At 44.7% G+C, this 72,089-nt stretch overlaps 1 long non-coding RNA gene across 1 annotated transcript; it reads right to left on the reverse strand.

Moving 5' to 3' along the window:
• Nucleotides 1-14,850: 14,850 nt before the first annotated feature.
• LOC120986843 lies at nt 14,851-43,466 on the reverse strand. The gene is made up of 4 exons (XR_005775809.1): nt 43,452-43,466; nt 42,921-42,923; nt 23,909-23,918; nt 14,851-15,079 (listed from the first exon to the last, which is right to left on the reverse strand). It is a non-coding gene; the product is annotated as an uncharacterized LOC120986843 (long non-coding RNA).
• Nucleotides 43,467-72,089: the final 28,623 nt, after the last annotated feature.

The following is a 72,089-nucleotide window of genomic DNA, read 5'->3' on the forward strand; positions in this document are numbered from 1 at the left end:
TGAGCTGGACCGCAGAGTGAAGGCAAAAGGGCCAACAAGTGCTAAGCATCTCTGGGAACTCCTTCAAGACTGTTGGAAGACCATTTCAGGTGACTACCTCTTGAAGCTCATCAAGAGAATGCCAAGAGTGTGCAAAGCAGTAATCAAAGCAAAAGGTGGCTACTTTGAAGAACCTAGAATATGACATATTTTCAGTTGTTTCACACTTGTTTGTTATATATATAATTCCACATGTGTTAATTCATAGTTTTGATGCCTTCATAGTCATGAAAATAAAGAAAACTCTTTGAATGAGAAGGTGTGTCTAAACTTTTGGTCTGTACTGTATATATATATAAATATATATATACATATATATATAATTTTTTTTATTTTAGCCAGTTGGGGGCTTGACCAATATTTTTAACAATCTTGGACAACCCATTTTATACATTAAGTAAATGAGAAAAAGTGGAACGGCTCACTCTCTATATACACCGATTAAAGAGTTCCATTATCAAGACCCAAGGGGTTTGACATTTGTGGCACTGGAGAAGGTGGATCAACACTGGAGGGGAGGCAATTACATTTCAAAAATGTCACGGAGGGAGTCTAGACGAATATTTGAGTTTGGCAGTGTATCACCTGCAGGATTAAATGCCGAATTACAAATTTTTGGTTTTCTGTGAAAAATGGGTAACAAAATATTGTGTTGGTGCCCCTTTCTGAGGAGATATCCCATGTTTGGCTGTTTTTCAGCACTGGGGTGTCCCCTTGGTGATGGGCACCTCCACACATCACCATCGTAGAAGCTACTCTTTTTATAAATTTTACCATTTTATGTCAATTTTATTATGTTTCTGTACGTAGGAAGATCTGCAACCAGTATAGTGTAAGTGCTCATATAAATTTTATTGACATTAAGTGCAATATATTCATATTTAATTGTTTATCTTAAAAACTAAAAGTGGGAATATGTTTTTGATTCATTGGTTGATATTAATATGCTATTCTGCAATTATACCCGAAAAAACGCATGTATGCGAAAAAAACGCATCAAAAACGCACTATTACCGCAATGCGATTTTTTGACAGAAAAGAGGTGGTGAATTAGCGCTGACCCACCCATGTGCTGCACATTCTGTTTGATTTGCTGGGTTCCTTCCCAGCAACCAACAGACAGGTATATAAGGTCTTGGACTCTTGAATATGGAAATACCCACTGAGGAAGAAATAGGGATCTATTTCGAAACGCGTCTGGCATCGATGGGACATTCATAAAGAGTCCGAAATTTGAAGCATGGCCATGCAATATTGAAAGAGACCTTGGAAATTATCATCCGAAACGAATGCAAGCAAACTGTCTGGTGATCGATTTCACTAACGGCTGGCAACTGACACAAATTCATGATCAAAAAGATCGAAGCTTCATTACAACTTTAACCGAGATTGATAGAGTCTGTATTATCTGAAAACTAAAAGGAAAAGAAACAGCTCACCTCGCGAAAATCGAAGAGATCATATGGAGATCTGATTTTCGGATGTCAGTTAAGTAACTACACTTTGCCACCGGTATTTGATTAAAGCGACACCGACGTAAGCGCTCTTACATGTGGGACGCCACAGAACTGCGCAAAAAGTGAGTATCCTACTCAATATAGTCAAAGACTGCTTGCTATTGATTTTCTCCATTGGATTTTTTGTCTTTCGATTTTTTTCTCTCTATTTTTTTCTACTTATTTAATCGTAGAATCATGGGACATTAACTATTTACCAACTGCATTGTATGGACTTTATTACGAGTTAATTCAACCATTATCTCATACCCCACTAGTGTGTGTATTATATCTTTTTATATGTATTTTGTGTTTTATTAAATTGCACTATTTACAAAAATATGCTGCTCAGTGTGAACCCATATGTTTGAGTGCCGGTCCAATATTACTTAGATTGTTACCATTTTATACATCACTGTATAAAAAATGTACAGTAACATTTACAATACACAGATCATACACAGTATGGGCTTCATTCTTTGTATAATATACCGTATTTTTTGCTCCATAAGACACACTTTTTTCCCCCAAAGTGGGGGGGAAATGCCCCTGCGTCTTATGGGGTGAATACTAATAAAGTGCTTTCATTATGGAAGCGCTTCATAAGTACCGAAGGACCGGGAAGCCGTGAAGGCTCTGTACTCACTGCTTCTTGGTCATCGGCTTGGCTATCGGCTGTGCAGGGCTGCGCACAGCATGAGGGCGCTCTGTGACCTCACACTGTGCGCTGCTATGCACAACAAATGGCAGGATGAAGAAGATCGCGATGGTGAGGAGCGGTGGCGTCCAGGAGCAGGAGAGGTAAGTGAGTTTTTTCATTTTATTTGTGCTGGGGGCTGATGGCTGACATATGGGGGCTGATAGATGGCTGACATATGGGGGCTGATAAATGGCTGACATATGGGGGCTGATAGATTGCTGAAGGTTGGGGGATTGATCTGAGGCATTGGGGGTCTGATTGGAGCTATAAGCTGAGGTATGATTAACATTGGGGGTCTGATTGCTGGTCTGACCTAAGGTAATGTAAGTGTAATGGAAAATATTTTTTTCTTATTGTTCTCCTCTAAAACCTAGGTATGTCTTATGGGCCGGTGCGTCTTATAGGGCAAAAAATATGGTAGGCCCTAATTTTTTTCTATTTTTACACTACACAAACTTACACTACACAAGTTTTCCTGTACCTTATTTATTCCACCTCAAGGTGATGCATTCATCTAGCAATATAATATACCGTTAGCCACAGATGTATAGAGACTTTAATTATACATTGGTGCATTATATACAGAAAACGCATCGGAAACGCATATTGGGATTTTATCACTGCATCTAGTCCATGTTTAACCATGATCCAGACCATGATTTAGGATGGATAGGATGTTGAGTCTAACCCACCCCCAATTAAGCTATAATCTTTATAAGGTGGCAAACCAACCATCACTGCTCACCACTGATAAAGAAGTTTAAAACTTCGAAACGCATTTGGTGTATTATGAGAGCAGTGAGAGAAACAACATAATGTATTCATAAAGGTCTCCAGCAATATCTAAATCGGTTGGCCTCTAACATCACAAATCTATTGCAGTGGATTTTGGATAAACTGATGTACAAGCGTTAGGCCTCTTTCACACGGGCGTTGCGGAAAAATGTGCGGGTGCGTTGCGGGAACACCCGCGATTTTTCCGCGCGAGTGCAAAACATTGTAATGCGTTTTGCACTCGCGTGAGAAAAATCGTGCGTGTTTGGTACCCAAACCCGAACTTCTTCACAGAAGTTCGGGCTTGGCATCGGTGGTCTGTGGATTGTATTATTTTCTCTTATAACATGGTTATAATGGAAAATAATAGCATTCTGAATACAGAATGCATAGTAAAACAGCGCTGGAGGGGTTAAAAAAATAATAAAAAATTATTTAACTCACCTTAATCCACTTGATCGCGTAGCCCGGCATCTCCGTCTGTCTCTTTTACTGAATAGGACCTGTGGGGAGCATTAATTATAGTTCAAGGACCTGTGATGACGTCACTCCGGTCATCACATGGTACGTCACATGATCTTTTACCATGGTGAATCACCATGGTAAAAGATCATGTGACGTACCATGTGATGACCAGAGTGACGTCATCAAAGGTCCTGTAACTGTATTTAATGCTCACCATAGGTCCTTCAACAAAGGAGACACAAGGAGATGCCGGGCCGCGAACAAGTGGACTAAGGTGAGTTAAATAATTTTTTATTATTTTTTTAACCCCTCCAGCGCTGTTTTACTATGCATTCTTTATTCAGAATGCTATTATTTTCCCTTATAACCATGTTATAAGGGAAAATAATAATGATCGGGTCTCCATCCCGTTCGTCTCCTAGCAACCGTGCGTGAAAATCGCACCGCATCCGCACTTGCTTGCGGATGCTTGCGATTTTCACGCAACCCCATTCACTTCTATGGGGCCTGCGTTGCGTGAAAAACACACAAAGAGGAGCATGCTGCGATTTTCACGCAACGCACAAGTGATGCGTGAAAATCACCGCTCGTGTGCACAGCCCCATAGAAATGAATGGGTCAGGATTCAGTGCGGGTGCAATGCGTTCACCTCCCGCATCGCATCCACGCGGAATACTCGCTCGTGTGAAAGGGGCCTTAGGCTACTTTCACACTAGCGTTCAGAGCGGATCCGTCTGCTCTCTGCACAGACAGATCCGCTCCTATAATGCAGACGTTTGGATCCGTTCAGAACGGATCCGTCTGCATTATAGCTTAGAAAAAATTCTAAGTGTGAAGGTAGTTCAGACGGATCCGTCCAGACTTTACATTGAAAGTCAATGGGGGACGGATCCGTTTGAAGATTGAGCCATACTGTGTCATCTTCAAACGGATCTGTCCCTATTGACTTACATTGTACGTCTGAACGGATCCGTTTGCCTCCGCACGCTGCAAGCAGCGTTCGGGTGTCCGCTCGCTGAGCGGAGCGCAGGCTGAACGCTGCCAGACTGATGCATTCTGAGCGGATCCGCGTCCACTCAGAATGCATTAGGGCAGTACGGATGCGTTCGGGGCCGCTTGTGAGCTCCGTTTGAAGGGGCCCCGAACGCTAGTGTGAAAGTAGCCTTGAACCTTTATGGAGGACCTCAGCAAAACCTGCCCACAAACCTTGTGACGTCACAAAGCTGCAGCCTCCCAATCACATGGGACGCTCTTCACAGAAGCAGGCAATCTGTCTACACCACAGCACGGATCACCGGACTGGTAATGTAGCAAATGTGAACTTTACGAATAGTAAAGTAAACACTCAATGAAGTAATCCTTTGAGTCTACATTGGTCACTTTAAAAAAATATATAGTGACATCTCTCTAATATATATAGTTTATAAAAATAATAAGAGTGAAAAAGTTGCAGAGAAAATACTCTTATAATTAGGAGACCGACCAATTGACACCAAATTATAGGAATACTAGAATGAATTTGGACTTTGTGTTTGTATTGTCAAATATTAAGACTGCCTGCATCAAACATGTGATGGATTACAAACTCACCACACTTTGGATGGACTGATACCAACCGAATGGGAGTAAAGGACATTTGTAAGTTTTTAGGATTTTTATACTAGTTATTTATTTCCCTGTATATAATGAATGTTTATGATTTTATGTAATCGGGTCGTTCATGCAGCACTAGATATTGTATGCCCTCCAATATATCTCATTTTACATTTTACTTTTGGACCTTGGGTGTGTCTTTGGAGTGAGCACCAGTTCTATTGCTCAGGGTAAGTTGAGCCATTGTTCACACCTACTTTTTTCAATATCAGAGACAACACAGTAATAACTCTGAGTTCTTATAATGCAGTAGACGTTACCTGCAATCCTATCTAACACCAGTTACAGTTGAAGGGGTACTGCAGACATCCAGATGGGGCAACTGTCATGGAGGGATGGGGGAGGCAGCAGGTATGTGAGGGCAACACAACCTTCCTCTCCTTCCGTGCTGCCAACATCGCTGTGGTTTCTTTGCGTTCTGTGGAACAGAACAGATGGTGACATCATGTTGCTTGTGCCACCAAGAAAGGGCCCACTGGGTGGACAGGCTGCCTTGCACCACCACTAAAATGTTCAGTTGTATACGTGTCATTTAATTTTATTATTTGGATAAAATTGAATGCAGAGAAATCTAGGGGGCAACCCCCATCACCCCCTACACCTGCACTGTCCTGATGCCCCACACAGGCACAAAACCAGGAAGTAAAACTTTTCATCCTGCCCCACAAAACATCAAACAAAAGTGCCACCTCTCGAATGTTGTAACTAGTTTTTATGTACGAATTAAGGATATCCAGATGAAAGCATTGCCATAAACTATTGGTAAAGGCTTCAGTTGACTTTGACCTGGCTTTCAACCATAGCTGAGGGATTAGACTTTATGGATGTGCACAGGAAATGATGGACTTCACGGTTCATGAAGTGATGATTTGTCATTTAAATGTGAAGGGATTAGGGGTGAAAAGTAAATTCTAAGTCCAACAAGAATTATATTTATAGTTAATATATTTCCAAGATAAGACCCCCTTTCATCTGAAAGCTGTATAGAGCAGTGGAAATGTTTTTCAATGCTAGACTGGTTTTGACATATTTCAAAGTGTTCAACTGTGATAATTTTCCAAACCTTTAGCAAGATAATGAATGTCAAACAAAAACTTCATTCTCTCAAACTTCATTCTCTCAAACATGCAGTTAACAGTTGACTGCATTCAGAGTGCATATATGGATGAAGAACATGTAAATCCAGTTGACCTTTTAATTGCTGGGATCTTCAAGTGTGTACTAGTGAGATGTTATAGTAAATATTAATGGTGCCTTACTAGCTGCTCTGCTACCCCGACTGAGGGGCAAGAACCAACAAATATCTACGAGTTTTGTTTATATTTTTTCTAATATTCATTTTATCACTTTTTTTTACTGCTGGAGTGTTCAACTTGAGTTAAACATGGTCGGGGAGATTTATCATTAGAAGAATTTTTAAAAAATTTGGTGCATCTTTAAGCCTAATACTTCTGTCTTGAGATGTTACTTCACTTTCTATGCCACCCTTTACTGGAGTAAGATTCTACCAATTTTGCATCATTTTAAGTCAAATAAATAAGTCAGCTCACCAGGCTAACCATGCTCACCTTACCACCCATATTTCCAAAACTAGAGAGAATGTTTTACTTGCTGAAAACAAGTGATGCTGCATCAATTATTATTATTTTTTTTTTCTTAAGATTTTTTTTTAACATGGTTTTTGATGTGGTTTTGGAGTGGATTTCAATTCCTGGCCGTTTTCAATCATGATTAAGAATGGATAGGACAATTCTTGTTCCTGTGGTGTGGTTTAAAAAAAATGCAATCAGAAAGAAAGTGCAGTCAAAATTAAAATGGGTATCATAATGCTGTCAGTGTAATAGATTAGATTAGATTCCAGGATTCTCCAGGTTACACAGCATTATAAATCAGTATAACGCTTCATTAACACAAACGTGGTGTTTTGCGGATCCACAAATTGTGGATCCGAAAAACACGGACACCGTCCCATGTGCATTCCGCAATTTGCAGACAAGAATAGGACATGTTCTATTTTTTTTTGCAGGGCCGCAGCACTGAGCAACGGATGTGGAAAGCACACAGTGTGCAGTCCGCATCTTTTGCGGCCCCATAGAAATGAATGGGTCCCCACCCATTCTGCAAAATTGTGGAATGGATGAGGACTCATTCATATGGTCGTGTGAATGTAGCTTAATGCTGTGCAATCCTATCAGAAGGGCGGAGGTCATAATGCGACCTCACACTGACACATGATGCGAGTTTCCCGCATTGAACTCGCTTGTGTATGTCTGGCCTAAAGATAATTTGAAACAAAACTTTTTTAAAAAAGGTTTCTGCTGCAGAAGTATGTAATTCTAACTACCTAGTTCAAGTCCAAGGTACGGTATTTGGATGTTCAGAAGCAGACACATTTTAGCCATTTTTAGTATACATTAGTATCTCACCTTATCCACTTGAATCCGATCCAGTCCGCAAGTGAAAGAAGAAGAAAAAAGGGGTGAGAAGCAAATCAAACATTCTACCTTATGTTTCAGCATAGTCAGTATGTGATAACCATTTCTTTTTATAGTTCTCTAAGTTTATTGATCTTCTTCCTTTCCCTATTCAGTCGATATTCCAAAACCATCAACCTAGGGCATCCTTCTTCCATAAGTCAACTGTAGGTATGAAGTTGGATAATAGAGAATTTGGGAGAGCTTAAAATATAGCTTTTACTATTAGTTTATATAAAATATATAGCGCCACAAACAGATGATTGAAATATGGCTAAAAGTATGGAACAGTCTTACCATTCCGACGCCCCCTGATAGGGATCAGCCTAGCGTGGTGGAAATAATACCGCGTCTGGGCCGAGGGTTGGATGTGGTCGTAGGTAAATTCAGGTTGTAGACTGGTGCAGGGAACCGTTGTCCCTAATGCGCCCTGATGGGGGAAGGGGGCAAAGCTGCTGTTCACCTGCCTATCTACACACAGTTCCTACCCCGCAAGGGGTGGCCCTGTCCGGATACCTTACCCTAGATAAGGCGGGTATCGCTAATGTTGCCCTATAGGATGGTTCCCAACGTGTCACGTTTCAGGTGATAAATTATCAGGGGAAGAGATCCAAGAAATGTGCAAAAAATAATCCTACAAGGAAAAATATATTCAACATGAGGATCTGGAAAAAAGAAAGGGTTCACATATAATAGGGAAAGAAGAATGATACAGGGACATACCTTAGATCAGTGGATCAATAGGATTGAAAAAACAGGACATTGATGGTCCTAAGAAGAAGAGGACCCCGCAAATTCATCAAAGAGGGGCACCTCTGGGGCAGCTGATCTGATGTTGTCAGCTGCACACCGTTTGCCATGGGGACGCTGTATTTAAGGAGCAGAACGCGCGCCCTTTGTCTATCGACCGCCCCTAGGGGCGGAATGGTCCGGTCACATGATCGGAACGCCACACCCCTCATTTAATGGGCGGATCTACCACCAGCTCAGGGGCACTGCGATGGGTAGCCCCTGTGCCCCATCGTATGCAAATCTGTTCCTGGGCTGGTGGGAGGCAACGCTGGTCTTTACTGATGACAGCATCTTCCTCACCGAGCCCATAGGACTGTGGGCACGGTACATCGACGATATCTTTGTCATATGGCATGGCACCAAGCAATCTTTTGAGCTTTTTGTGTCGGAGCACAATAAAAATGAAATAGGGCTCCGTTTCACATATGAATCAGACATACAGGCTCTCCCCTTCTTGGATGTCCTAATTACCAAGGGCCAGATGGGTGAGTTGGACACTTCTATATTTAGAAAGCCCAGCTCAACCAACTCGCTCCTCCGCTGGGAAAGTGAACACCAGCCTGCTTTAAAACGCGGGATCCCTAAGGGACAATACTTGCGTCTACGCCGGAATTGTACAAATAAGAGGGACTTTCTGTACCAAGCGGCTGATCTTCGCCAGAGATTTCTGTCCAGAGGCTACCCCCATCGGGTACTCAAAGCAGCATTTAGATCAGCCCTGAGTGCAGACCGCTCTAGTCTACTCATTCCCAAACAGAAACCAGTACAATCCAATAAACTAACCCGCCTAATAACCTCATATGATGGCCAAGCCCAATCCATCAGGGAAATAATTAACCAACACTGGCACATCCTTTTGATGGACCCGGATCTGAGGGAGGTGCTCAGGGAAACTCCGAGCATATCCTATAGACGCGGAAGGAGCCTCAAGGATCGGCTGGTTAATAGCCAATACACCCCACAACCATCGTCGGGTTGTGCTTGGCTTAAGAACTCCATCCATGGCTGTTATCGATGCAGTGGTTGCATCGCCTGTCCGCACATCACAACTGGCAAATCTTTCAGGAGTAATGTTACGGGCAAGGAATTTACCATTCGCGACTTCATGAACTGCAAGACCCGGGGGGTTATTTACCGGATTGTCTGCCAGTGTGGGAAAGAATACATTGGCAAGACAATCCGTGAATTCCGTAGGCGAGTAGGGGAACACCTTAGTGATGTGGCCAAACTCAAAGATACCCCAGTGGCTAAACACGTCCAGAATGCCCACAACGGCCATGGCCGTCTTTCATTTATGGCCATTGATAAAGTGAATCCACCACCAAGAGGGGAGACTGGGACAGAATAATCTTACAGAGGGAAGCTAGATGGATATATGACCTTAAGACCATGGCTCCCTTAGGACTTAACGAGCAGCTAAACTTTGGTTGTTTTTTGTAATGGACTATCCTTCCACCGATAGTCCCAGCCGTCCCTGTACTTGCATACATCATGCACCCCGATCTATTAGGGGGCACAGTAAGGGATATCATCTCACCCCAAGTATATATTGAAAGCTACTGATAATCCTCCCCCACCCCCACCCCCCTCCCCTTACCCTGCCCGCCTCCCCTTCCCCTGACTAATGTCATTAAATGCTCATATTTACAAACTGTATGCCTTTATGGCTTGTAGTCATAGGAGCACTCATGCCTCTTTAACTTGTAAACTGCACGAAATGCTATATGTATATTTATAAGAGCGCAGGCTATTACGTTTGCTCTCCAGCAGCTGATTCGGACATCTGAGCACTCCTGGCGTCGGTCAGTTGCCTAGCAGCAGGCGCTGCATCCAGCCCTTCTCCCGGCCGCCCCACGTGACCGGACGTTGCGCTGCGCTCCTGCCGAGGGGTGTGGCGTTCCGATCATGTGAGCGGACCATTCCGCCCCTAGGGGCGGTCGATAGACAAAGGGCGCGTGTTCTGCTCCTTAAATACAGCGTCCTCATGGCAAACGGTGTGCAGCTGACAACATCAGATCAGCTGCCCCAGAGGTGCCCCTCTTTGATGAATTTGCGGGGTCCTCTTCTTCTTAGGACCATCAATGTCCTGTTTTTTCAATCCTATTGATCCACTGATCTAAGGTATGTCCCTGTATCATTCTTCTTTCCCCATTATATGTGAACCCTTTCTATTTTCCAGATCCTCATGTTGAATATATTTTTCCTTGTAGGATTATTTTTTGCACATTTCTTGGATCTCTTCCCCTGATGATTTATCACCTGAAACGTGACACGTTGGGAACCATCCTATAGGGCAACATTAGGGATACCCGCCTTATCTAGGGTAAGGTATCCGGACAGGGCCGCCCCTTGCGGGGTAGGAACTGTGTGTAGATAGGCAGGTGAACAGCAGCTTTGCCCCCTTCCCCCATCAGGGCGCATTAGGGACAACGGTTCCCTGCACCAGTCTACAACCTGAATTTACCTACGACCACATCCAACCTTCGGCCCAGACGTGGTATTATTTCCACCACGCTAGGCTGATCCCTATCAGGGGGCGTCGGAATGGTAAGACTGTTCCATACTTTTAGCCATATTTCAATCATCTGTTTGTGGCGCTATATATTTTATATAAACTAATAGTAAAAGCTATATTTTAAGCTCTCCCAAATTCTCTATTGTTCAAAAAATTGCTAGTGGGAGCGCCATTTTCTATAATTCCACAATACTCTTCACATTATTTTTTCATGAAGTTGGATAACCATAACCTGGCTAACAATTAATGCTCAATAAACAACATCCTTTCTCAGCATTTCCAAATTCACTGTAACATTGTAAAGTAATCAAAAATAAAAGCCAAATATCAAGATCTACTTTTAATTGTTAAATTGACTAATCCTAAAATCGGTTGGCTACTTTCTGGTTTATGTTGATCAATGTGTTTGTAATATGTCAATTACTAATATAGCTTTTGTTGGCATTATGTGCCATTTTCTAGAGATGGATATTCCCTCTTGTTGGTCAGGTATTTTGTTCTGTCTGCACAGAGGTCCTGTCCACGAAATTCCTGCTGATGTTAGGGTCATAAGGTCAGGCAAATCACTCAGCCTTCTCCACTTAACTACACTGCACCTGCCATCAGTAATGGAGGAGGCTGAGTGATGTGTCTGGTCACATGACCATCCATAAGCGGCCATCTTATGGACAGGACCTCTATATGGACAACACAGAAGTTTCGCCAAACAAGGGTTCATGGCTTATGAAATATTGCAAACGGCACAGAACGTTAACAAAGGCTCTATTAGTAAGTGAAATGTAGTTGTAACGGATCTCCTGACACCCCGACCGGGTACCTCCGTTGATAGATGCCCCCAGTGCCTCCCGAGGTCTCCAAGCACTCTGCTCGACACCGATACCACCACAGGAACGAGGAAAAGGAACAGCTCTTACAAGAGCTAGGAGTAATAGACAGGTGAGTATACACGTATAGCAATCCCCACACACATGAGACGAGGCTCTATGTTGAGTGTAAAACAGCAACTCTTTATTGAGGGCTACCCGCCCGTATTTATGCAGGTCCCCATCTGGTGGACACTCCCCTAGGGGACCAGATGGAAGACTGTGACACAGGACAGATATGCAGCAATTCAGGATACACAGACACAATACATCCCCACAATGCATCATGGTTTCCTCCTCTCTGCCCTGGAGACACCCGAGGAGTAATTCAATTATCTCTCAGGACAAAGGGAAATTGCCAATGCACATGTGGAGACAACAGGACAGAAATCACCATTTAAACATACAATGTCACAACCCTTACAGTAAACACAGACATTTAACATATCCCCAGATAGCTCAAGTCTGAGTGCATATTATTAGGTGAATGGTACTCAGACTACACGAATACTCTAAAATTAGCTATCTGGGTACCCTCACATAACATACAATACAATTCCAAAGACAGAAAAATACATGAACTTATATAACTATGCCGCTATTGCATAAAACCGGTGCATACAACATGGGGCCGTAATCACATGGTAAGAGGCTGGCAAGTAGTCCTCTCCAAGCACTCGTGGCAACCTCAAAAGAGGGGAGTTTGTCACATATCTTCCCTTTGGGGTTAAGACTAAACAGGTATCTGACCTCCTGTTGGTCAGTACCTAGATTAGTCGGGAAGCTCCCCCACAAGGAAACATTAGCAGCAGTGGCGAGGTTATTTTCGCCACACATCTCCCCCTCCCAGGGAAGACTAACCAGATACCTGACCTCACGCCGGTTGGTACCTGAGTTAGTCTGGCAGCCCACCCACAACCAAATACTGGACCTGTTGCATTTAGTAGCCTGTCTCTGTCCAGTGAATCCACCAAGGTTATATTCGTAGCTGGTACTCCCGGTCTCTGTGTTGCTCCCTGGCTTGGAGTGGAGGTTGCTTTGTGGGCAGGGATCAGCGGTACTCTGCCCAGGTGCCAGCGCTACCACGGAAGAAGCCTGGCTGGAGTCTGGTTGTTGGAGGGGGAGACCGACTGTCTCTACCCCCTGTGCTGTAAGTGCAGAGACCACGGTCCCATCTGCACTGTTGTAGGGATTACTGTCTCCCCCTGGTGCGTTAAGCTGCCACTGGGGAGAGGGGGTAACGAGCTCTTCTCCCATACATGCTTCCAGCCGCTGGGGAGGGCGACCAACCGTCTACGTTCCCAATACAGTGTCCTGATGCTGGGGAAAGGAGACTGGGCTCTCTATTCCCTGCTGGACACTCTGCCGCTGGGGGACAGGACCGACTGTCTCTTCCCCCTGTAACTCCGCCTGCCGCTGGGGAATGGAGACTGGGCTCCCAATTCCCAATAAATCACACAGCCGCTGGGGAATGGAGACTGGGCTCCCAATTCCCTGCAATTCACACTGCCAATAGGGAGAGGGGGTAACAAGTTCCTCTCCCATACATACTTCCAGCCTCTGGGGAGGGAGACCGACTGTTTCCACTCCCAATACAGTGTCCTGTTGCTGGGGAAAGGAAACTGGGCTCTTTGTTCCCTGTAGGAAACTCTGCTGCTGGGGGACAGGACTGACTGTCTCTGCCCCTGTAACTCAGCCTGCCGCTGGGGAATGGAGGCTGGGCTCCCAATTCCCTGCAGGAGCAGTGGAGAGACCTCGGTCCCATCTCCACCGGCCACCTGGGGTTCTTCCCAGTAAACATCCACAATATCCTCCCAGCTGAAGGGCTCTGGACCTGGGCCTGACACTCTGCTCTCCTGCTGAGCCTTCTCACTGGAGTGGAACAGATGCTGGTAGCCCTGTTCCAGCTCCATCTCCTGGGTCACCAGGTGGACCAGGTCCTGCTCAATCTCATGAGTGTCGTCCCAGTCATACCTGCTCTCCCTCCATTCCAAGAGATCACGGAACCGGGCTTGTTTAGGGCTCCCAAACTCCAGCTCTGAAAAAGTCTCCCATAACAAGCCAGGACCATCAAACTCCTCTCCCTCCGGCTTGTCATGCTCAGCTGTCCTGGGTAGGTACTGTGCCCCATACCACCATAGCGCCTAGTAGGCATCTTCCAGCCACAGCTCCTGCCTTGCTAGGAGTTCCAATTCCTTTACCCATTCCTCCCGGGGCTGCTCTCCCAGGAAGGGCATTCGCAGGGCTACTCGCTTCTGCAACCGATGGTCTTCCGTGGGGAGTCTCTCGTCCCGCATATACTCCACAATACCCAGTACCTGGTACCAGATGCCTTTGCGGACTGCACCTCGGTCATCCATGACACCCTCATTGTACTCCACTGCTGTTTCCATTCTGGTGCTGTCAGGGTCGCTGTACTAGGACATGCGTTGCCCTCAAATTGTAAAATCCATGAAATGGTGTCTCCTGTAGCTGTCCTTCTGGCTGTGGGAACGATCCCGCCGCTTGCCACCACTGTAACGGATCTCCTGACACCCCGACCGGGTACCTCCGTTGATAGATGCCCCCAGTGCCTCCCGAAGACTCCAAGCACTCTGCTCGACACCGATACCACCACAGGAACCAGGAAAAGGAACAGCTCTTACAAGAGCTAGGAGTAATATCCAGGAGAGTATACACGTATAGCAATCCCCACACACATGAGACGAGGCTCTATGTTGAGTGTAAAACAAAAACTCTTTATTGAGGGCTACCCACCCGTATTTATGCAGGTCCCCATCTGGTGGACACTCCCCTAGGGGACCAGATGGAAGACTGTGACACAGGACAGATATGCAGCAATTCAGGATACACAGACACAATACATCCCCACAATGCATCATGGTTTCCTCCTCTCTGCCCTGGAGACACCCGAGGAGTAATTCAATTATCTCTCAGGACAAAGGGAAATCGCCAATACGCATGTGGAGACAACAGGACAGAAATCACCATTAAAACATACAATGTCCCAACCCTTACAGTAAACACAGACATTTAACATTTCCCCAGATAGCTCAAGTCTGAGTGCATATTATTAGGTGAATGGCACTCAGACTACACAAATACACTAAAATTAGCTATCTGGGTACCCTCACATAACATACAATACAATTCCAAAGACAGAAAAATACATGAACTTATATAACTATGCCGCTATTGCATAAAACTGGTGCATACAACATGGGGCCGTAATCACATGGTAAGAGGCTGGCAAGTAGTCCTCTCCAAGCACTCGTGGCAACCTCAAAAGAGGGGAGTTTGTCACATATCTTCCCTTTGGGGTTAAGACTAAACAGGTATCTGACCTCCTGTCGGTCAGTACCTAGATTAGTCGGGAAGCTCCCTGTGACAGTATCATCCGTGTCACCGTCTAGTATTCCCTTTTTCCCTTGAAATAGCACAGTCAAGTAATCCACAGAGCAATAAATCGCTATTATCGCTAGTATCGCTGGTATCGCCGGTATCGACAAATAAGTCTATACATTAGCCCAAGCTGAATGCTAGAAATACTTTACTGGAAGGCTTCACATTGAAAAAATACAATTGCTTTTATCCCCTGCTCCCATGCAAGGGAGACACCAACAACAAACATACATTAATCAATAACACAAAGGTTACAACCCACATAGACACCATGGTTAACATAATCAACACAGGCAGGAGAATATACATTGCCCTCTGTCCTGAGAGACAATCGAATTACAACTCGGTTGTCTCCAGGACAGAGGACAATCGCCAATACACACAAAGAGACAAAAGAACAGACATCACTTACTCAAACATACAATGTCCCACCCTTTACAATACACATAGACATTTAACACATCCCAAAATGACACGAATTAGACCAGGAATTCAAAAGTTAGTGCAAGTCTCTTTGGCCTGGCTGTACTCATGGCTTTTCTGCACAAAACCGGTGCATACAATATGGGACCATAATCGCATGGTAAGAGGCTGGCAAGTAGTCCTCTCCAAGAACTCGTGGCAACCTCAAAAGAGGGGAGTTTGTCACACTCCCCCACAAGGAAACATTAGCAGCAGTGGCGAGGCTACTTTACGGCAGCCCCTTGGACCATAGACACAATGGTCAGGAGGGGACCTCATTGACTTCTATGGGAGTGTTTTCTAGGCATGCTCTGTGCTCTGTGCAGAGGTCATTGTACAAGGAAAGAACAGATAAGCTCTGAAAATCACCTATTGTGAATTGTGGATCCTGTCTTATCTATACACAGAGGTGATACCATTACAGGCAGGATTAGAATGGTTTAACTGCAGTAAAGTGATCTTCTGTACAAACCAAGAGGTGGTGCCAATTATTAATGGCTAGTGTGACATATATGATGATATATACCCTTTAATGAATCATTATGATTTATTTAATAATTTATTAATTCTATAGAGAAATGTTTTAGAATACTATAGCTTATGGAAAATATAAAATTTAATGATTTTAAGCACGTTATTCAGTAACATCTTCACGTAAGTTCTACACTCATTGACAAAAACAAAACAAAAAAAACACACACACACCAAGAAGGAGTTATTGGAATAGAATGAAACTTTATGTGTGAATGCAATGATGATATATGTAACAGTTTACAATACTAGAGCAAAATGATAAGTTTATTGGGGAAAACCAACTAAAAAGAGCTTCTAGTACTGTGTTAGGCCAGCTCTAGCCTGGCTACAAGATAAGATACTGTTGTGCATGGAGTCATGCAGGCTCCATGTGGTACCCTTTGACAGCTCCAGGTGGTATCCACAGATGTTGCAGCTAGACCTCTAGATCCTGTTCATTCATAGGTTGCCAAAGTTGGTGTCCCAGCTGGTTCCAAAAATTCTTGATTGACGATAAATCTGGCAACCAGGCAGGCTAAGGAAGTGTTGAATCTGGTGGAGACATTCCTGGGAAACGCTTGCTGTTTGTTGACAAGCATTATCCTGCTGAAAAAGGCAAGTTGAAAGCACTGCCATGAGATGCAACACATATGGCTACAGGATGTCCTGCACATATCGCTAAACTGTTAGTGTCCCCCATATCACTATTAGGGGGCTATTCATATGCAATGGCACCCATATCATCACACCAGAAGTTGGGGCAGTGTGTTGCTCCACAGCAGGATTGGAGCTCTCATGACGAGGCCTCTATACTCTAAGCTAAACATCGTCAGATCTCAAAAAGAACCTGGACTAGTTGCCAAAGACAATATTGTTCTAATTTGTAGCCGTCCAGGTTTCACAACAGTTTTGTTCACAACACCATTGCCAACGATGGTGGCTGATTGTCAATGGCATAACACATAATTGGCATTGTGACACTAAATTTCCTACTGCTAAGAGCCTGGAAATTGTCCAGGCAGAGACAGGGGTGTGTAATGAAGGTTCTACCTGTGACTGGATAGTGGACAAGAAAACCATGGGAGCTGCTTGTGCTTGTTGGTGGATCAAATGATCCTCTCCACTGATGGCCTTTCTGGGCTGTGCAGAGCCACATCACTCTGTGTACCTTCACTGAACTACTGCTCCTAACACCTCCAAACAGTTAGGTCACAATGGCAGACAATTCATCAAAACGACCATCCTCCCTCTCCCAGTCTAATGATACGCCTTCTCTCAAAGTCTGTCAACTGGTCAACATGTCTTCATGTGAATCATAGAGGCATGTCTAACAGTCACTCTACCCAAAAAGTTATTTCACTACCTGTTAAAGGGAATAGTAATTATTGATATTTTGGGTGCTCTCAATAATTAATATTCATAAATCGGCGTAAATCGTCTATTTATACCTTAAAAGAAACTACCTGTGTTGCCTTACCTAATTCCCTGAACTGCATGCGCTATATTACTACTATCGCGGCAACTACTACAATAAATGACTACACGCTGTACTTTGAATAATAAAAGGAATTTATTAAACCAATTACACGCCTACAGTCTAATTATTGCTATAAGTATACATATTTATATCAATGGACATATAAACATATATACTTATAGTCGCACACAGTAATATACAGTATATTACCAACACTGCAATATACCTAAACTACGCTACACACAGTACAATATCTTACACAATTCCACCCCAAATCTACCTGCATAGCACACTTACATACACACTTAAATAACAGCAGCTCCCACCCACATAGCTCTATACACTGTCCCTACATGGTATATGGAACTGCAAGGGTTAATATATGAAGGCCATTGTTTAATGCAGGGTGATGCAAGGCAGGGGTTAATGCAGGGCAATGCAAGGCAGACTGCAGGGGTTCATGCAGGGCAATGCAAGGCAGACTGAAGGGGTTCAGGGGTTAATTGATATATAGAAGTCCAGCAAGAAACAATATTGATGTAACATAGAATACGGGTAAAAGGTAGGAATTGAACACGTCCAGCAGCAATACCCTAGTACATGATGCAATGTCTACATTTAATGAGAAAACTATACCTAAATAGTCAAAATCGGGTGGGCCACATACGGGTCCAGCTTACTGGGTAAATGGTAGGGACGATGACCCTGCCACTAATGCCCTAAAATGGTCCTATGCCCAGGGACGTCCCCTAATGGTGGGGACTCCCTGTCCTCGTACCTAGCCTCAGACTCCTGTCTAGCCCTGTTAAAGGTGACAGGTAGAGTGACGCTGGCACCCAAAGTGGCCACCCGAAGAGTGACTAGCACAAAAACAAAAACAAAATAGGAGACAAAATGGTGTCCACTATATACATCCCTCGTGACCGAATGCCAGGAGGTATAGGGTCCACCTAGGAGTTAAAAATACGCAAACAGAACATACGCACAAACAACGAACCAATAGGATACTGTAATAATATGTTATAGATACAGAAACGACCCCGACGCGTTTCACCCACAAAGTGGGATCATCAGGGGGTAATACGAGGTGGATATATAGAGATAGCAAAATACATAGACGCAAATTAGATATGAGGAGCCCATCAATTAGATACGTGGGTCTCGTACTGCATATAGGAAGCCCACTGGATATAAAGTAGGCCCCGTGGAGAGGCGTAATTAATAAATACGTTAGGGAGATTCAATAAAATACACCAGACCCAAACGCAGTGTAAATGAAAATCAAATAAGGACTGAATACATACAGTCACTGAAGGTGAGGTAGGCAATCAGGTCAGTTCGATACATACAAGGTACTCGTCTCTAAAGGGAATGGAACAAAGATTCAACGATACATGCGTCAAAGAAGTAACTCATAAAAATACAGGTCTAATGCCGAGTGTGACTCATACATACGTAAATAGAGGGTCAAGTTACCTGGGGTCACAGGAGCGCAACCTCATGAATTATGCATAAGCACACGGGAGCAGCATCACAGATATAGACCACAGGCCACATTCGGTATAACTGCAAATAGATAAGATATTGACCATGGAGATGGTATTAGGTAGCCTCGCAGGGCTATGCTATATGAAAAGGGGACCGAATCCAGTACCTGATATGTATTTCTGGTATCAGATAAACATTCAGGGTGTGGCTCCTAAGGTACAGGACTGCCAACCCACCCGAAACCTGGGAATGGAAAAAGGGGCTATATTGAAAAGCCTGTGGACGGACCATCCAGGAAACATATAGACACAGAGGTAAGTACTCACATGATGCCGTCTCAGATAGAGAAAGAGGGTCTGGGGTGGCGATGGTGGGCACCTCCACCCTATAAATACCCACCCCTTTATGAGATATGGGGGGCGGGAAACCAGAAGGGAGGTGCCGCAGACCACCTACCTAACGCCAGGTGAAGTGAGCTCCATCATCAGCCGCTGCTGTGTGTTTGCCGTCAGGGGTGCGTTCCAATGTGGAACGCACGCCTGAGAATCACAGTCGGAGCGCCGCCGGCCGGATATCCGGTCTGTGGACCGCAAGCATCCTGTGATTAAACATGAACATGCGTTCCAGCGTGAAACGCAAACCGGAAGAAGCCAGGTCGGGTATACATCGCTGTCAAAGGTGAGGAACACAGCTGTGTAGAGATATAGCGACAAGCCACAAATGGATGATAGATGATGGGGCTGAGAAGTGGAGGACGAGGGAAACGAAAAAAAGGGGGAAAAGAAATGTGTGCAAGGAATTTATGGATAATAATAGAACAGGCAAATACATACTCAAAACACGATAATAAAAGACTGACAACCCTGATGATGACAGGTGCCAGATAGATGGTGTGCACTATTGGAGGGCCACACCATGATCGATATAACATTCAGGTACTTTGCGTACCCAGGCTAAGAGATGGGGGATACTTAATATCCTCACGGATGGCCACAATGGCGAACGGGACATAACAAGAAGAGTCCCCGTGCGAGGCCAGAGCTGAAGCAGAAACAGAGTTAGGACCCTAAGAAATGTATTATGAAAGTAAGCAAGCAAAATATAATATGGATGCTTATAAAATGAATGGAGATCAGCCTATTAATGATGGAATACTAGCAAGGAGGTTAAAGATATGACTCATAAAAAACATGAAAAGGTGAGGCGTTCGTTTAAACCACGAGGAGATTGTGAACGGAACCTGTGTATCCATTCACTCTCCTTTTGTAAAATGTGTCTGTCCCAGTCACCTCCACGTGGGGAGGGCGGTACCAATTCAAGAACGGAGAACCGGAGAACGGAGGGATCTCCCCCGTGACAATCATTGACGTGTAAAGCCAACGGGGTTGGCTCCTTCTTGTTTACATCGTTAATGTGTTCCAGGATTCTCCTCCTGAACTCGCGGATGGTCTTGCCCACGTAGTCCAGTGGGCAGGAACACTGGCAAAGATACACCAGACCCTTCGACACGCAGTTGGCAAAGTCGCGAACCTGATAAGGACGACCTGTGGCCGAGCAGGTGATGGTTTTTGCAGTCGAGATGAATTTGCAGGCCTTACATCTCCCACATTTGAAGATGCCAATCGGTTTGCGATCCAACCAGCAGCCGCCCTTAGTTGGTGGTGAGAAGTGGCTACGGACAAGGCGGTCCCTCAGGCTCCTCCCCCGTCTGTAGGAAACCGAGGGATATTTACTCACGATGTCGGATAGGTCGGAATCCATATGTAAAATGGGCCAATATTTGGTCAGGACTTCCCTAATAGCACCGTTGGCAGCGTCAAAATTAGCAATGATCCGTGCTGGTTGGGGATCATTGGTGGTTCTAGATCTCGGAACCAACAATTCGGTTCGAGGTTTTGCTGCTGCGTGTTGAAATGCCTCCCTAAGTACTCCTCTGGGATAGCCCCTTGCGAGGAGTCTCTGCTGCAGGCCCCCCGCCTCATTATAGAATGATGTGTTATTGGAGCAGTTCCTCCTGACCCTGAGGTATTGGCCTCTGGGTATGCCCCGTTTCAGAGCAGTGGGATGGTGGCTGCTCCAATGGAGCAGGGAGTTTGTAGCAGTGTTCTTACGAAAAATGTTGGTGGTTAGAGAGTCCCCTACCTTGGTTACCCTCACATCGAGGAAGGCAATGGACACAGGATCCATCTCGTATGTGAACCTGAGGCCCACCTGATTCTGATTAAGGTCCAGAACAAACTGTTTGAAGCTATGAGGATCACCCTTCCAGACGACGAACACGTCGTCTATGTAACGTGTCCAGAATTGGATCTTATCCGTCCACCAGACGGTATGGTCCGGAAACACAAAGTTGTCCTCCCACCAGCCCAGGAAGAGGTTGGCATAGGATGGGGCACATGGGCTACCCATAGCCGTCCCCCTGAGCTGGTGGTAGAACCGTGCATCGAATAGGAAAAAATTGTGGTTAAGGGTGAACCTCAATAGCTCCAACACGAACGCATTGTGTGGAAAACAATGGATATCCCTGGTTCTCAGGTAGTAATCAACAGCCTTGAGGCCCTGGTCATGTGTTATGGAGCTATACAACAACTTTGTGTTTCCGGACCATACCGTCTGGTGGACGGATAAGATCCAATTCTGGACACGTTACATAGACGACGTGTTCGTCGTCTGGAAGGGTGATTCTCATAGCTTCAAACAGTTTGTTCTGGACCTTAATCAGAATCAGGTGGGCCTCAGGTTCACATACGAGATGGATCCTGTGTCCATTGCCTTCCTCGATGTGAGGGTAACCAAGGTAGGGGACTCTCTAACCACCAACATTTTTCGTAAGAACACTGCTACAAACTCCCTGCTCCATTGGAGCAGCCACCATCCCACTGCTCTGAAACGGGGCATACCCAGAGGCCAATACCTCAGGGTCAGGAGGAACTGCTCCAATAACACATCATTCTATAATGAGGCGGGGGGCCTGCAGCAGAGACTCCTCGCAAGGGGCTATCCCAGAGGAGTACTTAGGGAGGCATTTCAACACGCAGCAGCAAAACCTCGAACCGAATTGTTGGTTCCGAGATCTAGAACCACCAATGATCCCCAACCAGCACGGATCATTGCTAATTTTGACGCTGCCAACGGTGCTATTAGGGAAGTCCTGACCAAATATTGGCCCATTTTACATATGGATTCCGACCTATCCGACATCGTGAGTAAATATCCCTCGGTTTCCTACAGACGGGGGAGGAGCCTGAGGGACCGCCTTGTCCGTAGCCACTTCTCACCACCAACTAAGGGCGGCTGCTGGTTGGATCGCAAACCGATTGGCATCTTCAAATGTGGGAGATGTAAGGCCTGCAAATTCATCTCGACTGCAAAAACCATCACCTGCTCGGCCACAGGTCGTCCTTATCAGGTTCGCGACTTTGCCAACTGCGTGTCGAAGGGTCTGGTGTATCTTTGCCAGTGTTCCTGCCCACTGGACTACGTGGGCAAGACCATCCGCGAGTTCAGGAGGAGAATCCTGGAACACATTAACGATGTAAACAAGAAGGAGCCAACCCCGTTGGCTTTACACGTCAATGATTGTCACGGGGGAGATCCCTCCGTTCTCCGGTTCTCCGTTCTTGAATTGGTACCGCCCTCCCCACGTGGAGGTGACTGGGACAGACGCATTTTACAAAAGGAGAGTGAATGGATACACAGGTTCCGTTCACAATCTCCTCGTGGTTTAAACGAACGCCTCACCTTTTCATGTTTTTTATGAGTCATATCTTTAACCTCCTTGCTAGTATTCCATCATTAATAGGCTGATCTCCATTCATTTTATAAGCATCCATATTATATTTTGCTTGCTTACTTTCATAATACATTTCTTAGGGTCCTAACTCTGTTTCTGCTTCAGCTCTGGCCTCGCACGGGGACTCTTCTTGTTATGTCCCGTTCGCCATTGTGGCCATCCGTGAGGATATTAAGTATCCCCCATCTCTTAGCCTGGGTACGCAAAGTACCTGAATGGTTTATCTGATACCAGAAATACATATCAGGTACTGGATTCGGTCCCCTTTTCATATAGCATAGCCCTGCGAGGCTACCTAATACCATCTCCATGGTCAATATCTTATCTATTTGCAGTTATACCGAATGTGGCCTGTGGTCTATATCTGTGATGCTACTCCCGTGTGCTTATGCATAATTCATGAGGTTGCGCTCCTGTGACCCCAGGTAACTTGACCCTCTATTTACGTATGTATGAGTCACACTCTGCATTAGACCTGTATTTTTATGAGTTACTTCTTTGACGCATGTATCGTTGAATCTTTGTTCCATTCCCTTTAGAGACGAGTACCTTGTATGTATCGAACTGACCTGATTGCCTACCTCACCTTCAGTGACTGTATGTATTCAGTCCTTATTTGATTTTCATTTACACTGCGTTTGGGTCTGGTGTATTTTATTGAATCTCCCTAACGTATTTATTAATTACGCCTCTCCACGGGGCCTACTTTATATCCAGTGGGCTTCCTATATGCAGTACGAGACCCACGTATCTAATTGATGGGCTCCTCATATCTAATTTGCGTCTATGTATTTTGCTATCTCTATATATCCACCTCGTATTAGCCCCTGATGATCCCACTTTGTGGGTGAAACGCGTCGGGGTCGTTTCTGTATCTATAACATATTATTACAGTATCCTATTGGTTCGTTGTTTGTGCGTATGTTCTGTTTGCGTATTTTTAACTCCTAGGTGGACCCTATACCTCCTGGCATTCGGTCACGAGGGATGTATATAGTGGACACCATTTTGTCTCCTATTTTGTTTTTGTGCTAGTCACTCTTCGGGTGGCCACTTTGGGTGCCAGCGTCACTCTACCTGTCACCTTTAACAGGGCTAGACAGGAGTCTGAGGCTAGGTACGAGGACAGGGAGTCCCCACCATTAGGGGACGTCCCTGGGCATAGGACCATTTTAGGGCATTAGTGGCAGGGTCATCGTCCCTACCATTTACCCAGTAAGCTGGACCCGTATGTGGCCCACCCGATTTTGACTATTTAGGTATAGTTTTCTCATTAAATGTAGACATTGCATCATGTACTAGGGTATTGTTAATTGATATATGAATGAATGCTGGGCAAGGGTTCAGGGGTTTATGGGTTATTGCTGGATCAGGGGTTACTGGGGGGTTAATGCTGGGAATGAATAATATTGATTGGTGGATCAGGGGTTACTGGGGGATTTATGGTTCAGGGGTTAATGCAGGGGAAGGGTACTTAGCCATTCCAGGGTTTCATGCTCGTCTCCAGGGGTTGCTCGTTGCCCTGCGGATGATTCTCCCTCCTTCCCCTTCTCCTTCCTTTCTCTGGGGCTGCTGGGGTTAACTGCTCTTGAGCGCAGTGCTGCGGGGTTATTTAAACCCGCCCGCACTCGCTCCAGACTTCCTGCGCTGCAGGTGTGCGCACGCACTCCTGCAGCCAAGTCCACGTGGGCTGGCGTGGCGATATGCCCGCGTGTCCTGGTGCACACTTCCAGGCAGGGGATGATTTGAATCTCCCGCCTGTGAAGCACCTGCATACTTCTGGCGCTGTAATTACAGCACCGGAGGTAAGCGACACACTCTTTCTTCCCCCTGTCCCTGTTATGTAAAGCATCTCCGCCCTTGCCGGAGATGCTATGAAAGGGCAGAGGATCTCTATTGATCCCCTGTCCTTTGAAGTGACCCGAAACTGGACATGATTGTCCAGTCACCTAGTTGTCACTTCGCTGTCAGATACACTGGAATGCGCCTGCAGGAGGATTAGGCTGTTGGAGGGGGGGCACCCATGATTGGGGGCATGATTTGGCCATATTTAGGTTTATATATATATACAGTCAGGTCCAAAAATATTGGGACATCAACACAATTCTAACATTTTTGGCTCTATACACCATCACAATGGATTTGAAATGAAACGAACAAGATGTGCTTTAACTGCAGACTGTCAGCTTTAATTTGAGGGTATTTACATCCAAACCAGGTGAACGGTGTAGGAATTACAACAGTTTGCATATGAGCCTCTTACTTGTTAAGGAACCAAAAGTAATGGGACAGAATAATAATCATAAATCTAACTTTCACTTTTTAATACTTAGTGGCAAATCCTTTGCAGTCAATTACAGCCTGAAGTCTGGAACGCATAGACATCACCAGACGCTGGGTTTCATCCCTGGTGATGCTCTGCCAGGCCTCTACTGCAACTGTCTTCAGTTCCTGCTTGTTCTTCGGGCATATTCCCTTTAGTTTTGTCTTCAGCAAGTGAAATGCATGCTCAATCGGATTCAGGTCAGGTGATTGACTTGGCAATTGCATAACATTCCACTCCTTTCACTAAAAAAACTCTTTGGTTGCTTTTTGCATTATGCTTTGGGTCATTGTCCATCTGCACTGTGAAGCGCCGTCCAATGAGTTCTGAAGCATTTGGCTGAATATGAGCAGATAATATTGCCCGAAACACTTCAGAATTCATCCTGCTGCTTTTGTCAGCAGTCACATCATCAATAAATACAAGAGAACCAGTTCCATTGGCAGCCATACATGCCCACGCCATGACACTACCACCACCATGCTTCACTGATGAGGTGGTATGCTTAGGATTATGAGCAGTTCCTTTCCTTCTCCATACTCTTCTCTTCCCATCACTCTGGTACAAGTTGATCTTGGTCTCATCTGTCCATAGGATGTTGTTCCAAAACTGTGAAGGCTTTTTTAGATGTCATTTGGCAAACTCGAATCTAGCCTTCCTGTTTTTGAGGCTCACTAATGGTTTATATCTTGTGATGAACACTCTGTATTTACTCTGGTGAAGTCTTCTCTTGATTGTTGACTTTGACACCTACCTCCTGAAGAGTGTTCTTGATCTGGCCAACTGTTGTGAAGGGTGTTTTCTTCACCAGGGAAATAATTCTTCGGTCATCCACCACAGTTGTTTTTCGTGGTCTTTTAGTGTTGCTGAGCTCACCAATGCGTTCCTTCTTTTTAAGAATGTTCCAAACAATTGTTTTTGCCACGCCTAATGTTTGTGCTATCTCTCTGATGGGTTTGTTGTGTTTTTTCAGCCTAATGATGGGGGAAAACACAATATACAGATGAGTGTAAAGAGTTCATCATTGACCTCCTTATTGTAGTCTTAAAATACAACTACTTTGCTTTAAAAAATGGCTACTACCTGCAATTGCGGGGAACCGCAATGGGTTCGAATATGGCACCGACTTATGCCAACATCTTTATGTCAGACCTTGAGGCAGGACATGTCTATGTCTCCCACCACTTCAGCCATGTGCTGGGGTGGTGGAGATATATAGATGATGTGTTTGTCATTTGGAATGGCACTGAGGATGAATTGGCAAAGTTTCAGTTTACCCTTACTCATTCCACTGAACAGGTTAAACTTTTGGACACTATGGTGAGGATTTAGGACAACATGCTAATGACCGATCTTTATACCAAACCAACTGATTGTAATAAACTGTTAAGGTTTGAGAGTTGTCACCTGCGCTCTATGATCAAATCACTACCACGTAGTCAATTTCTTCGGGTTCAGCGGATCGTAAGGGATCCGGAGGTACAGTAAGTGACCTTAGACTGTCAGAGATGTCGGATAAGTTTACCCGTAGAGGTTACCCTAAAAGGTTGGTCCAGAGACACCTAGACACAATGGGGTCTGGCTCCTCTGGGTCAACCAAGAAAGACACCAGTGACAGGGTCCCCTTCATTTCTACTTTCACAGAGGGTAGTTATCAGGTAGCAGGGGTAATTACAAAACACTGGCCTATTTTGAAAAGTAATTTTGGCCTAGTTAAGAAATTCGATGCCCCCCCCCCTTAATGTCTTATAGAAGGTCCCCCAACCTGCGTGACAAACTTGTCAGAGCAGATGTGGTTGGGGATAAAACATTAATCCAGACCTACATAGGTCCTAAAAGAAATGGATGCTTCCCATGTTTGAGTTGTGTCAATTGCAGCTATATGCTGAAATGTGACAAATTTGCACATCCCACCTTAAATACTCAGTTTCGGATCCACCATTACCTAACATGTGACAGTACATTTGTTATTTATCTGCTGCAATGTCCGTGTGGTCTCCTTTATGTTGGAGAGACCACTTTGGATCTAAAGACAAGGCTCAACCAACACAGATATACGATACGACAGAAAAAGAAAGATCTCCCTGTGTCCAAGCATTTTGCAGATGTTGGACACAGAGAAAAAGATCTTAAATTTAGAATTATAGATCACATTCCCCCTCTTAACAGAGGAGGCAATAGAGAGTTGACATTAAAACAGCATGAATTAGTATGGATACATTGGTTGCGCACACTTAAATCTGAGGGTCTGAATACAGAATTCAAATGGGATCTGTTTAATAAATAGGTGTAGTTTGTTCTGTGAGCATGGGGGATCTAATTTGTCCAGCCTGGTATTGGGAATATGCAACAGTGTTATTTTTCCTTTAAATTGATTAAATTTTTGTCTTTCCTTTTTTCTATAGATTTTTGGGATATGCTGTAGGTCCTTTGCCCTCTTTCAACTAGCGAAGTCAGAAGTGGTTCCTTGTCTCCACACAATATGGCCTTGTTACACTACATGAAGAAACTCTGGACATCAGTGGTTCCATCTAGGAGTGTTATTATTTCTTGCATGATGATGTTTCTGGGTGTTTTGATGACAGTTTTATTTCTACAGTGGTGGTGATCATTTGACTACCGTGGCTGACCACAGTGTACCTTTACGGTAGTCATAACTATAGCAATAGTGGATGGAACCGATTTTGGTCCCTCTCTTATGTTACACCATTTTACACTGTAGTTAAGAGGGAAGGGTTAATCCCACCTCTGTCATCTAAAAGTATGGATCTGAGTGTAGGGACTAAGGGGGGACACGATATTGAACTTCTGATTATTCATTAGTGGCCTGGTGGTTAGCAGTTGAGTTCACCAGTGGTGCTGAGGCACCATGACGGTTGCCTCCGCAACATAATACGTGCCACCCTAGTTCCCTGTAATTCACTAAGTCTGGTATGATTGATCTTTGTCCGCACCCATTGCGGGGTCTATCTAGATGTTCCCACTGATGTTTCTCCAGATTGTTTACCAACAATTCTTAGTCGCCAAGGTGACTGGACACACCCCCTGTGCAGATTGGCTGTTGCTGAGTCACATGGTCCGCTCCTTCTTCTCCCTCTGATGCGAGTGAAGCGTTCCCCGTCATCACGTCGCTGATCACGTGGACGGTAGTTCGGGGTTACGCCCGCTCGCGCTGGAGAGGATGGGACGGACTTTCTGTCTCCGCACATGCGCACTGTACAGACGGGGACCCCAGTAACTTGCGGTCAGACTGAACCACCAAGGGTAAGCAATGCTATTTTAAATAAACAATATTGTAACCCTTTTCTAACTGGTACGAGCACTTTTGCACTGATACACAAGCTTATTAATCCATTATTTAGATGTGATACGAGAATTGTATACTCACAGTATTTATGAATTTCTCACTGTATGCAACAATTGGTTTTTAATATATTTATGCACTTTTTGTAATGAGCGAATATATTTATTGACTTTGATGTCACGTGATCATGCGCCATTTTCATCATGTGTTTTATTATCACTTAATTTGTATCATGTGTCTTGATTGCACGTTTTGGTATTTGGGTATATATACCCAGTTTAAACACTGTTGTATTGCTTGACAAAGGCCTCATTGAGTAGTCCAAAACGTTGCCTGGGGAATAAAGTTTGGGGTCATCACCCTTTCACGCTACTTTGGAGTGCTGCCTCGTTCTTTGGAGGTGTCTATAGTGGATGAGAAGCCTGCCTTCCCTGAGGAATTGCACACTGTACACACCATCTGACTATTCTGCTTTTCTATCTGTATTTGTGTATATACACTCACCTAAAGAATTATTAGGAACACCTGTTCTATTTCTCATTAATGCAATTATCTAGTCAACCAATCACATGGCAGTTGCTTCAATGCATTTAGGGGTGTGGTCCTGGTCAAGACAATCTCCTGAACTCCAAACTGAATGTCAGAATGGGAAAGAAAGGTGATTTAAGCAATTGAGCGTGGCATGGTTGTTGGTGCCAGACGGGACGGTCTGAGTATTTCCTAATCTGCTCAGTTACTGGGATTTTCACGCACAACCATTTCTAGGGTTTACAAAGAATGGTGTGAAAAGGGAAAAACATCCAGTATGCGGCAGTCCTGTGGGCGAAAATGCCTTGTAGATGCTAGAGGTCAGAGGAGAATGGGCCGACTGATTCAAGTTGATAGAAGAGCAACGTTGACTGAAATAACCACTCGTTACAACCGAGGTATGCAGCAAAGCATTTGTGAAGCCACAACACGCACAACCTTGAGGCGGATGGGCTACAACAGCAGAAGACCCCACTGGGTACCACTCATCTCCACTACAAATAGGAAAAAGAGGCTACAATTTGCACGAGCTAACCAAAATTGGACTGTTGAAGACTGGAAAAATGTTGCCTGGTCTGATGAGTCTCGATTTCTGTTGAGACATTCAAATGGTAGAGTCCGAATTTGGCATAAACAGAATGAGAACATGTATCCATCATGCCTTGTTACCACTGTGCAGGCTGGTGGTGGTGGTGTAATGGTGTGGGGGATGTTTTCTGGGCACACTTTAGGCCCCTTAGTGCCAATTGGGCATCGTTTAAATGCCACAGGCTACCTGAGCATTGTTTCTGACCATGTCCATCCCTTCATGACCACCATGTACCCATCCTCTGATGGCTACTTCCAGCAGGATAATGCACCATGTCACAAAGCTCGAATCATTTCAAATTGGTTTCTTGAACATGACAATGAGTTCACTGTACTAAAATGGCCCCTACAGTCACCAGATCTCAACCCAATAGAGCATCTTTGGGATGTGGTGGAACGGGAGCTTCGTGCCCTGGATGTGCATCCCTCAAATCTCCATCAACTGCAAGATGCTATCCTATCAATATGGGCCAACATTTCTAAAGAATGCTATCAGCACCTTGTTGAATCAATGCCACGTAGAATTAAGGCAGTTCTGAAGGCAAAAGGGGGTCCAACACCGTATTAGTATGTGTTCCTAATAATTCTTTAGGTGAGTGTACATATATATATATATATATATATATTTTTATTTTTTTCAAATCTCACCCTTCCCTATACACTACCAAAAAATAGTCCCTGGAAGCATTTTAAATAAGGCAGTGGGGAAGCACTTTTACACCTTCATGTGGCAAGACCCAGTATCGAATCAGACCACACCTATGATCATTTACATATTTGCCTGAGACATAATTGCATGCAGAGTTTTGCAGCAATCCAACATTTCTATCTGAGTGCATTATTTTTGTAAATAAGTCAATATATCTGTGACCAAAGTCCCTCATAAAGAGAACCAGTATCAGCAACCAAATTCTTATGGGACTCAAATGGGACTCTCATTACTCTTATAAGAAAATATTAAAAAACTTGGAAATTACTGTAATCCCTTTTACCCATCTGTAGTAGTTAACATCTTATATATTACATTTTCCCCAAATATACATTAACTTTTTTTTTACTGTGCATCTAAAATGTATTCCCCAACCAGGATCTCTTACCCTAAAATTTGGTGTAAAGACCTCAACCTATCCCAATCAACCAATTGTCCTAGTTTAACAATTATTTTACTATCCAAAATTTGGAAACCTGTAGCCAATCAAAATGTTGGCAATATATATTACACCACAAACGAGTAAAAGCTAAACAATCCTTAATATCGCAACTATAACCTATGTATAGCTGTGAACAGATACAGGTTCTTATAGTGAGGGCGTGAAAACTGGCACAACTCCAGTCATTGATAAATGTCCCATAATGATGATTTATCGATTCATCTCCACTATTTATGTACCATACTATCTCAGTCTACAAGACTTTTAAGTTGAGATGCCAATATCATATCAGGTACGTTCAACAAAATACCTTTAACAAAATATTTCATATCAGGTACATTCAACAAAAGATTTCATTTCAGTTACACCTAACAAATGTACATTTAACAGCAACACAATAAGAATATTTTTAGGCTTATGTAATTTTTCAAACTAAGCTTCCAATGTACCTATGACAAGTGCACCATGCAGAATTATCCATTATATCTTGAGTAACTAGCAAAATATCTGAATACATGACATTTAATCATTTGTCAAACATAAATAGTAAATCTAAGTAAGAAAAATATAATTAAACTTTATGACTCATTTATCGTTCGTTATCTAGTAAATGGATTTATGCTACCTAAGCCCCAAGGCCTCTCTGTCTTGCCAAGATGACTTTGCTACCAATCTGCTATGTACAGTTAATCTAAGTGTCCATCTGTAAGATTTCTCTTCGAAGATTGCCCTTGGACTGCACATCATAATACCTCACGGCACATGCTAGGGGGGTTTTCTGGAAGCCCATTGGATCTGACCTCTTGGTTGACTGTCATAATAAATAGACTCGTCTTAGACACTCTGGGGGACTGAAAATACTGTGTTCTCAAACTTTGACCTCCACTTCAGGCTATTAATAAATAAGACTACAGTTATGAGTTATAAAGTACTCTACTCAGAGGGTTCAAGAGTTGGGTGTTCTTCAACCTTCTATTTTTTTCTCAATAAAATCCTCAAGATGCTAAAAGATTTACAGTAAGTGTGAGAACTTGAACAAGAACTCTGAATTCTGAACAGCAAAGCAATATTGTGAAAATCCTGTTGGGTAAATGGTATTTACGTATGTCTGAAATAAAATAAAAAAATTAGATTTATTACCAGAGACAGAGCTAATCTTGTCCAGGGGCAGTGTCTGGTATTTCAATACCAAAGGGCAACAACCACCCACTCCGCTTCCTACCACCTAATAATATAAAATATTCATCTTTTTTAATAATTCATTACAATGAAAGTTCTTCTAGAATAGTGCAGAGGAACATAAAAAATCTGAGCACCAGTACCCTCACATAAGTGTTTTGTACCAGTATTGGTACAGATCATATAAAAATAAATAAATGGGGGGCACCCGATTTATTTATTTTTATATAGTACTAATTTCTATTGACTGCGGGAGTGTCGTGAGGTGAGCACCATTTCACGGATCCACAAAACACGGAAAGCGGCAATGTGCGTTCCGCATTTTGCGGACCGCACATTGCCGACATAATAGAATATGCCTGTTCTTGTCCGCAATTGCGGACAAGAATAGGACATGTTCTATTTTTTTGCGAAAACGGAAGCACGGATGCGGAAGTGCGGATCCGCAAATGTGGATGCGGACAGCACATTCCGTCCCCATAGAGAATGAATGGGTCCGCACCCTTTCCGCAAAATTGCGTAAAGGATGCGGACACATTTTGCGGATGTGTGAATGGAGCCTTATTCATGAAGCAATGTTATTGAAATGACCAGCGGTAGACAAGCCAGTATGTACTGCTGACTGGTGATCCCAATATTAAAATACAATTTGTACACTCGGTCTCCCCAACATGGTTTGATGACTTGCAACATCTTAATATCCCCTGAAAATGCTCATAACAAGTTGGTGAGACATGTTGAGGAGACCGAGTGTACAAATTGTATTTAAAAGAGGTTGTTCTGGATTTTGATATTTATGCCCTTTCCTCAGGATAGGTCATCAATATCTTATCGTTGGGCATTCTACCCAAGAACCCCTGCTGATCAGCTGTTTGAGGAGGGTGGAGCACGGCTATGCTTATTATTGCAGATTAGCCCCATTCACATGAATTGGACTGAGCTGTGCCTAGGCCATGTGACCGAAAAGGACGTTACTGGCCTAGGAAGTGGCAGAGGAGCTCACTGGAGCACCATGGTCTTTTAGAACAGATGATGAGGAGTGCCGGAAGTCAGACCTTCACTGACGGTTCTTGAGGACAGCAATATCAAAATCCTTGACATTCCCTTTAATGTCAGGATCAAGAATCAGCAGTACATATGTATTAATGTTTTGAAGGGAGTCTATCATGTATATTTTACATATGTAACTAATGTCAATGTACTGTGGTGTACTTATACATTGGTAAAACCGAACCTTTCCTTCCCTTATTGCCGTTTCCACCACCTAGAAAAGCACTTCAATGCATATGCAAGTGAGACTTCAAGTAGCAAGTAGGGTGTTTTATTCCATTGAAATTTCCCAAGCCCGCTACTGTAATTGATCCTTATCTTTACACTGTCATGGCCATCCCCTCTCCTGGTGATGTCATTGATCCACTGCATCCAAATATCTTGCAAGCACAGGCTAACAATCAACCTGCACATTACACTGCATACTGTGGTCTAATCAATATGTACTGCACATGGAATAAACTGAACATGTGGTAGCGGGCATCCACCACACCCACCGCTACTGGTATAGCTACTGAAGAATCACTATAAGTACAGATCGCTATACTCAAAGGTTCTTTACCTCATTGCAGACTTCAGTTTCCACAGAGTTAGGCCTCTTTCACACGAGCGTGACGGATTGGCTCCGGATGCGTTCAGGGTGCGTTTAGTTTTGTCTGCGATTTTGTCTGCGATTGCATTCAGTTGTTCTGTTTTTTTTTGCGCGGGTCCAATGCGTTTTGATGCGTTTTTCATGTGCGTGATAAAAAAACTGAAGTTCTACAAAAAACATGTCTTAGCAACCATCAGTGAAAAATGCATTGCATCCGCACTTGCATCCGGATGCAATGCGTTTTTTACTGGAGCCCCATTCACTTCTATTGGGCCAGGGCTGCGTGACAAACGCAGAATATACTGTAGAACATGCTGCGTTTTTCACGCAACGCAGAACTGATGCTTGAAAAAAAACGTTCATGTACACAGACCCATTGAAATGAATGGGTCCGGATTCAGTGCGGGTGCTATGCGTTTACATCACGCATTGCACCCGTGCGGAAAACTTGCTCGTGTGAAAGGGGCCTTACACACGAGCGAGTCCATTGCGGGAATCACGCTCCGTGTGTGAGTGTGATCCTCCGCTCTGGACTTACAGGAGCGCACAGCATTATCATGATTTATGATGCTATGTATCTCTGCTTGACCTTATTTCTACAGAATCATACCGACAGCTTTATGTCACTATGATTCTGTGGAAAAAAGGCCATGCAGAGACACACAGCATTATAAATCATGATCATGCCGTGCGCTCCTGCAATCCAGAGCGGAGGATCCCACTCACACACGGAGCGTGATTCCCGCAATGGACTCGCTCGTGTGAAACAGCCCTTACTCTTACTTCATTTGCAGCTTGCAAGAGAATATCCAGCCACCTGTAGCTCATACAGTGATGTCACTAGGTGCTCCGGTGGAACGCGAGGTTTGGATAGGGAACGGAGTTGAGCCAACGACCGGGGCACACTCCTAAGCATAGATACCAATCCACTATATACTGGAATTGCAAGCTGCAAATGAGGTAAGAGTAATGCTGTGGAAACTGAAGTCTGCAATAAGGCACAGAACCTTTGTGTATAGTGATCTCTACCCATAGTGATTTTTCAGTAGCTATACCAGTAGCAGTGGGTGTGGTGGATGCGCGGTATCATATTTTCAGTTTATTCAGTGAGTTTATCGAGTGCAGCAAGTAGTGCGGTACTGCTGCGATACCGCAACAACATAGTATAGTGTGACGGAGGGAACGAGCGCCAGTGCTATTATTTATATTATGTACTGTGCATGGACTACTGATATGCATGCTACAAGTCAACCAGAAGTGGAGGATTGCTATTGAAAAGAATTGCACTGGAGCCCAGCAAACTAAATCTGGAGCCATCTCTTCATCCAAAGTAGAGAGACAATACACAGGTTCAAGCAGTATATGCTGTGAAGGCAATGCCCATAGTATGCATTGTAATGCACAGGTACAGACTAAGCGGTAGTCTTCGCCTACGCGAAAATGGGATGCAAAGGATCAGTGACATCACCAGGAGAGAGGAAGAATATGAGATTGCAAGGAGGAGGACCTGGGATTGTTTGCACGGTGCCAAGAAGAAAATACCCACTTAGGAACTTGGAACAATTTGCATATACATCAAATTACTTTTTATGGGTGACAAAAACATTGATAGGGGAAGGAAAGATATGGTTTTACCGATGTATAAGTGCACTACAGTACCTTGGCATTAGTTACATACAGTATGTAAAATCTAGGTGAGAAACTCTGTTTAAATTATTAGGTGGTAGGAAGTAAGAGCGGTTTTGTTGCCCTTGGGCTTTTTGTAAATATTCCTGACATGACCTTTTTCTACCAAGGGGGTATCTTTGTTAAGTGGTACTTCAATACCAGGCGGGGCCCATTGACAAGAATGGTCTTGTTTCCACAGAGCAATTTTCCAAATATCTGAAATTCATTCACTGACATTAGCCATGTATTTTAGGTGACAAAAATATACCAGAAACCAGACACAAAACTTATCAGAATTAATGTGCACACAATAGTAAATCTGCCCCTTTCTGCTTGATTGCATTGGATCTTTTTTTATTCCTCATTTGCTAATCTGCGTTGCACTTAGGTTCCTTGAACCTACATATCAGGCTAAATGATTCAGGATGTTGACCTCCATCTACACAGAACACGTGCACGCTCATGTATCTTATGAACATATTATGAGTAGGGTCTAATAATTTATGTGCAATGTAAATCAACCCATAAGAATGACTAGGGCAAGTGATTGGGTTCAAAGTCAGCTTCAACAGGCGTTCTCTTCTACTGGAAATTTGGGCCCATTATGGCATCACTGGTATTCCTGCCAGCCCTGATGATAATTTATTTTTATTGATTTTTCAAATGTATTTTTTTTTTAGCTATTTAGGACCAAAACTTATGATAGGTCATAAATATTGGATCAGAATGGGTGAGACATCCAGCTATTTTGGGCAGTCGTGGCATTGGAAACTATACAGCATATGGATGGAAGTATAAGGCTCAGCAAACTGTGTTGTTGTGTGTACTGTTTTTCATTTCTCTGGCATCTGCTGCCCAAAACAGCTGAATGGTGGAGCTGAGCGAATCCAAGTTTCCGAAGTTTAGATTTGATATGATTCCGAATTCCCTCATGCTTTGTAGTAACGAATCAGTTTTTCCTAAAATGGTGGCTGCACATATTGTCATGTATTTAACGAGGCATGGACTCGCGGGGCAGGGATGTAGTACAACCACTTTACAAAGCGTTGGTGCGGCCTCATCTGGAATATGCAGTTCAGTTCTGGGCACCAGTCCATAGAAAGGACGCACTGCAGCTGGAAAAAGTACAGAGAAGAGCGACTAAACTGATAAGGGGCATGGAGGGTCTTAGTTATGAAGAAAGATTAAAAGAATTGAATTTATTTAGTCTTGATAAGAGATGTCTAAGGGGGGACATGATTAACCTCTAAAATATATAGATGATCCATATAAAAAATACAGTGAAAAACTGTTCTATGCAAAATGCCCTCAAAAGACGAGGGGGCACTCTTTTCCAGAGGCATCAAAGCTTCTTTACTGTAAGAACTGTGAATCTGTGGAATAGGCTTCATCAGGACGTGGTTACAGCAGGAACAGTGGATAGTTGTAAAAAGAGTTTAGATGAATTCTTAAAAGTAAACAACATTAATGCTTATGAAAATGTGTAGAAATCTGAGTCTCACTTCCTTCTGGAATTCGCGTCCCCACCTATCCCTTGGTTAAACTTGATGGACTTCTGTCTTATTTCAACCGTATCAACTATGTAACTATGTAACATGTTACAAAGTGAACGTAAGAAGTCCGGGAACGCAAGATCACCTATAATGCCATGCAGCCAGCCATACCACAAGTAGCCATCCTACAGCCCTATAAAAGCCTTATCCAGCGTGGTTAGTTCTCCTTCTGCTGTTTGTTCACAAATACCAACAGTTATGAGCAGAGATGTGGTAGGTGATTGCTGCAGCCAATTACTGTCTATTATCGTCAAAGTGTACCTTTGTTTTTGTTTTTAAATGTTTGCTTAGTGGCTGTGATTCTTTGTATAATCATAATTTTTGTCTAATAGGGTAAAGTGACCTATACCCCACACTTGTGTACCCAGGGAGAATTTTAACTAAATGTTACAACGTTGGTTAATAAAATAAAACATAACTTTTAATTCAAGGTGCTACCAAGATAAAACAAAATGAAGGTGATATTAAGTGCATATAAAATGAGACTGAAGTCTAGGAATTAGATATGGTTATATGCGGCTGGGTTGCAGGTATTGGTCAAATAGCACGGACGGGTAGCTTTGAAACAAGGTAAGTGTACCCTGGTTTTAGTAGCCTCTAGCCTAAAGACACTTACCCTATCAGTTACTAGACTAAGGTAGGGAATAGCTGACTTGACTGTAGTTGGAGTACCCACCCTGAAAAGAGCGACCCCCAGCCTGCTGGAACCTCGGACCTAAACTTGCTGACCCTTCCTTATACTAATCCCTTCTTCTCCAAACCACTTTGCCATGCATTGTGGCTCATCAGGGAGCGGCGTAACGTGCAGTATAGAGATCAATGCCAGTGGCATTAAAAGTGTGCATTCACCTTTGTCTTTTCCAAGGGCTCGTCTATGCCTCCATCCAATCGGGAGCGGGAAGGGGGGAGTGTTAGAACTCGTCAGACCCGGTCCCCTCCTACACCACTTACCCAACGTTCATTGGGTGAGACATCACGAGAGACGGGAGGTTGCTATGGGGACAATACAACGCGTGCCCGGCATGTTTGCTTTCCAGAGCCAAGCTAGGAGCAGGGCTCATCTGTGATCAGTGATCGCAGTCCGCTCGGGCTGCAATCTAAACGGGGTGTCACTTGAGATATTAATGGTTGGTATCGTATTCCTTGCCAAAGACCCAAAGATAATGAAAGTAAGAACAAGATTAATGGGGGATGAAGTAAATATGGTGGTAAATATAGTGTGCCCTGATTAATAATCAGACAGGCTGCGATCAAATACTGTATGTACAGAGATACTGAATGTCCAAAAGACGTTGTTTCGGGTGACATATGTATTATTTGACCACTACGATGTACCCCGACGAAACAAGAAGCAGGAGCACAGGGATTAACCATAGGTTAGAAGATACCACCAATCTAGAAAATACCTCAACACAGTTAATAATCAAAATAAGCTTTATTAAATAGTAAAATCATACAGACATATAAAAGAATCAATATAGCAGCAATGAGCATATCAGAGAGGACATAGAGGGCGCTGCACCTTCAGTCTTATATAATCCGCATGTACGGACACCACAAATAAAACATACGCTGCTATATTGATATTTTTACATGTCTGTATGATTTTACAAATTCTTTAATAAAGCTTATTTTGTTTATTAACTGTGTTGAGGTATTCTCAAGATTAGTGGTATCTTGATGCTGGTGGTTGTACCTCTCTTGTGATGGTTTAGGCTGTGTTCCGGTTAATATTTAGGTGTGCATAAGTTAGAAGAGTATTGAGCACAGATTGTTGAGCCTAAAAATGACACTGTTAAAAGGTGGATATTGACTTTAGGCTTAAAAAATGTAATGGTCGATAAAAAATACGAGACCACTTGTTGCAATTCTGAGTTATTTGCTGCTATTCATGCCCTGTCTTTGCTGATTATTTTTGTGCAGATTGCATCATGCACACTTTGACCAGCTCTTCTCATAAGGTTTTTGTGAGAACAGCAGAAGAATATTCTCAATTACAGTTGATTCAGCAAACGTTGATAAAAGTATACAGCATATCTTTATAAATATTTCCGCTTACTCAGTATACAATGGGGCATATTTTCCAATCCTATAGAATAGATTGCATGAATTTAGATAGGATATCTAGACCTACACCAGATTTATCACAGGGGCTGGATCATAAAGTTGATGCATAGTTTAACAACTATTGGTTGGCTTGGTTTGAGACAAAATAGTACAACAGAATTGTGATACAATTTTGGAGCACAATGTTGCATATTAAGCCCTGTCTACTTCCATGTGAAGTCAAGTCCCCTAAACCTAGAGGTGCCAAATTGCACCACATTATAGAGTAATTTACAGGTTCACCCACAGTAAATGTGGTTCACTGCATTTCCATTGCCCATGAAGAACTGAGAATTTACTCTATATGATCCAACTATACGTAGACACTTCTAGACAGTGCATTCAGTGTATTAAATAGGAAAACACAATTTTCATACATTTTCAGTGTAGTTTCTCATTACAGAACAGCTGCCTTCCTCTATGATACATTCTGACTCATAGTTTACTGCAGATTGGCAAAAATAGCCAAAAGGTGTGAGCTGAACCTTAAAAAATAATGAGCAAGGGTCTGATGCAATTGAACATCTTCTCTTTGTCAAAAATATCAGCTTCAACTAACTTGTGAAACTGCAATCTGCTGTAAAATGGCTCAATCTTTAATGATCTGAACATTATTGTGTAATTAACCATAATGACTTGTGACCTCAATAATAATAGCAGTTCCAGGGTTCATTTATATGGAGATGTGCAGATCGAGGGCAGCAGAACATACAACTACAAGTTAATTTACTATAGAGATTCATATTAAATTTGCATTTTGCAAAGAATAATAGAGGCAACAGAAGAAACAATAATTCTGTTCTATGGGGCAATCCCTTGATCGCAATAAACAGGATGTTAATTTTTTTGTAACTTGACAGGAAAATAAGCTGCAATAAAACCTCACAATCCAGTATTTTTGGGACTAATAAAAGCTAAACATTTTCAAAATAATAAAAAAAAATCGGGGGTCTTTCACAAACTGTCTCACCCCATCCCGACCCCCTTATTCAGTTCCAAAAATCAATCAGTTTCTGTGTTCCCAACCTCAGAGCTTTGTCAAAGCATCTCTTCAGTATTTCTTGTGCAAGGCAAGTGCCATATTGGGCGAGGCTGATTCACTCGGGCCACAGAAGCCAAGTAACTATTTGTCAAGGCACATGATCGATTGTCTCTTTTAACTTTGATCCATCCTCTGAAGGCATTATGTTCAGGAGATACATAATGCCTTCAGAGGATGGATTAAAGTTAAAAGAACCAATTGATAGTTTGGTGATAGCCATACATATTTTTGTGGCAACAGCCATACTAGCTTCGTCTGAGGAAGGAATATCTGCTTAAACTATTTGTTAGAGTCAGGAAACTTATGAGGTAATCCAGGGTCAACACAGAGCTTAGAGGGAGATATCAACTTAAAAAGCTTTGGGCCCCTAGAGGTGGAGTCTGAGCCATCCATTAGGCAGTCTCCTGGTCCTTGGACTGCATTGCATGAACAACCTTAGGTAGCTTTTCAGTGTCTAGCATCTGAAGACTTTAGTACTAGTGGGGCCTCAGACAGGTCACTTCCAGGAATACAGCTGGCTTATTCCTGGAACTTCTCGCCTGGCTTAATAATGTGATTGCTTTATAAAGAATTATGGAACAATGGACAAAGTCTTTCACCAAAATGACCACATCTCTAGTGGAGAGCCTTCTTTTTCTCTAAGAAGAGGCAACAAAATCCAATGCATTATGGAAGATACCCAAGATAGTGTTCTTGTTGATGACTTGTGTGAGAACTGTCAACATTTACATTGCCATAAGGAGGAGGTCCAGGTGGAGGACCACACGTATAGCTGTACTGGTAGTGGTAGTAGTAGTTGTGGGACAATGGCACAGTGGTGAATGTAGGGGCAGTAGTTGCAACAGTGGCACTTGGGACAAATACGGGCCAGAAAATCGGGAGAGGTCCAAGGAGCCCACAATGACATACGTGTATCACAGTCTGATAAAAGTGTTAGGAAAAGTGAAGACTATGATAATTATTGTGTGTCGGACCTGGGAGAGGGAGCAGGGTGCTGTGGAGGAAGAGGAACAGACATTAGAGGAGAAGGGTGGTGGCTGTGTTGGCAATAAAGAATAGAGACAATATACTTCTTCTATTGTGGTCAGCTGAGGAACTGGTGATGAGTGGATACTGTGGCCACAGGATTAAAACATTCCAGACCCAGGCCAAGCTCTCGTATGAGGATTAAAATAAGCCATGGGCATTCAAACACAAATATAGGTACTGGGGCTCTATTGGAGCACATGAGGCGGCATCACCAAATCCTGTGGGAAAATCTAACTGGCCAGCATTCCGAATTGGAACAAGTCTGTCTTCTTCTCCTGGTCTTCTTTGGGGCAGCCAGACCACATCCCCAAGCAGTACAGTGTCACTGTCATGCTCATCAGCATTTCTTCTTCTCAGACTCCTCCTCCTTGTCCTCTGATCCATTATGAGACATCCATAATGGATTGTGCGGCTAAGAGAAAACTACTTGTGACCAGCAATTAGCCTGTGTGCAAGCTGTACACCCACGTGGCCAAGTTGCTGGTGGTGCAGTTGTTGCCGACCCATTTAATTATGGTAAATGTAGCAAAGTTCTACACCTTCTTTGAAATTGAATTGTGTTCTATAGTATTACTACTTCTAACCTGTCTCATTTTTAAAATGTTGTGCACACCTGAGAGGCCATCATCACATCCAATGTAAAAATAGAACTGTGCAGCTATTGGAACCAGTCTGTACTTCAATCAATCTTCTTTGTGACAGCCAGGTTGCATCCACAACCAGTACAGTGTTCATGTCATTGTCCTCATCAGTTACTTGTTCTCCCGCTCAAACTCCTCCCCCGCTGCTCTATTGTCAGTCATTGATAATGGAATGAGTGGCCAGAAAACAACTCTATGTACTCAGGAATCTGATTGGTGAGCAAGCTGAACTCTCACCTAGCCAAGTTGCTGGCAGTGCAATTGCTGCTGTACCATTAAGTTGTGGTAATTGTGGCGCAGTTCCATATCTTCACCAAACTGTAATTCTTCTCTATGCCATTCATCTGACTTTTGGCTAGGTGTCCATAGTGGCGCAGTTCCCCCCTTTGCCAAAATGTAGTTCTTCTCTATGCCTTTCATCTGACATTTGGCCAGGTGTCCATAGTAGCACAGTTCCACTCCTTCACCACTTTATTACATCCATCTGACTTTTGGGCAGGTGTCTGTAGTGGTTCAATTACGCATCTTCAAAAAAAAGGAATTCTTCTCAAAAATGTATTTTGCTATCAGATGGAATTTTTTACCAGGCAGGCGTCCATAAAAATTGCCTCTTTATCATGCAAATGTGTAGCAGCTTCTTAAGCAGAATTCAGCTGAATAATATTCGTACTTCTACCAGTTGTCTATTTAAAAAAATAAATACATATTTTTTATTTTTTTTAACCCCTTCAGGACCCTGCCATTTTAAATTTTAAGGAACAGGCCATTTTTGCATCTGACATGTGTCCCTTTATGTGGTGATAAAACGATTTTATTTATCAAAACCATTATGAGACTGTTTTCTCGTCACATATTTTACTTCATGACAGTAGTAAATTTGAGTAAAAATATTTCATATTTATTTATAAAAAAATACAAAATTTACCAAAAATTTGGAAAAATTCTCAATTTAAAAAAATTCTATTTCTCTGCTTTTAAAACAGATACTGATACCTCCTAAAATAGTTATTACTTTACATTTTCCATATGTCTACTTCATGTATGGATTATTTTGAACATTACATTTTCATTTTTTGGGACATTTGAAGGCTTAGAAGTTTAGCAGCAAATCTTAAAATTTTTAAGAAAATTTCCAAAACCCAATTTTTAAGGATCAGTTCAGATCTGAAGTCATTTTGTGGTGCTTACATAATAGAAACTACCCATAAATAGCCCCATTTTATAAACTACACCCCTCAAGGTTTACAAAACAGATTTTACAAACTTTGTTAACACTTTAGGTGTTCCACAAGAATACAAGGAAAATGCAGATGAAATTTCAGCATTTCACTTTTTTGGTAGATTTTCCATTAAAATGTAAATTTTTTTCAGTAACAAAGCAAGCAGGGTTGAGCGAATCCAAACTGTAAAGTTCGGGTTCGTACCGAACTTTAGGATTTTTGGAACCCGGACCCGAACCCAAACATTTCAGTAAAAGTTCAGTTTCGGTGTTTGGCAATTTATTGGCGCTTTTTGAAAGGCTGCAGAGCGGCCAATCAACAAGCGTTTAACTCTGTGCCCTTAGAAGCCATCACAGCCATGCCTACTAATGGCATGGCTGTGATTGGCCAGTGTAGCATGTGACCCAGCCTCTATATAAGCTGGAGTCACATAGCGCTGCACGTCACTCTGCTGTGCTAAGTGAAGGGAGAGGATTCTTCTGGTGATTTCAGGGAGAGAATAGGAGAGAATCTTTGCTCAAAACGTGAATCTACGCGATCTACAGTCGTGGCCAAAAGTTTTGAGAATGACAAAAATATTAGTTTTCACAAAGTTTGCTGCTAAACTGCTTATAGATCTTTGTTTCAGTTGTTTCTGTGATGTAGTGAAATATAATTACACGCACTTTATACGTTGCAAAGACTTTTATCGACAATTACATGACATTTATGCAAAGAGTCAGTATTTGCAGTGTTGGCCCTTCTTTTTCAGGACCTCTGCAATTCGACTGGGCATGCTCTCAATCAACTTCTGGGCCAATTCCTGACTGATAGCAACTAGGGATGAGCGAACCCGAACTGTATAGTTCGGGTTCGTACCGAATTTTGGGGTGTCCGTGACACGGACCCGAACCTGAACATTTTCGTAAAAGTCCGGGTTCGGTGTTCGGCGCTTTCTTGGCGCTTTTTGAAAGGCTGCAAAGCAGCCAATCAACAAGCGTCATACTACTTGCCCCAAGAGGCCATCACAGCCTTGCCTACTATTGGCATGGCTGTGATTGGCCAGTGCAGCATGTGACCCAGCCTCTATATAAGCTTGGGTCACGTTGCGCTGCACGTCACTCTGCTGATTCAAGCATAGGGAGAGGTTGCAGCTGCGAAGTTAGGGCGAGATTAGGCAGATTAACTCCTCCAAAAGACTTCATTCTGTGATCGATCTGCAGCTGTGGATCATTGAAGTGCTAATATTGACTTGCTCACTTTTTTGAGGCTGCCCAGAGCGTTTTTAGATCACTTTTTTTCTGGGGTGATCGGCGGCCATTTTGTGACTTGTGGTGCGCCAGCACAAGCTATCACCAAGTGTATTTAACCATCAATAGTGTGGTTATTTTGTGCTATATCCTACATCAGCTGCAGGCTGAGCCTGTGTCACCGAAGTGCATTTAACCATCAACAGTCTGGTTATTTTTTGGCCATATACTAAATCAGCAGCAGGCTGAGCCTGTGTCACCGAAGTGCATTTAACCATCAACAGTCTGGTTATTTTTTGGCCATATACTACATCTGGTGCAGGCTGAGCCTGTGTCACCCAAGTGCATTTAACCATCAACAGTGTGGTTATTTTTTGGCCATATACTACATCAGGGGCAAGTTGAGCCTGTCACCCAGCGCCTAAAAAATAGACCTGACATTTCTATTCAACCAAATCTGTACTGTTTTAGCTGGTCAAGTTATTTGTAGTTAACGTAAAAGCACACTTTTTGTTCTGGCTTGAAAAACTATTGCCAAATTTGCCATTCTCAAAATAACTAGTTTCTGGTATATGAGGCCTACTTGAAATCTATCCCAAAAAGGATATCTTACATTGAAGGTGCTGATAGTGTCATTCAGAAAAACCTAAGACACACGCTACCGTGCAGATAGAAGTCTAATTCTGTGATTAAACCTATACCTGTCACATAGCGCAAAAAAAAAAACAGGCCTGACATTTCTATTCAACCAAATCTGTAGTGTTTTAGCTGGTCAAGTTATTTGTAGTGACCGTAAAAGCAGACTTTTTGTTCTGGGTTGAAAAACTATTCCCAAATTTGCCATTCTCAAAATAACTAGTTTCTGGTATATGAGGCCTACTTGAAATCTATCCCAAAAAGGATATCTTACATTGAAGGTGCTGATAGTGTCATTCAAAAAAACCTAAGACACACGCTACCGTGCAGATAGAAGTCTAATTCTGTGATTAAACCTATACCTGTCACATAGCGCAAAAAAAAAACAGGCCTGAAATTTCTATTCAACCAAATCTGTAGTGTTTTAGCTGGTCAAGTTATTTGTAGTGACCGCAAAAGCAGACTTTTTGTTCTGGGTTGAAAAACTATTCCCAAATTTGCCATTCTCAAAATAACTAGTTTCTGGTATATGAGGCCTACTTGAAATCTATCCCAAAAAGGATATCTTACATTGAAGGTGCTGATAGTGTCATTCAGGAAAACCTAAGACACACGATACCGTGCAGATAGAAGTCTGATTCTGTGATTAAACCTATACCTGTCACATAGCGCAAAAAAAAAACAGGCCTGACATTTCTATTTAACCAAATCTGTACTGTTTTAGCTTTTCAAGTTATTTGTAGTGACCGTAAAAGCAGACTTTTTGTTCTGGGTTGAAAAACTATTCCCAAATTTGCCATTCTCAAAATAACTAGGTTCTGGTATTTGAGGCCTACTTGAAATCTATCCCTAAAAGGATATCTTACATTGAAGGTGCTGATAGTGTCATTCAGAAAAACCTAAGACACACGCTACAGTGCAGATAGAACTCTGATTCTGTGATTAAACCTATACCTGTCACACAGCGCAAAAAAAAAACAGGCCTCACATTTCTATTCAACCAAATCTGTACTGTTTTAGCTGGTCAAGTTATTTGTAGTGACCGTAAAAGCACACTTTTTGTTCTGGGTTGAAAAACTATTCCCAAATTTGCCATTCTCGAAATTGTAGTGAACGGGAACAATGAGGAAAACATCTAATAAGGGACGCGGACGCGGACGTGGACATGGTCGTGGTGGTGTTAGTGGACCCTCTGGTGCTGGGAGAGGACGTGGCCGTTCTGCCACAGCCACACGTCCTAGTGAACCAACTACCTAAGGTCCCAGTAGCCAGCAGAATTTACAGCGATATTTGGTGGGGCCCAATGCCGTTCTAAGGATGGTAAGGCCTGAGCAGGTACAGGCATTAGTCAATTGGCTGGCTGACAGTGGATCCAGCACGTTCACATTATCTCCCACCCAGTCTTCTGCAGAAAGCGCACAGATGGCGCATGAAAACCAAGCCCATCGGTCTGTCACATCACCCCCATGCATATCAGGGAAACTGTCTGAGCCTCAAGTTATGCAGCAGTCTCTTATGCTGTTTGAAGACTCTGCTGCCAGGGTTTCCCAAGGGCATCCACCTAGCCCTTCCCCAGGGGTGGAAGAGATAGAATGCACTAACGCACAACCACTTATTTTTCCTGATGATGAGGACATGGGAATACCACCTCAGCACGTCTCTGATGATGACGAAACACAGGTGCCAACTGCTGCGTCTTTCTGCAGTCTGCAGACTGAACAGGAGGTCAGGGATCAAGACTGGGTGGAAGACGATGCAGGGGACGATGAGGGCAGTGGTGAGACCGAGCCAACAGCGTAGCAAAAGAGGGAGCAGTGGGCAAAATCAGAACACCCGCCGCCAAGAAACTCCGCCTGCTACTGACCGCCGCCATCTGGGACCGAGCACCCCAAAGGCAGCTTCAAGGAGTTCCCTGGCATGACACTTCTTCAAACAATGTGCTGACGACAAGACCCGAGTGGTTTGCACGCTGTGCCATCAGAGCCTGAAGCGAGGCATTAACGTTCTGAACCTTAGCACAACCTGAATGACCAGGCACCTGCATGCAAAGCATGAACTGCAGTGGAGTAAACACCTTAAAAACAAGGAAGTCACTCAGGCTCCCCCTGCTACCTCTTCTGCTGCTGCCGCCTCGGCCTCTTCTGCTGCTGCCGCCGCCTCGACCTCTTCTGCTGCTGCTGCCGCCGCCTCGGCCTCTTCCTCCGCCTCTGGAGGAACATTGGCACCTGCCGCCCAGCAAACATGGGATGTACCACCAACACCACCACCTGCGTCACCAAGCATCTCAACCATGTCACACGGCAGCATTCAGCTCTCCATCTCACAAACATTTGAGAGAAAGCGTAAATTCCCACCTAGCCACCCTCGATCCCTGGCCCTGAATGCCAGCATTTCTAAACTACTGGCCTATGAAATGCTGTCATTTAGGCTGGTGGACACACACAGCTTCAAACAGCTCATGTCACTTGCTGTCCCACAGTATGTTGTTCCCAGCCGCCACTACTTCACCAAGAGAGCCGTGCCTTCCCTGCACAAACAAGTGTCCGATAAAATCAAGTGTGCACTACGCAATGCCATCTGTGGCAAGGTCCACCTAACCACAGATACGTGGACCAGTAAGCACGGCCAGGGACGCTATATCTCCCTAACTGCACACTGGGTAAATATAGTGGCGGCTGGGCCCCAGGCGGAGAGCTGTTTGGCGCATGTCCTTCCGCCGCCAAGGATCGCAGGGCAACATTCTTTGCCTCCTGTAGCCTCTTCCTCCTACTCAGCTTCCTCCTCCTCTTCTTCCACCTGCTCATCCAGTCAGCCACACACCTTCACCACCAACTTCAGCACAGCCCGGGGTAAACGTCAGCAGGCCATTCTGAAACTCATATGTTTGGGGGACAGGCCCCACACCGCACAGGAGTTGTGGCGGGGTATAGAACAACAGACCGACGAGTGGTTGCTGCCGGTGAGCCTCAAGCCTGGCCTGGTGGTGTGCGATAATGGGCGAAATCTCGTTGCAGCTCTGGGACTAGCCGGTTTGACGCACATCCCTTGCCTGACGCATGTGCTGAATTTGGTGGTGCAGAAGTTCATTCACAACTACCCCGACATGTCAGAGTTGCTGCATAAAGTGCGGGCCGTCTGTTCGCGCTTCCGGCGTTCACACCCAGCGTAACTTCGGCCTTCCCGCTCACCGCCTCATATGCGACGTGCCCACCAGGTGGAACTCCACCTTGCACATGCTGGACAGACTGTGCGAGCAGCAGCAGGCCATAGTGGAGTTTCAGCTGCAGCACGCACGGGTCAGTCGCACTGCGGATCAGCCCCACTTCACCACCAATGACTGGGCCTCCATGCGAGACCTGTGTGCCCTGTTGCGCTGTTTCGAGTACTCCACCAACATGGCCAGTGGCGATGACGCCGTTATCAGCGTTACAATACCACTTCTATGTCTCCTTGAGAAAACACTTAGGGCGATGATGGAAGAGGAGGTGGCCCAGGAGGAAGAGGAGGAAGAGGGGTCATTTTTAGCACTTTCAGGCCAGTCTCTTCGAAGTGACTCAGAGTGAGGTTTTTTTGCAACAGCAGAGGCCAGGTACAAATGTGGCCAGACAGGGCCCACTACTGGAGGACGAGGAGGACGAGGATGAGGAGGAGGTGGAGGTGGAGGAGGAAGAAGATAAAGCAGGTTCACAGCGGGCTGGCACCTAACGCAGCTCGGGCCCATCACTGGTGCGTGGCTGGGGGGAAACACAGGACGATGACGATACGCCTCCCACAGAGGACAGCTTGTCCTTACCTCTGGGCAGCCTGGCACACATGAGCGACTACATGCTGCAGTGCCTGCGCAACGACAGCAGAGTTGCCCACATTTTAACGTGTGCGGACTACTGGGTTGCCACCCTGCTGGATCCCCGGTACAAAGACAATGTGCCCACCTTACTTCCTACACTGGAGTGTGATAGGAAGATGCGCGAGTACAAGCGCACGTTGGTAGAAGCGCTACTGAGAGCATTCCCAAATGTCACAGGGGAACCAGTGGAAGCCCAAGGCGAAGGCAGAGGAGGAGCAAGAGGTCGCCAAGGCAGCTGTGTCATGGCCAGCTCCTCTGAGGGCAGTATTAGCATGGCAGAGATGTGGAAAAGTTTTGTCACCACGCCACAGCTAACTGCACCACCACCTGATACGGAACGTGTTAGCAGGAGGCAACATTTCAATAACATGGTGGAACAGTACCTGTGCACACCTCTCCACGTACTGACTGATGGTTCGGCCCCATTCAACTTCTGGGTCTCCAAATTGTCCACGTGGCCAGAGCTAGCTTTTTATGCCTTGGGGGTGCTGGCCTCCCCGGCGGCCAGCGTTTTGTCTGAACGTGTATTCAGCACGGCAGGGGGCGTCATTACAGACAAACGCAGCCGCCTGTCTACAGCCAATGTGGACAAGCTGACGTTCATAAAAATGAACCAGGCATGGATCCCACAGGACCTGTCCATCCCTTGTGCAGATTAGACATTAACTACCTCCCCTTAACAATATATTATTGTACTCCAGGGCACTTCCTCATTCAATCCTATTTTTATTTTCATTTTACTATTATATTGCGGGGCAACCCAAAGTTGAATGAACCTCTCCTCTGTCTGGGTGTCGGGGCCTAAATATGTGACAGTGGCCTGTTCCAGTGGTGGGTGACGTGAAGCCTGATTCTCTGCTATGACATGAAGACTGATTCTGTGGTGACATGAAGCCAGATTCTCTGTTACGGGACCTCTCTCCTCTGCCTGGGTGCCTGGGCCTAAATATGTGACAGTGGCCTGTTCCAGTGTTGAGTGACGTGAAGCCTGATTCTCTGCTATGACATGAAGACTGATTCTGTGCTGACATGAAGCCAGATTCTCTGTTACGGGACCTCTCTCCTCTGCCTGGGTGCCTGGGCCTAAATATGTGACAGTGGCCTGTTCCAGTGGTGGGTGACGTGAAGCCTGATTCTCTGCTATGACATGAAGACTGATTCTATGCTGACATGAAGCCAGATTCTCTGTTACGGGACCTCTCTCCTCTGCCTGGGTGCCTGGGCCTAAATATGTGACAGTGGCCTGTTCCAGTGGTGGGTGACGTGAAGCCTGATTCTCTGCTATGACATGAAGACTGATTCTGTGCTGACATGAAGCCAGATTCTCTGTTACGGGACCTCTCTCCTCTGCCTGGGTGCCGGGGTCTAAATATGTGACAGTGGCCTGTTCCAGTGGTGGGTGACGTGAAGCCTGATTCTCTGCTATGACATGAACACTGATTCTGTGCTGACATGATGCCAGATTCTCTGTTACGGGACCTCTCTCCTCTGCCTGGGTGCCTGGGCCTAAATATGTGACAGTGGCCTGTTCCAGTGGTGGGTGACGTGAAGCCTGATTCTCTGCTATGACATTAAGACTGATTCTGTGCTGACATGAAGCCAGATTCTCTGTTACGGGACCTCTCTCCTCTGCCTGGGTGCCTGGGCCTAAATACGTGACAGTGGCCTGTTCCAGTGGTGGGTGACGTGAAGCCTGATTCTCTGCTATGACATGAAGACTGATTCTGTGCTGACATGAAGCCAGATTCTCTGTTACGGGACCTCTCTCCTCTGCCTGGGTGCCTGGGCCTAAATATGTGACAGTGGCATGTTCCAGTGGTGGGTGACGTGAAGCCTAATTCTCTGCTATGACATGAAGACTGATTCTGTGCTGACATGAAGCCAGATTTTCTGTTACGGGACCTCTCTCCTCTGCCTGGGTGCCTGGGCCTAAATATGTGACAGTGGCCTGTTCCAGTGGTGGGTGACGTGAAGCCTGATTCTCTGCTATGACATGAAGACTGATTCTGTGCTGACATGATGCCAGATTCTCTGTTACGGGACCTCTCTCCTCTGCCTGGGTGCCTGGGCCTAAATATTTGACAGTGGCCTGTTCCAGTGGTGGGTGACGTGAAGCCTGATTCTCTGCTATGACATGAAGACTGATTCTGTGCTGACATGAAGCCAGATTCTCTGTTACGGGACCTCTCTCCTCTGCCTGGGTGCCTGGGCCTAAATATGTGACAGTGGCCTGTTCCAGTGGTGGGTGACGTGAAGCCTGATTCTCTGCTATGACATGACGACTGATTCTCTGCTGACATGAAGCCAGATTCTCTGCTATGGCATGAAGAGACTGATTCTCTGCTGACGTGAAGCCAGATTCTCTGCTATGGGACCTCTGTCCAATTGATATTAGTTAATTTTTATTTTTTTTATTTTAATTTTAATTCATTTCCCTATCCACATTTGTTTGCAGGGGATTTACCTACATGTTGCTGCCTTTTGCAGCCCTCTAGCTCTTTCCTGGGCTGTTTTACAGCCTTTTTAGTGCCGAAAAGTTCGGGTCCCCATTGACTTCAATGGGGTTCGGGTTCGGGACGAAGTTCGGGTCGGGTTCGGACCCCGAACCCGAACATTTTCGGGAAGTTCGGCCGAACTTATCGAACCCGAACATCCAGGTGTTCGCTCAACTCTAACCTTGAGGTGATTTAATGGAAGTTACATGTATCGCTAGTTTTCTACGCCTTGTGCGTTGCATCATACATTTTGATGCTTTATTGCCATGGGCAAAGAATTTATGTTGGGAGGATAAATAATATTTGGCTGATTTTGTATTTAAAAGGTTTTTGAGTTCTGTCCTATGGGCTGTCAGATTAGACAAATGTTGGGCTGCTAGGGATCTTTTTATGAAGGGATTCTACAGGGAGTGCAGAATTATTAGGCAAGTTGTATTTTTGAGGATTAATTTTATTATTGAACAACAACCATGTTCTCAATGAACCCAAAAAACTCATTAATATCAAAGCTGAATATTTTTGGAAGTAGTTTTTAGTTTGTTTTTAGTTTTAGCTATTTTAGGGGGATATCTGTGTGTGCAGGTGACTATTACTGTGCATAATTATTAGGCAACTTAACAAAAAACAAATATATACCCATTTCAATTATTTATTTTTACCTGTGAAACCAATATAACATCTCAACATTCACAAATATACATTTCTGACATTCAAAAACAAAACAGAAACAAATCAGTGACCAATATAGCCACCTTTCTATAGCCACTCAAAAGCCTGCCATCCATGGATTCTGTCAGTATTTTGATCTGTTCACCATCAACATTGCGTGCAGCAGCAACCACAGCCTCCCAGACACTGTTCAGAGAGGTGTACTGTTTTCCCTCCTTGTAAATCTCACATTTGATGATGGACCACAGGTTCTCAATGGGGTTCAGATCAGGTGAACAAGGAGGCCATGTCATTAGATTTTCTTCTTTTATACCCTTTCTTGCCAGCCACGCTGTGGAGTACTTGGACGCGTGTGATGGAGCATTGTCCTGCATGAAAATCATGTTTTTCTTGAAGGATGCAGACTTCTTCCTGTACCACTGCTTGAAGAAGGTGTCTTCCAGAAACTGGCAGTAGGACTGGGAGTTGAGCTTGACTCCATCCTCAACCCGAAAAGGCCCCACAAGCTCATCTTTGATGATACCAGCCCAAACCAGTACTCCACCTCCACCTTGCTGGCGTCTGAGTCGGACTGGAGCTCTCTGCCCTTTACCAATCCAGCCACGGGCCCATCCATCTGGCCCATCAAGACTCACTCTCATTTCATCAGTCCATAAAACCTTAGAAAAATCAGTCTTGAGATATTTCTTGGCCCAGTCTTGACGTTTCAGCTTGTGTGTCTTGTTCAGTGGTGGTCGTCTTTCAGCCTTTCTTACCTTGGCCATGTCTCTGAGTATTGCACACCTTGTGCTTTTGGGCACTCCAGTGATGTTGCAGCTCTGAAATATGGCCAAACTGGTGGCAAGTGGCATCTTGGTAGCTGCACGCATGACTTTTCTCAGTTCATGGGCAGTTATTTTGCGCCTTGGTTTTTCCACACGCTTCTTGCGACCCTGTTGACTATTTTGAATGAAACGCTTGATTGTTCGATGATCACGCTTCAGAAGCTTGGCAATTTTAAGAGTGCTGCATCCCTCTGCAAGATATCTCACTATTTTTGACTTTTCTGAGCCTGTCAAGTCCTTCTTTTGACCCATTTTGCCAAAGGAAAGGAAGTTGCATAATAATTATGCACACCTAATATAGGGTGTTGATGTCATTAGACCACACCCCTTCTCATTACAGAGATGCACATCACCTAATATGCTTAATTGGTAGTAGGCTTTCGAGCCTATACAGCTTGGAGTAAGACAACATGCATAAAGAGGATGATGTGGTCAAAATACTCATTTGCCTAATAATTCTGCACGCAGTGTAGAGTGTGGATCTTGTCTAATAAAGAGCAGAGGTGTTTGTCTGATTGTTTCTTTAAAAAGGAGCATTTGCTAATGAAATGACCCCTAATGAACACTTTGTGGGCGTCCCATAGAGTTTGAGGGGAAATGTCTGTTGTGTTATTGGTGGTCCTCGTTGCTCAGTATGGACTCGTTCAGTCTCCAAATTGGAGGCTTACCTGGTTCAGCTGGAGAACGTAGGGTGCAAAAAATCGGAGAGTGGTCCAAAATAGTAATATTTTCGCCTCAGCACATACAGATGTATCATCGTTACCGTTTTTTCGCAATTCGTTAATACCGAACGCGATTTTATCCCCTTCAGTGTAGCAATACACAGCAAAGCCACTAGATGGCGGTGTTTAGTTAAAGTATTCAAATTATCGTAGTTATTGGCCAGAGCGGCTTCCCGGTTTACCGACTCCCGTCATCCCTCCCCGCCCTGCCTATCACCCTTATTGTTTGTTCTTCCCTAAACTTAGCGTCCCCCCCCCTGTATGTGAAACACTGAGGTGGCGGAGATTACAGTAACCTGCGTGGCATTGACAATATACGGTAATGTACAGTATACTGTCCCCTTCATCATGCACGCGGCCAAAAAGAAGAAATTGGTTGTCGGGGGTAGCGGGGTGGGGAAATTCACCAGACAGCTACTGTATAGAGTTGAGCGAACACCTGTATGTTCGGGTTCGAGAAGTTCGGCCGAACTTCCCGGAAATGTTCGGGTTCGGGATACGAACCCGACCCGAACTTCGTCTCGAACCCGAACCCCATTGAAGTCAATGGGGACCCGAACTTTTCGGCACTAAAAAGGCTGTAAAACAGCCCAGGAAAGAGTTAGAGGGCTGCAAAAGGCAGCAACATGTAGGTAAATCCCCTGCAAACAAATGTGGATAGGGAAATGAATTAAAATAAAAATAAAATATATAAAATAAACCAATATCAATTGGAGAGAGGTCCCATAGCAGAGAATCTGGCTTCACATCAGCAGAGAATCAGTCTTCATGCCATGGCAGAGAATCTGGCTTCACGTCACCCACCACTGTAACAGTCCATTGTCATATATTTAGGCCCCGGCACCCAGGCAGAGGAGAGAGGTCCCGTAACAGAGAATCTGGCTTCATGTCAGCAGAGAATCAGTCTGCATGTCATAGCAGAGAATCAGGCTTTACGTCACCCAACACTGGAACAGTCCATTGTCAGATATTTAGGCCCAGGCACCCAGGCAGAGGAGAGAGGTACCGTAACAGAGAATCTGGCATCATGTCAGCAGAGAATCAGTCTGCATGTCATAGCAGAGAATCAGGCTTCACGTCACCCACCACTGGAACAGGCCACTGTCAAATATTTAGGCCCAGGCACCCAGGCAGAGGAGAGAGGTCCCATAACAGATAGGGATGAGCGAACCCGAACTGTATAGTTCGGGTTCGTACTGAATTTTGGGGTGTCCGTGACACGGACCCGAACCCGAACATTTTCGTAAAAGTCCGGGTTCGGGTTCGGTGTTCGGCGCTTTCTTGGCGCTTTTTGAAAGGCTGCAAAGCAGCCAATCAACAAGCGTCATACTACTTGGCCCAAGAGGCCATCACAGCCATGCCTACTATTGGCATGGCTGTGATTGTCCAGTGCACCATGTGACCCAGCCTCTATTTAAGCTGGAGTCACGTAGCGCCGCACGTCACTCTGCTATGATCAGTATAGGGAGAGGTTGCAGCTGCGACGTTAGGGCGAGATTAGGCAGAAAAACTCCTCCAAAAGACTTCATTCTGTGGTCGATCTGCAGCTGTGGATCATTGAAGTGCTATTATTGACTTGCTCACTTTTTTTAGGCTGCCCAGAGCGTTTTTAGATCACTTTTTTTCTGGGGTGATCGGCAGCCATTTTGTGACTTGTGGTGCGCCAGCACGAGCTATCACCAAGTGTATTTAACCATCGATAGTGTGGTTATTTTGTGCTATATCCTACATCAGCTGCAGGCTGAGCCTGTGTCACCGAAGTGCATTTAACCATCAACAGTCTGGTTATTTTTTGGCCATATACTACATCTGGTGCAGGCTGAGCCTGTTTCACCCAAGTGCATTTAACCATCAACAGTGTGGTTATTTTTTGGCCATATATTACATCAGGGGCAAGTTGAGCCTGTCACCCAGCGCCTAAAAAATAGACCTGACATTTCTATTCAACCAAATCTGCACAGTTTTAGCTGGTCAAGTTATTTGTAGTGACCTTAAAAGCAGACTTTTTGTTCTGGGTTGAAAAAGCATTCCCAAATTTGCCATTCTCAAAATAACTAGTTTGTGGTATTTGAGGCCTACTTGAAATCTATCCCAAAAAGAAAATCTTACATTGAAGGTATTGATAGTGTCATTCAGAAAAACCTAAGACACACGCTAGCGTGCTGATAGAAGTGTCATTCTGTGATTAAACCTATAACTGTCACACAGCGCAAAAAAAAACAGGTCTCACATCTCTATTCAACCAAATCTGCACAGTTTTAGCTAGTCAAGTTATTTGTAGTGAGCGTAAAAGCAGACTTTTTGTTCTGGGTTGAAAAAGCATTCCCAAATTTGCCATTCTCAAAATAACTAGTTTCTGGTATTTGAGGCCTACTTGAAATCTATCCCAAAAAGAAAATCTTACATTGAAGGTATTGATAGTGTCATTCAGAAAAACCTAAGACACACGCTAGCGTGCTGATAGAAGTGTCATTCTGTGATTAAACCTATAACTGTCACACAGCGCAAAAAAAAACAGGTCTCACATCTCTATTCAACCAAATCTGCACAGTTTTAGCTGGTCAAGTTATTTGTAGTGACCGTAAAAGCAGACTTTTTGTTCTGGGTTGAAAAAGCATTCCCAAATTTGCCATTCTCAAAATAACTAGTTTGTGGTATTTGAGGCCTACTTGAAATCTATCCCAAAAAGAAAATCTTACATTGAAGGTATTGATAGTGTCATTCAGAAAAACCTAAGACACACGCTAGCGTGCTGATAGAAGTGTCATTCTGTGATTAAACCTATAACTGTCACACAGCGCAAAAAAAAACAGGTCTCACATCTCTATTCAACCAAATCTGCACAGTTTTAGCTGGTCAAGTTATTTGTAGTGACCGTAAAAGCAGACTTTTTGTTCTGGGTTGAAAAAGCATTCCCAAATTTGCCATTCTGAAAATAACTAGTTTGTGGTATTTGAGGCCTACTTGAAATCTATCCCAAAAAGAAAATCTTACATTGAAGGTATTGATAGTGTCATTCAGAAAAACCTAAGACACACGCTAGCGTGCTGATAGAAGTGTCATTCTGTGATTAAACCCATAACTGTCACACAGCGCAAAAAAAACAGGTCTCACATCTCTATTTAACCAAATCTGCACAGTTTTAGCTGGTCAAGTTATTTGTAGTGACCTTAAAAGCAGACTTTTTGTTCTGGGTTGAAAAAGCATTCCCAAATTTGCCATTCTCAAAATAACTAGTTTGTGGTATTTGAGGCCTACTTAAAATCTATCCCAAAAAGAAACACTTACATTGAAGGTATTGATAGTGTCATTCAGAAAAACCTAAGACACACGCTAGCGTGCTGATAGAAGTGTCATTCTGTGATTAAACCTATAACTGTCACACAGCGCAAAAAAAAACAGGTCTCACATCTCTATTCAACCAAATCTGCACAGTTTTAGCTGGTCAAGTTATTTGTAGTGACCGTAAAAGCAGACTTTTTGTTCTGGGTTGAAAAAGCATTCCCAAATTTGCCATTCTGAAAATAACTAGTTTGTGGTATTTGAGGCCTACTTGAAATCTATCCCAAAAAGAAACACTTACATTGAAGGTATTGATAGTGTCATTCAGAAAAACCTAAGACACACGCTAGCGTGCTGATAGAAGTGTCATTCTGTGATTAAACCTATAACTGTCACACAGCGCAAAAAAAAACAGGTCTCACATCTCTATTCAACCAAATCTGCACAGTTTTAGCTGGTCAAGTTATTTGTAGTGACCGTAAAAGCAGACTTTTTGTTCTGGGTTGAAAAAGCATTCCCAAATTTGCCATTCTCAAAATAACTAGTTTGTGGTATTTGAGGCCTACTTGAAATCTATCCCAAAAAGAAAATCTTACATTGAAGGTATTGATAGTGTCATTCAGAAAAACCTAAGACACACGCTAGCGTGCTGATAGAAGTGTCATTCTGTGATTAAACCTATAACTGTCACACAGCGCAAAAAAAAAACAGGTCTCACATCTCTATTCAACCAAATCTGCACAGTTTTAGCTGGTCAAGTTATTTGTAGTGACCGTAAAAGCAGACTTTTTGTTCTGGGTTGAAAAAGCATTCCCAAATTTGCCATTCTGAAAATAACTAGTTTGTGGTATTTGAGGCCTACTTAAAATCTATCCCAAAAAGAAACACTTACATTGAAGGTATTGATAGTGTCATTCAGAAAAACCTAAGACACACGCTAGCGTGCTGATAGAAGTGTCATTCTGTGATTAAACCTATAACTGTCACACAGCGCAAAAAAAAACAGGTCTCACATCTCTATTCAACCAAATCTGCACAGTTTTAGCTGGTCAAGTTATTTGTAGTGACCGTAAAAGCAGACTTTTTGTTCTGGGTTGAAAAAGCATTCCCAAATTTGCCATTCTGAAAATAACTAGTTTGTGGTATTTGAGGCCTACTTTAAATCTATCCCAAAAAGAAACACTTACATTGAAGGTATTGATAGTGTCATTCAGAAAAACCTAAGACACACGCTAGCGTGCTGATAGAAGTGTCATTCTGTGATTAAACCTATAACTGTCACACAGCGCAAAAAAAAAACAGGTCTCACATCTCTATTCAACCAAATCTGCACAGTTTTAGCTGGTCAAGTTATTTGTAGTGACCGTAAAAGCAGACTTTTTGTTCTGGGTTGAAAAAGCATTCCCAAATTTGCCATTCTCAAAATAACTAGTTTGTGGTATTTGAGGCCTACTTGAAATCTATCCCAAAAAGAAAATCTTACATTGAAGGTATTGATAGTGTCATTCAGAAAAACCTAAGACACACGCTAGCGTGCTGATAGAAGTGTCATTCTGTGATTAAACCTATAACTGTCACACAGCGCAGAAAAAAACAGGTCTCACATCTCTATTCAACCAAATCTGCACAGTTTTAGCTGGTCAAGTTATTTGTAGTGACCGTAAAAGCAGACTTTTTGTTCTGGGTTGAAAAAGCATTCCCAAATTTGCCATTCTGAAAATAACTAGTTTGTGGTATTTGAGGCCTACTTGAAATCTTTCCCAAAAATAAACACTTACATTGAAGGTATTGATAGTGTCATTCAGAAAAACCTAAGACACACGCTAGCGTGCTGATAGAAGTGTCATTCTGTGATTAAACCTATAACTGTCACACAGCGCAAAAAAAAACAGGTCTCACATCTCTATTCAACCAAATCTGCACAGTTTTAGCTGGTCAAGTTATTTGTAGTGACCGTAAAAGCAGACTTTTTGTTCTGGGTTGAAAAAGCATTCCCAAATTTGCCATTCTCAAAATTGTGGTGAACGGGAACAATGAGGAAAACATCTAATAAGGGACGCGGACGTGGACATGGTCGTGGTGGTGTTAGTGGACCCTCTGGTGCTGGGAGAGGACGTGGCCGTTCTGCCACAGCCACACGTCCTAGTGAACCAACTACCTCAGGTCCCAGTAGCCAGCAGAATTTACAGCGATATTTGGTGGGGCCCAATGCTGTTCTAAGGATGGTAAGGCCTGAGCAGGTACAGGCATTAGTCAATTGGGTTGCCGACAGTGGATCCAGCACGTTCACATTATCTCCCACCCAGTCTTCTGCAGAAAGCGCACAGATGGCGCATGAAAACATGGCCCATCGGTCTGTCACATCACCCCCATGCATATCAGGGAAACTGTCTGAGCCTCAAGTGATGCAGCAGTCTCTTATGCTGTTTGAAGACTCTGCTGCCAGGGTTTCCCAAGGGCATCCACCTAGCCCTTCCCCAGGGGTGGAAGAGATAGAATGCACTAACGCACAACCACTTATTTTTCCTGATGATGAGGACATGGGAATACCACCTCAGCACGTCTCTGATGATGACGAAACACAGGTGCCAACTGCTGCGTCTTTCTGCAGTGTGCAGACTGAACAGGAGGTCAGGGATCAAGACTGGGTGGAAGACGATGCAGGGGACGATGAGGTCCTAGACCCCACATGGAATGAAGGTCGTGCCACTGACTTTCACAGTTCGGAGGAAGAGGCAGTGGTGAGACCGAGCCAACAGCGTAGCAAAAGAGGGAGCAGTGGGAAAAATCAGAACACCCGCCGCCAAGAGACTCCGCCTGCTACTGACCGCCGCCATCTGGGACCGAGCACCCCAAAGGCAGCTTCAAGGAGTTCCCTGGCATGGCACTTCTTCAAACAATGTGCTGACGACAAGACCCGAGTGGTTTGCACGCTGTGCCATCAGAGCCTGAAGCGAGGCATTAACGTTCTGAACCTTAGCACAACCTGCATGACCAGGCACCTGCATGCAAAGCATGAACTGCAGTGGAGTAAACACCTTAAAAACAAGGAAGTCACTCAGGCTCCCCCTGCTACATCTTCTGCTGCTGCCGCCTCGGCCTCTTCTGCTGCTGCTGCCGCCGCCTCGGCCTCTTCCTCCGCCTCTGGAGGAACGTTGGCACCTGCCGCCCAGCAAACATGGGATGTACCACCAACACCACCACCTGCGTCACCAAGCATCTCAACCATGTCACACGGCAGCGTTCAGCTATCCATCTCACAAACATTTGAGAGAAAGCGTAAATTCTCACCTAGCCACCCTCGATCCCTGGCCCTGAATGCCAGCATTTCTAAACTACTGGCCTATGAAATGCTGTCATTTAGGCTGGTGGACACACACAGCTTCAAACAGCTCATGTCACTTGCTGTCCCACAGTATGTTGTTCCCAGCCGCCACTACTTCTCTAAGAGAGCCGTGCCTTCACTGCACAAACAAGTGTCCGATAAAATCAAGTGTGCACTGCGCAACGCCATCTGTGGCAAGGTCCACCTAACCACAGATACGTGGACCAGTAAGCACGGCCAGGGACGCTATATCTCCCTAACTGCACACTGGGTAAATGTAGTGGCGGCTGGGCCCCAGGCGGAGAGCTATTTGGCGCACGTCCTTCCGCCGCCAAGGATCGCAGGGCAACATTCTTTGCCTCCTGTCTCCTCCTCCTCCTACTCAGCTTCCTCCTCCTCTTCTTCCTCCTGCTCATCCAGTCAGCCACACACCTTCACCACCAACTTCAGCACAGCACGGGGTAAACGTCAGCAGGCCATTCTGAAACTCATATGTTTGGGGGACAGGCCCCACACCGCACAGGAGTTGTGGCGGGGTATAGAACAACAGACCGACGAGTGGTTGCTGCCGGTGAGCCTCAAGCCCGGCCTGGTGGTGTGCGATAATGGGCGAAATCTCGTTGCAGCTCTGGGACTAGCCGTTTTGACGCACATCCCTTGCCTGGCGCATGTGCTGAATTTGGTGGTGCAGAAGTTCATTCGCAACTACCCCGACATGTCAGAGCTGCTGCATAAAGTGCGGGCCGTCTGTTCGCACTTCCGGCGTTCACACCCTGCCGCTGCTCGCCTGTCTGCGCTACAGCGTAACTTCGGCCTTCCCGCTCACCGCCTCATATGCGACGTGCCCACCAGGTGGAACTCCACCTTGCATATGCTGGACAGACTGTGCGAGCAGCAGCAGGCCATAGTGGAGTTTCAGCTGCAGCACGCACGGGTCAGTCGCACTGCGGATCAGACCCACTTCACCACCAATGACTGGGCCTCCATGCGAGACCTGTGTGCCCTGTTGCGCTGTTTCGAGTACTCCACCAACATGGCCAGTGGCGATGACGCCGTTATCAGCATTACAATACCACTTCTATGTCTCCTTGAGAAAACACTTAGGGCGATGATGGAAGAGGAGGTGGCCCAGGAGGAAGAGGGGTCATTTTTAGCACTTTTAGGCCAGTCTCTTCAAAGTGACTCAGATGGAGGTTTTTTGCAACACCAGAGGCCAGGTACAAATGTGGCCAGACAGGGCCCACTACTGGAGGACGAGGAGGACGAGGATGAGGAGGAGGTGGAGGAGGATGAGGATGAAGCATGTTCACAGCGGGGTGGCTCCCAAAGCAGCTCGGGCCCATCACTGGTGCGTGGCTGGGGGGAAACACAGGACGATGACGATACGCCTCCCACAGAGGACAGCTTGTCCTTACCTCTGGGCAGCCTGGCACACATGAGCGACTACATGCTGCAGTGCCTGCGCAACGACAGCAGAGTTGCCCACATTTTAACGTGTGCAGACTACTGGGTTGCCACCCTGCTGGATCCCCGGTACAAAGACAATGTGCCCACCTTACTTCCTACACTGGAGCGTGATAGGAAGATGCGCGAGTACAAGCGCACGTTGGTAGACGCGCTACTGAGAGCATTCCCAAATGTCACAGGGGAACCAGTGGAAGCCCAAGGCGAAGGCAGAGGAGGAGCAAGAGGTCGCCAACGCAGCTGTGTCACGCCCAGCTCCTCTGAGGGCAGGGTTAGCATGGCAGAGATGTGGAAAAGTTTTGTCAACACGCCACAGCTAAGTGCACCACCACCTGATACGGAACGTGTTAGCAGGAGGCAACATTTCACTAACATGGTGGAACAGTACCTGTGCACACCCCTCCACGTACTGACTGATGGTTCGGCCCCATTCAACTTCTGGGTCTCCAAATTGTCCACGTGGCCAGATCTAGCCTTTTATGCCTTGGAGGTGCTGGCATGCCCGGCGGCCAGCGTTTTGTCTGAACGTGTATTCAGCACGGCAGGGGGCGTCATTACAGACAAACGCAGCCGCCTGTCTACAGCCAATGTGGACAAGCTGACGTTCATAAAAATGAACCAGGCATGGATCCCACAGGACCTGTCCATCCCTTGTGCAGATTAGATATTAACTACCTCCCCTTAACAATATATTATTCTACTCCAGGGCACTTCCTCATTCAATACTATTTTTAATTTCATTTTACCATTATATTGCGGGGCAACCCAAAGTTGAATGAACCTCTCCTCTGTCTGGGTGCCGGGGCCTAAATGTATGACAGTGGCCTGTTCCAGTGGTGGGTGACGTGAAGCCTGATTCTCTGCTATGACATGAATACAGATTCTGCGCTGACATAAGGCCAGATTCTCTGTTACGGGACCGCTCTCCTCTGCCTGGGTGCCTGGGCCTAAATGTGTGACAGTGGCTTGTTCCAGTGGTGGGTGACGTGAAGCCTGATTCTCTGCTATGACATGAAGACTGATTCTGCGCTGACATAAGGCCAGATTCTCTGTTACGGGACCTCTCTCCTCTGTCTGGGTGCCGGGGCCTAAATGTGTGACAGTGGCCTGTTCCAGTGGTGGGTGACGTGAAGCCTGATTAATTTCCCTATCCACATTTGTTTGCAGGGGATTTACCTACATGTTGCTGCCTTTTGCAGCCCTCTAGCTCTTTCCTGGGCTGTTTTACAGCCTTTTTAGTGCCGAAAGGTTCGGGGCCCATTGACTTCAATGGGGTTCGGGTTCGCAACGAAGTTCGGGTCGGGTTCGGATCCCGAACCCGAACATTTCCGGGAAGTTCGGCCGAACTTCTCGAACCCGAACATCCAGGTGTTCGCTCAACTCTAATAACAGAGATTCAGGCTTCATGTCAGCAGAGAATCAGTCTTCATGTCATAGCAGAGAATCAGGCTTCACGTCACCCACCACTGGAACAGGCCACTGTCACATATTTAGGCCCAGGCACCCAGGCAGAGGAGAGAGGTCCCATAACAGAGATTCAGGCTTCATGTCAGCAGAGAATTAGTCTTCATGTCATAGCAGAGAATCAGGCTTCACGTCACCCACCACTGGAACAGGCCACTGTCACATATTTAGGCCCAGGCACCCAGACAGAGGAGAGAGGTCCCGTAACAGAGAATCTGGCTTCATGTCAGCACAGAATCAGTCTTCATGTCATAGCAGAGAATCAGGCTTCACGTCACCCACCACTGGAACAGGCCACTGTCACATATTTAGGCCCAGGCACCCAGGCAGAGGAGAGAGGTCGCGTAACAGAGAATCTGGCTTCATGTCAGCACAGAATCAGTCTTCATGTCATAGCAGAGAATCAGGCTTCACGTCACCCACCACTGGAACAGGCCACTGTCACACATTTAGGCCCCGGCCCCCAGACAGAGGAGAGGTTCATTCAACTTTTGGTTGCCCCGCAATATAATGGTAAAATGAAAATAAAAATAGGATTGAATGAGGAAGTGCCCTGGAGTACAATAATATATTGTTAAGGGGAGGTAGTTAATGTCTAATCTGCACAAGGGATGGACAGGTCCTGTGGGATCCATGCCTGGTTCATTTTTATGAACGTCAGCTTGTCCACATTGGCTGTAGACAGGCGGCTGCGTTTGTCTGTAATGACGCCCCCTGCCGTGCTGAATACACGTTCAGACAAAACGCTGGCCGCCGGGCAGGCCAGCACCTTCAAGGCATAAAAGGCTAGCTCTGGCCACGTGGACAATTTGGAGACCCAGAAGTTGAATGGGGCCGAACCATCAGTCAGTACGTGGAGGGGTGTGCACAGGTACTGTTCCACCATGTTAGTGAAATGTTGCCTCCTGCTAACACGTTCCGTATCAGGTGGTGGTGCAGTTAGCTGTGGCGTGGTGACAAAACTTTTCCACATCTCTGCCATGCTAACCCTGCCCTCAGAGGAGCTGGCCGTGACACAGCTGCATTGGCGACCTTTTGCTCCTCCTCTGCCTTCGCCTTGGGCTTCCACTAGTTCCCCTGTGACATTTGGGAATGCTCTCAGTAGCGCGTCTACCAACGTGCGCTTGTACTCGCGCATCTTCCTATCACGCTCCAGTGTAGGAAGTAAGGTGGGCACATTGTCTTTGTACCGGGGATCCAGCAGGGTGGCAACCCAGTAGTCCGCACACGTTAAAATGTGGGCAACTCTGCTGTCGTTGCGCAGGCACTGCAGCATGTAGTCGCTCATGTGTGCCAGGCTGCCCAGAGGTAAGGACAAGCTGTCCTTTGTGGGAGGCGTATCGTCATCATCCTGTGTTTCCCCCCAGCCACGCACCAGTGATGGGCCCGAGCTGCTTTTGGTGCCAGCCCGCTGTGAACATGCTTCATCCTCATTCTCCTCCACCTCCTCCTCATTCTCGTCCTCCTCGTCCTCCAGTAGTGGGCCCTGTCTGGCCACATTTGTACCTGGCCTCTGGTGTTGCAAAAAACCTCCCTCTGAGTCACTTCGAAGAGACTGGCCTGAAAGTGCTAAAAATGACCCCTCTTCCTCCTCTTCCTCCTCCTCCTCCTGGGCCACCTCCTCTTCCATCATCGCCCTAAGTGTTTTCTCAAGGAGACATAGAAGTGGTATTGTAATGCTGATAACGGCGTCATCGCCACTGGCCATGTTGGTGGAGTACTCGAAACAGCGCAACAGGGCACACAGGTCTCGCATGGAGGCCCAGTCATTGGTGGTGAAGTGGTGCTTTTCCGCAGTGCGACTGACCCGTGCGTGCTGCAGCTGAAACTCTACTATGGCCTGCTGCTGCTCGCACAGTCTGTCCAGCATGTGCAAGGTGGAGTATCACCTGGTGGGCACATCGCATATGAGGCGGTGAGCGGGAAGGCTGAAGTTACACTGTAGCGCAGACAGGCGTGCAGCAGCAGGGTGTGAACGCCGGAAGCGCGAACAGACGGCCCGCACTTTATGCAGCAGCTCTGACATGTCGGGGTAGTTGCGAATAAACTTCTGCACCACCAAATTTAGCACATGCGCCAGGCAAGGGATGTGCGTCAAACCGGCTAGTCCCAGAGCTGCAACGACATTTCGCCCATTATCGCACACCACCAGGCCGGGCTTGAGGCTCACCGGCAGCAACCACTCGTCGGTCTGTTGTTCTATACCCCGCCACAACTCCTGTGCGGTGTGGGGCCTGTCCCCCAAACATATGAGTTTCAGAACGGCCTGCTGACGTTTACCCCGGGCTGTGCTGAAGTTGGTGGTGAAGGTGTGTGGCTGACTGGATTAGCAGGTGGAAGAAGAGGAGGAGGAAGCTGAGTAGGAGGAGGAGGAGACAGGAGGCAAAGAATGTTGCCCTGCGTTCCTTGGCAGTGTGCAGTTAGGGAGATATAGCGTCTCTGGCCGTGCTTACTGGTCCACGTATCTGTGGTTAGGTGGACCTTGCCACAGATGGCGTTGCGCAGTGCACACTTGATTTTATCGGAAACTTGGTTGTGCAGGGAAGGCACGGCTCTCTTGGAGAAGTAGTGCCGGCTGGGACCAACATACTGTGGGACAGCAAGCGACATGAGCTGTTTGAAGCTGTCTGTGTCCACCAGCCTAAATGACAGCATTTCATAGGCCAGTAGTTTAGAAATGCTGGCATTCAGGGCCAGGGATCGAGGGTGGCTAGGTGGGAATTTACGCTTTCTCTCAAATGTTTGTGAGATGGAGAGCTGAACGCTGCCGTGTGACATGGTTGAGATGCTTGGTGACGCAGGTGGTGGTGTTGGTGGTACATCCCATGTTTGCTGGGGGGCAGGTGCCAACGTTCCTCCAGAGGCGGAGGAAGAGGCCGAGGCGGCGGCAGCAGCAGAAGAGGCCGAGGCGGCAGCAGCAGAAGAGGTAGCAGGGGGAGCCTGAGTGACTTCTTTGTTTTTAAGGTGTTTACTCCACTGCAGTTCATGCTTTGCATGCAGGTGCCTGGTCATGCAGGTTGTGCTAAGGTTCAGAACATTAATGCCTCGCTTCAGGCTCTGATGGCACAGCGTGCAAACCACTCGGGTCTTGTCGTCAGCACATTATTTAAAGAAGTGCCATGCCAGGGAACTCCTTGAAGCTGCCTTTGGGGTGCTCGGTCCCAGAAGGCGGCGGTCAGTAGCAGGCGGAGTCTCTTGGCGGCGGGTGTTCTGATTTTGCCCACTGCCCCCTCTTTGTCTTTTGCTACGCTGTTGGCTCGGTCTCACCACTGCCTCTTCCTCCGAACTGTGAAAGTCAGTGACACGACCTTCATTCCATGTGGGGTCTAGGACCTCATCGTCTCCTGCATCGTCTTCCACCCAGTCTTGATCCCTGACCTCCTGTTCAGTCTGCACACTGCAGAAAGACGCAGCAGTTGGCACCTGTGTTTCGTCATCATCAGAGACGTGCTGAGGTGGTATTCCCATGTCCTCATCATCAGGAAACATAAGTGGTTGTGCGTTAGTGCATTCTATCTCTTCCACCCCTGGGGAAGGGCTAGGTGGATGCCCTTGGGAAACCCTGGCAGCAGAGTCTTCAAACAGCATAAGAGACTGCTGCATAACTTGAGGCTCAGACAGTTTCCCTGATATGCATGGGGGTGATGTGACAGACTGATGGGCTTGGTTTTCATGCGCCATATGTGCGCTTTCTGCAGAAGACTGGGTGGGAGATAATGTGAACGTGCTGGATGCACTGTCGGCCACCCAATTGACTAATGCCTGTACCTGCTCAGGCCTTACCATCCTTAGAACGGCATTGGGCCCCACCAAATATCCCTGTAAATTCTGGCGGCTACTGGGAGCTGAGGTAGTTGGTACACTAGGACGTGTGGCTGTGGCAGAACGGCCACGTCCTCTCCCAGCACCAGAGAGTCCACTAACACCACTACGACCATGTCCACGTCCGCGTCCCTTACTAGTTGTTTTCCTCATTGTTACCGTTCACCACAATTAGAAAAATATTATTCGGGCCAATGTATTGAATTAAAATTCAGGCCTTTTTTTACAGACACCTAACACTGTCTGGCTATCTATTTAGGTACCGTATTACACTAATACAGGCACACAAGTAATGACAGATTTGGTTAAATATAAATGTGAGGCCTATTTTTTACGCGCTGTGTGACAGATATACCTTTAATCACAGAATTAGAGTTGTATCTGCACTGTAGCGTGTGTGTTAAGTTTTTCAGAATGACACTATCAGCACCTTGAATCTAAGATATCCTTTATGGGATAGATTTAAAGTAGGCCTGATATAGCAAAAACTACTAATTTTGAGAATGGCAAATTTGGGAATAGTTTTTCAACCCAGAACAAAAACTTTGCTTTTACGGTCACTACAAATAATTTGACCAGCTAAAACAGTACAGATTTGGTTGAATAGAAATGTCAGGCCTATTTTTTACGCGCTGTGTGACAGATATACCTTTAATCACAGAATTAGACTTGTATCTGCACTGTAGCGTGTGTGTTAAGTTTTTCAGAATGACACTATCAGCACCTTCAATCTAAGATATCCTTTTTGGGATAGATTTAAAGTAGGCCTGATATAGCAGAAACGACTAATTTTGAGAATAGCAAATTTGGGAATAGTTTTTCAACCCAGAACAAAAACTGTGCTTTTACGGTCACTACAAATAATTTGACCAGCTAAAACAGTACAGATTTGGTTAAATATAAATGTGAGGCCTATTTTTTACGCGCTGTGTGACAGATATACCTTTAATCAAAGAATTAGACTTGTATCTGCACGGTAGCGTGTGTGTTAAGTTTTTCAGAATGACACTATCAGCATCTTCAATCTAAGATATCTTTTTTGGGATAGATTTAAAGTAGGCCTGATATAGCAGAAACTACTAATTTTGAGAATGGCAAATTTGGGAATAGTTTTTCAACCCAGAACAGAAAACTGTGCTTTTACGGTCACTACAAATAACTTGACCAGCTAAAACAGTACTGATTTGGAGGAATATAAATGTCAGGGCTATTTTTTAGGCGCTGTGTGACAGGTATACCTTTAATCACAGAATTAGACTTGTATCTGCACTGTAGCGTGTGTGTTAAGTTTTTCAGAATGACACTATCAGCACCTTGAATCTAATATACCCTTTTTGGGATAGATTTAAAGTAGGCCTGATATAGCAGAAACGACTAATTTTGAAAATGGCAAATTTGGGAATACTTTTTCAACCCAGAACAAAAACTGTGCTTTTACGGTCACTACAAATAACTTGACCAGCTAAAACAGTACTGATTTGGAGGAATATAAATGTCAGGGCTATTTTTTAGGCGCTGGGTGACAGGTATACCTTTAATCACAGAATTAGACTTGTATCTGCACTGTTGCGTGTGTGTTAAGTTTTTCAGAATGACACTATCAGCACCTTGAATCTAATATACCCTTTTTGGGATAGATTTAAAGTAGGCCTGATATAGCAGAAACTACTAATTTTGAGAATGGCAAATTTGGGAATAGTTTTTCAACCCAGAACAAAAACTGTGCTTTTACGGTCACTACAAATAACTTGACCAGCTAAAACAGTACTGATTTGGAGGAATATAAATGTCAGGTCTATTTTTTAGGCGCTGGGTGACAGGCTCAACTTGCCCCTGATGTAGTATATGGCCAAAAAATAACCACACTATTGATGGTTAAATGCACTTGGGTGACACAGGCTCAGCCTGCACCTGATGTAGTATATGGCCAAAAAATAACCACACTGTTGATGGTTAAATGCACTTGGGTGACACAGGCTCAGCCTGCACCTGATGTAGTATATGGCCAAAAAATAACCACACTGTTGATGGTTAAATGCACTTGGGTGACACAGGCTCAGCCTGCACCTGATGTAGGATATAGCAAAAAATAACCACACTATTGATGGTTAAATGCACTTGGGTGACACAGGCTCAGCCTGCACCTGATGTAGTATATGGCCAAAAAATAACCACACTGTTGATGGTTAAATGCACTTTGGTGACACAGGCTCAGCCTGCACCTGATGTAGGATATAGCAAAAAATAACCACACTATTGATGGTTAAATGCACTTGGTGGTAGCTTGTGCTGGCGCACCACAAGCCACAAACTGGCCGCCGATCACCCCAGAAAAAAGTGATATAAAAACGCTCTGGGCAGCCTAAAAAAAGTGAGCAATTCAATATCAGCACTTCAATGATCCACAGCTGGAGATCGATCACAGAATGAAGTCTTTTGGAGGAGTTAATCTGCCTAATCTCGCCCTAACGTCGCAGCTGCAACCTCTCCCTATGCTTGAATCAGCAGAGTGACGTGCAGCGCAACGTGACCCAAGCTTATATAGAGGCTGGGTCACATGCTGCACTGGCCAATCACAGCCATGCCAATAGTAGGCATGGCTGTGATGGCCTCTTGGGGCAAGTAGTATGACGCTTGTTGATTGGCTGCTTTGCAGCCTTTCAAAAAGCGCCAAGAAAGCGCCGAACACCGAACCCGAACCCGGACTTTTACGAAAATATTCGGGTTCGGGTCCGTGTCACGGACACCCCAAAATTCGGTACGAACCCGAACTATACAGTTCGGGTTCGTTCATCCCTACTACTGTTCACTGTACCGCATTGTGATTTCAACTTTCTCTAAGTTGAAATCGAAATGCGATTTACAGAACTTGAATTAATCGCATTGTGATTTCAACTTTCTCAAATCCGACAGTACATTCTCCATGAGCACGGAAGTCGGCAGAAGCTCTAAGTTGAAATCGCAACGCGATTTATAGAACTTGAATTAATCGCATTGCGATTTCAACTTTCTCAAATCCGACAGTACATTCTAGCATGGAGCCGTATAAATAGATAAATATTCCATATTTATCTATTTATTCATTCATCTATTTATTTAAATTTAGAGTGATACATCCAAACAGGAACATTTTACCCATATAAGTTATAATTTATGTAATTATGCTATGGGTATTTTATCAGGTGATTCCTACAGCAACAAGTGGGAGAGTAGCAGAAGCTCCTGTGGTATACTCCTGCCATTTCTGTTTGAGTGTGTATGTGGAGGAAGGGAAGCAGACACAATAGGCTTGTTAATGAGCAAATTAAAAAGCCTATTGTTTTCTGTCCCCTTCCCCCAATACACACTCATGGTAGAGGACATGTGGAATGAAATGGCAGGAGTACTGTATACTGAAAAGTATCTTTATCTCTTTCAGGGTTTATAGGGGAAAAAAGTTTTATTTTTTTTCATAATAAAAAAACATACAAAATACAATTATCAAAAGTAAAAAAAAAGAAGGTAAAACAAGATGGATTCAACTCGTGTTTTGCTCATTTTATCCGTATCCTTATTATTTATTTTTTAATAAAAAAATAATAATTTTTACAAATAAATGCATCTGTATACTCTGTGCAACACCAGATAGTATAGTGCCCTCCAACATATATATTCTCATTTTGTGTGTGTAAAGATGGATGTATGTGTATATATATATGTATGTGTGTACTGTACATATGTGTGTGCATGAGTGTACGGCTGGCCCTCGCAGGAACTCCTTCATTTTACAGCAAAGAATAAGAAATATACTTTAAATTCATGCAATCAAGCTTTGTACATTTTCTGGATTAAAAGGATATTTTTAAGATAAGAAAATCAAAAATTGTGCCTGGCATTGTGCAGTTACACTGAATGAAGTTCATTTAAAAAGGATGAAAATCTGCACTTATACTCCAGTCGCTGCCAAAGCTGCTTTTCCAGTTATATACTGTAGGCTGACACTATGAGGGAAACTTATGTAAAGAAAAAAGCCTAAAAACTGTAAACTTGCCCTAATACACCATTCCTTTCCAAAAACTGCATTATCAGTTCTATAGTCTGGAACTATGAAGGAACCTTGGGTAAAGAAAAATAGCATAAAAAACATTAAACCTGCGTTTATACTACAGTCACATCCAGATCTTCATTTTCAGCTCTGTAGGCTGATACTATGGTGAAAAAAAAAAACAATCAGTAAATCTGCTGTTATGCTCCAGTCACTCCCAAAGCTGCTTTTCCAGTTTTGTAGGCTGACACTATGAGGGAAGCTTACGTAAAGAAAAAAAGCCTAAAAACTATAAACCTGCCCTAATACTCCAGTCCCTTCCAAAACTGCAGTTTCAGTTTTATAGGCTGGCACTATGAAGGAACCTTGGGTAAAGAAAAATACCATAAAAAAACTGTAAACCTGCGTTTGTACTGCAGTCACATCCAGATCTCCATTTTCAGCTCTGTAGGCTGACACTATGCTGGGGAAAAAAAGCATCAGTAAATCTGCTATTATGCTCCAGTCACTGCCAAAGCTGCTTTTTCAGTTCTGTAGGCTGACACTGGAACATTATAGCTTGGCTATGACCTAAATATCTGGTGGTGATCAGACCCTCAGAGTATGGAGGGGCCCGCTGAGTGGCTGTTCCTATTTCATTGCCGGAGCGCTGGGTTCCAATCACTAGAGAGAGCAGCGGCTGTCAGGTGGAGCCGGTGTATGAAGTCTGTGTGAGGGAGGAGGTTCTATATGGAGGAGGAGGGGTGGAGTGTCCCTTTTCGGTGTATGTAAAGTTGAAATCGCAATGCGATTAATTCAAGTTCTATAAATTGCATTGCGATTTCAACTTAGAGCTTCTGCCGACTTCCGTGCTCATGGAGCGTCCCCATCACCATGGGAACGGCTCCATGCTAAAATGTACTGTTGGATTTGAGAAAGTTGAAATCGCAATGCGATTAATTCAACTTCTATAAATCGCATTGCGATTTCAACTTAGAGCTTCTGCCGACTTCCGTGCTCATGGAGAATGTACTGTCGGATTTGAGAAAGTTGAAATCGTAATGCGGTACAGTGTACAGTAGCTGTCTGGTGAACTCCCCTTCCCCCCACCCCGCCACCCCCGCCACCCCCGCCACCCCCGCCACCCCCGCCACCTGATTTCTTCTTTTTGGCCGCGTGCGTGATGAAGGGGACAGTATACTGTACATTACCGTATATTGTCAATGCCACGCAGGTTACTGTAATCTCTGCCACCTCGGTGTTTCACATACAGGGGGGGGACGACACTACTCTCCCATGTACTGTAGTTCCAAGCGGGTCCCGGGTAGTTCCAAGCGCCATCTGGTGTTCACTCAGAAAAATTGCACCACCAAGCGCTTCGGGTTCACAAATGAAATTCGCTATCGTTACGCGCTGATGCGAGTCTG

The sequence above is a fragment of the Bufo bufo genome, chromosome 1 (genome assembly GCF_905171765.1).
Source record: "Bufo bufo chromosome 1, aBufBuf1.1, whole genome shotgun sequence".
Lineage (NCBI taxonomy): Eukaryota > Metazoa > Chordata > Amphibia > Anura > Bufonidae > Bufo > Bufo bufo.